The 72089-nt window shown below is 43.7% G+C and overlaps 1 protein-coding gene across 1 annotated transcript; it reads right to left on the minus strand.

Moving 5' to 3' along the window:
* Nucleotides 1-5389: 5389 nt before the first annotated feature.
* Nucleotides 5390-46588, minus strand: LOC135527980 (nerve growth factor-like). Its single transcript, XM_064956705.1, has 3 exons — nucleotides 46325-46588; nucleotides 23564-23706; nucleotides 5390-6208 (listed from the first exon to the last, which is right to left on the minus strand). The coding sequence occupies exon 3, from the start codon at nucleotides 6194-6196 to the stop codon at nucleotides 5582-5584; it is 615 nt and encodes a 204-aa protein (XP_064812777.1). The 5' UTR covers nucleotides 6197-6208; nucleotides 23564-23706; nucleotides 46325-46588; the 3' UTR covers nucleotides 5390-5581.
* Between the last annotated feature and the right edge of the window lie 25501 nt (nucleotides 46589-72089).

Below are 72089 nucleotides of genomic sequence, written 5' to 3' on the forward strand. Positions count from 1 at the left end.
TAACATTATATTGGTGGTATTGAATTTCCAGCAAATATATGTTTGTAAAATACACTATGCTAGCACATGATTCAGAGACGATAGTTGAAAAGCAAATATCATTGTTTCATTGAGCCAAATGAAAGGAATATTAGTTTGATTCATTTTTACAGTTATCTTTGGTTTTCTTTTCATTGTTAGAGTAGCAGAGCACCTTTTTTAAAACTTGTATTACTCTTGTCTATTGGCAGGGAAGGAGGTAGGGCATTAGTTGTGGCAGTGAAGGTCACAGCTGATCTCTGCTCATTTTGTTTTGACTCAATTGGCTGTTCATTGGCTGAGGAGAGAAACAGCGACCTCTGCTGGCTTTCGGTCTGAATGGCTTCTCTATCCAAATACATCCTGTGGATCAAACAACTTCAACATTTTATTTCTCTCTGGTTAAGGATATGACAATAACTGAAGCATTTATATTGGGTCATCAGCCTACATCAGGGTAAAATCACTGTTTTACTAAATGTTTTTGAATTAGTTTTTGTTTTGTTTCCCAGCTAGGAATAGTAAATCACTGGCAAGGAAATCATGGCATAGAGATTGTTGGTTTAACATTACTACTTTTAGAGGAGTTTGTCGTTGTATTTTACATGTCCTTTCTCCATGACCAGAATGGTACTGCTGTCTAAGTATAGGCACTGTACCCCAAACGGACTGTTTTCTCCTGTCCTCTACCACCCGCCCTCTTTGGCTTGTCTCACAACGCCACTGCTTTTTATCTCTTAACTAGGCACAAAGGGCTGCTGTCTGACAAAGTGACACCACTCTGGGGATGACCAACTGTCTTAGAGGGCAGAGGGAGAGTTCTAGAGTTCTACACTCGGGAACTGAGGTAAAGTACTGTAGCATCCATCACATTTATATATATTGTTATGTTTTATTGTATAATCAAGAACAATGTGTTTCAGAAATGTGACACATTTGTAAACAAATATTAGAAAACAATATGAAAACAGGTAAAAAACATATGATATGAACATTTCTTAGCAATGTGACAACAATTGTTAGTAGACTGCTGACAGCATTGTGCCCTTATTCTGTGGGTAAAAGGCCTAAATGTGTGCTGAGTCTGACAACATGTCTATAAGCAAATGTAACCTTGATATTACCGAGAATGAGCAGAGCCTATTCCCATCCATTCTAAAATAACAATAAACAGCTTTAAGATTTGGCCAAAACAGACCCCCCAAATCCCCCCCAGACAAAACTCAAGACACATTTCCAGAAATAGTTTGAGGGAGGGGGATTGGAAATGTAGTGGGACATCATAGCTGCAGTACATGACCAAAAGTATGTGGACTGCTAGTCAAACATCTCATTCCAAAATCATGGGCATTTAATATTGAGTTGGTCCCCCCCTTTATGCTATAACAGCCTCCACTCTTCTGGGAATGCTTTCCACTAGATGTTGGAACGTTGCTTGGGCACTTGCTTCCATTTAGCCACAAGCATTAGTGAGGTCGGGCACTGATGTTTGGCAATTAGGTCTGGCTTGCAGTCGACTTTTCAATTCATCCCAATAGGGGATTGATGGGGTTGAGGTCAGGGCTCTGTGCAGGCCAGTCCAAGTTCTTCCACACCAATCTTGCAAACCATTTCTGTATGGACCTGTATGCACAGGGGCATTGTCATACTGAAACAGGAAAGGGCCCTTCCCAAACTGTTGCCACAAAGTTGGAAGCACAGAATTGTCTAGAATGTCATTGTATGCTGTAGCGTTAAGATTTCCCTTCACTGAAACTAAAGGGCCTAGCTCGAACCATGAAAAACAGCCCCAGACCATTATTCCTCCTTCACCAAACTTTAGAGTTGGCACTATGCATTGGGGTAGGATAGCTTTGTCCTGGCATCCGCCAAACCCAGATTAGTCCGTAAGACTGCCAGATGGTGAAGCATGATTCATCACTCCAGAGAACGCATTTCCACTGCTCCAGAATCCAATGATGGTGAGCTTTACACCACTCCAGCTGACGCTTAGCATTGTGCATGTTGATCTTAGGCTTGTGTGCGGCTACTCGCTCATGGAATAATCTGTTTATTATGGAAATAGTCCTGTGGGATCTCTGTTATGCCCAGAACACCATCATGACCACGCTTTGTAAGTCACTCAGGAGATTCCACTATGTTGTACACAAGTTTGTTGACCAAGTTCTGATACATTGGACAGTGTTATATTGGTGGTATTGAATTTCCACTAAATATATTATTTTAAAGCACAGTAGCCTATGCTAGCACTTGATTAGAGAAAATAAGTGAAAATGACAGTTTCACTCATCCAAATGAAGGTATTACCTTATTTTATTTATTTTCTACCTCTGATTTTCGTTTCATTGTTAGAATAGCAGAGGACCTTTTTAATCTCGTATTACTCTTGTCCATTGGCAGGGAAAGAGGTAGGGCATTAGTTGTGGCAGCGACGGTCACACCGATCGACTCATTTTGTATTTTATTGGCTGAGGAAAGGTAAACAGCGACATCTGCTGGCTCTCTTTCAGAATGGCTTTTCTATCCAAATACAGCCTGGGGATCAAACAACTTCAACATTTTATTTCTCTCTGGTTAAGGACATGACCAAGAACTGAAGCATTTATATTGGGTCATCAGTCTACATCAGGGTAAAATCACTGTTTTACATATGGTTTTGTTTTCCAGCTAGGAATAGTACATGGTTATCAAGTGTAACTAGCTGGCAAATACATCATGGCATAGAGATTGTTGGTTTAACATTACTACTCTGAGAGGAGCTTGTCTTTACCTGTCCTTTCTCCATGACCAGAATGGTACCCTCTCTATGGCAGTATGAATGTGATTGGCGATGGTCAATGTTGTGATGTCTTTGAGCTGGAGAGAGATTGTTGATCATCATGAAGAACACTAGAGGGCAGTATTGATCTGTGGCTTTACGCTCCACTACTGGATGTTGGCAAACCTTTGTTTCAGGGGTTTACTCTTCTTCAGCTTTAAAACATCCCTTAAAAGATCAGCCTTCTAAATATCAGAGTAAAATGGAAATGCATTTGAGTGTGTCACTTAGGTTTGGTCAACAAAAACGCCACCTCTATTTCCTCTGGAATTAACAGAACAAGCGATCACTGAAAATGACAGAGAAACAGTTGTGTAACAGTAATGGGAGGAAAATGCTGGCCTGCTCTTACATTTCTGCCTTTAGCACTGAAAGTATTCTGTTTAATGTTACTGTGACTTCTGTAAATTCTCAGACTGTAGATCAGTGTTATTCTGTCCTGGTCCCAGAGACCCACATGGTTGCATGTGTTTGTTTCAGCCAAGAATTACACTTGATTCACCTAATCAATGGCTTCATTATAAGTTGAATACATTGAACCAGTTGTTCTAGCACATGGGCTGGAACAAAAGTGCAATTTCAAGTTGAATTTTCCAACAGAAAGATTTGAAAATACGTACAGATGTAGGATCTTAATCTATTCAGTCTTTTGTTGCTGAGAATTTTCCTGCACAGCAGGAAATGCGAACTTGTAGTTCATTTGAGGGTTAAAAAGGCTTCTAACGTTTGGAATTTCCACTTGATTTGCCCTCATAAAAAATATATCAACACCTGCAAAAATGTTCATTGTTTATAATCCACATAACAATTTACATTTATTTTCCGTGTGTAGGAAACTTGCTCAAATGAAGATCCTACATCTGTAAACACGCTGAAGTATCTTTTTTAAACTTTAATTTACAATACATACATTACAACAAGTCACACCATGTGGGTCTTTTTAGGTTTAGGGTTGAAGACAAGCGCTGTAGCTCCACAGATGTGACCTCATTACCCGACCTGCTCATCCCTTGGGTCACAGCCAGGAGGTGGATGCATTGCTGGCTGTCCAGCTCAGTGTTTGGGCTGTGGAGATGCTCCATTCAGCCAGGAGGATATTCCAATCCCTTGATTTATCCCAGATGTAGCCAGGACTGCTGGACCACGTTAAAGGTGTCTGAGGGACAGTAGAGTTGTTTGGGTTGAGTTTCCCGAACAGATCGGTCTGTTTCAGTTATGGGTGAAATAAGATAAATAGATTGTCATGGCCATGGGAGAAATAAAACGGAGCTTTCGGGAAACTTTTCAATGATCATGAACATGGCACATCTTCTAAAATAAAAATTGAAATAGACCAAAAAGTGGAAAAACAGTGTTCTGGAGTAAATTTCCCGAAAGCCTCGTAGCCAACATGGCACTTTAGGTATTCTTTTCAAGTTATTTCTCTCCATGACGCAAACGGACTGAGGCTTTCAGGAAAGTCAGCCCATGGAGAGAAATAAAGCATCACGTTAGCTACGAAGCTTTCGGGAAACCTACTATAGGACACATTTTTTCCACTGGGACTTTTTATTTTAGATATGCCTGGTTCATCCAAGTTGAAATGGAGATTCTTGGGAAAAAAATGAAATATTTTTTTTTCCTGAAATAACAAAGTGAAATCTCTGCAGGCATGAGCCAAAGGCTGACCAAAGCACATCAAAATAATGCCATATGTTTCTATTCATCCACGTTCTCATGGAGCAGGATTTTGTGTCGTTTAGAAAACCTCTAAGTATAGCGACTTGTATTGACATTACAGTACTGTCTCCTAGCCTACCTGTTATTTGTCCTTCTGTCGGTCTGACTGTTGCTCATTAGTCCCTGTGACGGACACCACACCCACCACCCAGACAATAATGCCACACAGATGCAGTGCATGTACTGAGGTGTTTAATAAATAACAGCAACAACAACAACTAATAAACAAATGGTTGGTTTATATACATGCAGTCCTCAATCAATAATTAACTGTGAGCTGAGGGCTGGGGTGGGGCAGAGAGTGTCAGAGTCCTCCAGTTGGTTGGGGGGGTTTGAACTGCAGTACTCCAGTGGGGTGGGGGGGTTGGAACTGCAGTACTCCAGTGGGGTGGGGGGTTGGAACTGCAGTACTCCAGTGGGGTGGGGGTTTGAACTGCAGTACTCCAGGGGGGTTGGAACTGCAGCAATCCAGTGGGGTGGGGGGTTTGAACTGCAGTACTCCAGTGAGGGGGGGGTTGGAACTGCAGTAATCCAGTGGGGTGGGGGGGTTGGAGCTGCAGTACTCCAGTGAGGGGGGTTGGAACTGCAGTAATCCAGTGGGGTGGGGTGGGGGGTTGGAACTGCAGTAATCCAGTGGGGTGGGGGGTTGGAGCTGCAGTACTCCAGTGAGGGGGGTTGGAACTGCAGTAATCCAGTGAGGGGGGGTTGGAACTGCAGTACTCCAGTGAGGGGGGTTGGAACTGCAGTAATCCAGTGGGGTGGGGGGTGGAACTGCTGTAATCCAGTGGGGTGGGGGGTTGGAACTGCAGTACTCCAGTGGGGTGGGGTGGGGTGGAACTGCAGTAATCCAGTGGGGTGGGGGGTTTGAACTGCAGTACTCCAGTGGGATGGGGGGGGGGTTGGAACTGCAGTACTCCAGTGGGGTGGGGGCTTGGAAATGCAGTATTGCCATGACTTCATAGCAGTAACCATATGGTCCTGTCGGTCAGTACTGCAGTGACTACAGGACCAGTGATTACAGTACGGTCACTGGCGCCAGGACTTTCGGCTGAGCACACACACACAGGCCACGTCGATGCGGATCAGTCTCCAGGCCACCAGGTCCTTAAAGGAAGTCAGCGCCCGCACGAATGTGTGCGAGTTGGTGCAGTAGGAGTTCCAGTGTCGCCCGTCGATGCCCAGGCAGCCTGAGCTGCCCGCCCGGGCGCCACGGCACGTGGTCTCAAAGAAGTACTGCTTTTTCTTGACGTTGTTAATGTTGACGTCAGGGAGCACCTCCACCTCATTGCCAGATATATCTGTGGCCTTGGTCTTGTTGCCCACCCAGTTGCTGACACTCTCACATACAGAGTACACCCCCCGGTGCTGTGGCTGACCTACCATGCGCCTTGCCCTGCTGGCCCCAGACCCCTGGCGTCCTGTGGGCTCTTTGTCGGGCGGCTGTGCACTGAAGACAACGCGGGGCGAGCGGTAGCGTCGCTTGGTGAAGAGTTTGGGGTCCACGGTGGGGGCAGAGTTAGGGGTCCTGTTAGGGGTAGGGCCCTGCTGCTGAGCGGAGGCCATGGGGCAGAAGTCCCCTCCCATGGTGCACACGGCCTGGGCACTGACCACGAGGATCAAGACCAGCATGGACGACCTCATGGACACACACACCTGGCGGGATCAAACACACACTCCAAAATTAGGGATCAAACACACAGAGACGTCAACATTAGGGATCAAACACACACAATCACCAACATTAGGGATCAAACACACACAGACGTCAACATTAGGCATCAAACACAGACGCCAACATTAGGGATCACACACACACACGTCAACGTTAAGGATCAAATACACACACAGATGTCAACATTAGGGATCAAATGCACACACACACACACACACACACACACAGATGTCAACATTAGGGATCCAATACACACACAGACACACACACAGATGTCAACATTATGGATCAAATGCACACACACACACAGATGTCTACATTAGGGATCCAATACACACACACACACACACACACACACACACGTCAGCATTAGGGATCAAACACACACACTGACACACACACACACGTCAACATTAGGGATCAAATACACACACTGACACACACACACACACACACAAACGTCAACATTAGGGATCAAATACACACACTGACACACACACACGTCAACATTAGGGATCAAATACAAAACACACACACACGTCAACATTAGAGATTAAATAAACACATAGACGTACATTTGGGATCAAATGTGAACACAGACGTCAACATACGCGATCAAATACACACACACACACACACACACGTCAACATTAGGGATCAAATACACACACTGACACACACACACGTCAACATTAGGGATCAAATACACACACTGACACACACACACACACAAACGTCAACATTAGGGATCAAATACACACACACACACACACACACGTCAAAATTAGGAATCAAAAACACACACACACACGTCAAAATTAGTGATCAAATACAAAACACACACACACATCAACATTAGAGATTAAATAAACACATAGACGTACATTTGGGATCAAATGTGAACACAGACGTCAACATACGCGATCAAATACACACACACACACACACACACACACACACACACACACACACACACCAACATTAGGGAACAAATATACACACACTCAAACACGTCAACATTGTAGATCAAAATCACACACACACACATACGTCAACATTAAATTAAACACACACACACACACGTCAACATTAGGGATCAAATGCACACACACACACAGACTTCAAGTTAGGGAACAAATACGCACACACACACACAGAGACTTCAAGTTAGGGAACAAATACGCACACACACACACCAACATTAGGGAACAAATATACACACACTCAAACACGTCAACATTGTAGATCAAAATCACACACACACATACGTCAACATTAAATAAAACACACACACACACACACAAACAGACATCAACATTAGGGATCAAATGCACACACACACAGACTTCAAGTTAGGGAACAAATCCGCACACACACTCACACACACACACACACACTTCAAGTTAGGGAACAAATACGCACACACACACACACACACACGTGAAAATTAGGGTTCAAATACACACACACGTCAACATAAGGGATCAAATACACACACACACACCCCCCCCCACACACACACACACAGAGACGTCAACATTATGGATCAAATACACACACACACACAGACGTCAACAATAATGATCAAATACACACACACACACACACACACACACACACACACACACACACACACGTAAATATCAGGGATCAAATACACACACACACACACACACACACACACACACACACACACACACACACACACACACACACACAGATGTCAACATTAGGGAACAAAGACACACGCGTGCACACACACCAACATTAGGGATCAAATGCACACACACACAGACGTCAAAATTAGGGATCAAATACACACACACACACACACACAAACAGATGTCAACATTAATGATCAAATTCACACAAACACACACACACACAGACGTCAACATTAGGAATCAAATACACACACTCACTCACACGCAGACGTCAACATTTTGGATCAAATACTAACACACACAGAAACATCAACATTATGGATCAAATATACACACACAAACAATCACAGACATCAACATTAGGGAACAAATACACACACAGGCATCAACATTAGGGAACAAATACACACACAGGCATCAACATTAGGGAACAAATACACACACAGGCATCAACATTAGGGAACAAATACACACACACACACCAACTTACGGAACAAATACACAACACACCAATGTCAACATTATGGATCAAATATGCACACACACACACACACACACACACACAGACGTCAACATTACTGATAAAATACACACATAAACATCAGGGGTCAAGTACACACAGACACGTCAACATTAATGATCATATACACACAGAAACACACACACAAACAGACATCAACATTAGATCAATCACACACACAGTTGTCAACATTAGGGATTAAATACACAAACACACACAGACGTGAAAATTAGGGTTCACGCACACACACACACACACACACCACACACACACACACACACGTCAACATTAGGGAACAATTACACACGCACACACACACACTCATGTCAACATTAGGGATCAAAAACACACACACTAACTTACTTCAACATTAGGGATCAAATACACACACACACAAATGCATACACACTCACGTCAACATTAGGGATCAAATACACACACACAAACAATCACAGACATCAACATTAGGGAACAAATACACACACACCATCTTACGGAACAAATACACAACACACACGTCAACATTAGGGATCCAACACACACTCACACACAGACATCAACATTAGGGATCAAATACACACACACACACACACACAGATGTCAACATTAATGATCAAATTCACACAAACACACTGACACAGAACCCCTCCACCGGTTTCTTGGGCTCAGTGCTAGTGAATGACACTCAACCTGTCTTCATCATAAGGGAGGTTTCTGAGTCAAAGGTGAACAAGGTGATTAGCTCACTAAAGAACTCTAAAGCCAAAGATGTGTTTGGGATGGACTCTACCTTTCTTAAAAACTACAAAGAGTCACTCATTGGCCCCATTACTAAGGTCACCAACACATCTATTGGTCTCGGTGTGTTTCCAAGGCTATGGAAGTCGGCCATAATAACGGCCATCTTTAAATCAGGCGACCCTGCTGACGTGAGTAACTACAGGCCCATTAGTATACTACCGGTGGTGTCAAAGGTTGTTGAAAAGTGTGTAGCAGAACAACTGATTGCCCACCTCAACAACAGCCCCTTCACATTACACTCCATGCAGTTTGGCTTCAGAGCGAAACACTCCACAGAAACGGCCAACTGCTTTCTTCTGGAAAATGTGAAGTCCAAGATGGACAAAAGGGGTGCTGTTGGGGCTGTGTTTCTGGACCTAAGGAAGGCTTTTGATACTGTTAACCATGAGATTCTCATCACAAAATTGTCAAAGTTCAACTTTTCCCCTGATGCCTTGAGATGGATGAAATCATACCTTGAAGGCAGAACTCAGTGTGTCAGAGTGAGCAATGAGCTGTCGCCCTATCGTAGCTATGATGTGGGCGTGCCCCAAGGGTCAATACTGGGGCCCCTCCTGTTCAGCCTGTACATTAATGATCTGCCTTCTGTCTGTACTGGGTTTGAAGTTCAAATGTATGCAGATGATACAGTGATATATGTGCATGCAAAGAGCAAACAACAAGCTGCACAAGAACTCACTACTGTAATGGTCCAGGTTACAAAGTGGCTCAGTGACTTGTGTTTGCATCTCAATGTGGAAAAAACTGTTTGCATGTTCTTTACAAAGAGGGCAACAGATGCTACTGAGCCAGATGTCTATGTGTCAGGGGAGAAGCTCCAGGTGGTATCCGATTTTAAGTACCTTGGCATCATACTTGATTCCAACCTCTCTTTTAAAAAGCATGTGAAAACGGTAATTCAAATAACTAAATTCAACCTAGCTAATTTCCGATTTATACGAAATTGTTTGACTACAGAGGTAGCAAAACTGTACTTCAACTCTATGATACTCCCCCACTTAACATACTGCTTGACTAGTTGGGCCCAAGCCTGCTGTACAACATTAAAACCTATTCAGTCTGTCTACAAACAGGCTCTCAAAGTGCTTGATAGGAAGCCCAATAGCCATCATCATTGTCACATCCTTAGAAAGCATGAGCTCTTGAGTTGGGAAAATCTTGTGCAATACACCGACGCATGTCTTGTATTCAAGATCCTTAATGGCCTGGCTCCCCCTCCACTCAATATTTTTGTTAAACAGAAAACCCAGACATATGGCAGCAGATCCACAAGGTCTGCCATGAGAGGTGACTGTATAGTTCCCCTAAGGAAAAGCACCTTTAGTAAATCTGCATTCTCTGTGAGAGCTTCCCATGTCTGGAATACACTGCCATCAGACACACATAACTGCACCACATATCACACTTTCACAAAATGCTTGAAGACATGGCTAAAGGTCAATCAGATTTGTGAACATGGTCCCTAGCTGTGTGTTGCCGCTTTTGTCTGTAGCTTGTAAGGTGTGGAAACACTTTGTTGCTTTTATGAATTTTGTCTTGCTGCTTTTTGCTCTGTCTGTATGCTACGTCTTGCTTGTCCTATGTTGCTATGTCCTGCTTGTTCTATGTTGCTATTGTCTATATTGTAATTGTTTTTAATAACCTGCCCAGGGACTGTGGTTGAAAATTAGCCGGCTGGCTAAAACCGGCACTTTTACTGAAACGTTGATTAATGTGCACTGTCCCTGTAAAAATAAAAATAAATAAAATAAACTCAAAACTCACACACAGACGTCAACATTAGGTGAACAAATACACACCCACGTCAACAATAGTGATCAAATACACACACACACACACACACACACACACACACACACACACACACACACACACACACACACACCAAAAATAGGGATCAAATACACACACACACACACACACACACACACACACACACACACACACACACACCAACAATAGGGATCAAATACACACACACATGCTGACGTCAACATTAGGGATCAAATACACGCACACGCACACAAACAGACACACTGACGAACACACAAGCACACAGACATCAACATTACGGATCAAATACACACACAGACGTCAACATCAGGGATCAAATACACACAAACACAGACATCAACATTAGGGATCAAATACACACACGCTGACGTCAACGTTAGCGATTAAACACACACACACACTCACACATGTCAACATTTTGGATCAAATACTAACACACACTCACACAGAGACATCAACATTATGGATCAAATACACACACACACACACACAGAGACATCAACATTATGGATCAAATACACACACACACACAGGTCAACATTACTGATAAAATACACACAGAAACACACGTAAACATCAGGGGTCAAATACACACACACACACACATCTAAAAACACACACAAACACACACACTCACCCCGACGTCAACATTAGGGATCACACACACACACACACACATACAGACGCCAACATTAGGGATGAAATAATTAATATCAATGATCAAATCCACACACACACACACACACACATGTAAACATTAGGGAACAAATACACACACACACACACACACACACATACACACACATACGTCAACATTTGGGCTCAAATACACACACGCACACACACAGACGTGAAAATTAGGGTTCAAATACACACACACACACGCCAACATTAGGGATCAAATACACACACACACACACACACACACACACACACACACACACACACACACACACACACAGATGTCAACATTAATGATCAAATTTAGACACACACACACACACACACATTTTTATTTTATTTTTTTATTTCACCTTTATTTAACCAGGTAGGCTAGTTGAGAACAAGTTCTCATTTGCAACTGCGACCTGGCCAAGATAAAGCATAGCAGTGTAAACAGACAACACAGTTACACATGGAGTAAACAATTAACAAGTCAATAACACAGTAGAAAAAAAGGGAGTCTATATACATTGTGTGCAAAAGGCATGAGGAGGTAGGCGAATAATTACAGTTTTGCAGATTAACACTGGAGTTATAAATGATCAGATGGTCATGTACAGGAAGAGATATTGGTGTGCAAAAGAGCAGAAAAGTAAATAATTAAAAACAGTATGGGGATGAGGTAGGTAAAAATGGGTGGGCTATTTACCGATAGACTATGTACAGCTGCAGCGATCGGTTAGCTGCTCAGATAGCAGATGTTTGAAGTTGGTGAGGGAGATAAGTCTCCAACTTCAGCGATTTTTGCAATTCGTTCCAGTCACAGGCAGCAGAGAACTGGAACGAAAGGCGGCCAAATGAGGTGTTGGCTTTAGGGATGATCAGTGAGATACACCTGCTGGAGCGCGTGCTAAGGGTGGGTGTTGCCATTGTGACCAGTGAACTGAGATTAGGCGGAGCTTTACGGAGCATGGACTTGTAGATGACTTAGAGCCAGTGGGTCTGGCGATGAATATGTAGCGAGGGCCAGCCGACTAGAGCATACAGGTCGCAGTGGTGGGTGGTATAAGGTGCTTTAGTGACAAAACGGATGGCAATGTGATAAACTGCATCCAGTTTGCTGAGTAGAGTGTTGGAAGCAATTTTGTAGATGACATTGCCGAAGTCGAGGATCAGTAGAATAGTCAGTTTTACTAGGGTAAGTTTGGCGGCGTGAGTGAAGGAGGCTTTGTTGCGGAATAGAAAGCCGACTCTAGATTTGATTTTCGATTGGAGATGCTTGATATGAGTCTGGAAGGAGAGTTTACAGTCGAGCCAGACACCTAGGTACTTATAGATGTCCACATATTCAAGGTCGGAACCATCCAGGGCAGTTGGAGGCCACGGAAGGAGTGTTGTATGGCATTGAAGCTCGTTTGGAGGTTAGATAGCACAGTGTCCAAGGACGGGCTGGAAGTATATAGAATGGTGTCGTCTGCGTAGAGGTGGATCAGGGAATCGCCCGCAGCAAGAGCAACATCATTGATATATACAGAGAAAAGAGTCGGCCCGAGAATTGAACCCTGTGGCACCCCCACAGAGACTGCCAGAGGACCGGACAGCATGCCCTCCGATTTGACACACTGAACTCTGTCTGCAAAGTAGTTGGTGAACCAGGCAAGGCAGTCATCAGAAAAACCGAGGCTACTGCCGATAAGTCTGCCGATAAGAAATCAAATCAAATTTTATTTGTCACATACACATGGTTAGCAGATGTTAATGCGAGTGTAGCGAAATGCTTGTGCTTCCAGTTCCGACAATGCAGTAATAACCAACAAGTAATCTAACTAACAATTCCAAAACTAATATCTTATACACAGTGTAAGGGGATAAAGAATATGTACATTAAGATATGAATGAGTGATGGTGCAGAGCAGCATAGGCAAGATACAGTAGATGGTATCGAGTACAGTATATACATATGAGATGAGTATGTAAACAAAGTGGCATAGTTAAAGTGGCTAGTGATACATGTATTACATAAGGATGCAGTAGATGATAGAGTACAGTATATACGTATACATATGAGATGAATAATGTAGGGTATGTAAACATTATATTAGGTAGCATTGTTTAAAGTGGCTAGTGATATATTTTACATCCTTTCCCATCAATTCCCATTATTGAAGTGGCTGGAGTTGAGTCATTGTTTTGGCAGCAGCCACTCAATGTTAGTGGTTGCTGTTTAACAGTCTAATGGCCTTGAGATAGAAGCTGTTTTTCAGTCTCTCGGTCCCAGCTTTGATGCACCTGTACTGACCTCGCCTTCTGGATGATAGCGGGGTGAACAGGCAGTGGCTCGGGTGGGTGTTGTCCTTAATGATCTTTATGGCCTTCCTGTAACATCGGGTGGTGTAGGTGTCCTGGAGGGCAGGTAGTTTGCCCCCGGTGATACGTTGTGCAGACCTCACTACCCTCTGGAGAGCCTTACGGTTGTGGGCGGAGCAGTTGCCGTACCAGGCGGTGATACAGCCCGCCAGGATGCTCTCGATTGTGCATCTGTAGAAGTTTGTGAGTGTTTTTGGTGACAAGCCGAATTTCTTCAGCCTGCTGAGGTTGAAGAGGCGCTGCTGCGCCTTCTTCACGATGCTGTCTGTGTGAGTGGACCAATTTAGTTTGTCTGTGATGTGTATGCCGAGGAACTTAAAACTTACTACCCTCTCCACTACTGTTCCATCGATGTGGATAGGGGTGTTCCCTCTGCTGTTTCCTGAAGTCCACAATCATCTCCTTAGTTTTGTTGACGTTGAGTGTGAGGTTATTGTCCTGACACCACACTCTGAGGGCCCTCACCTCCTCCCTGTAGGCCGTCTCGTCGTTGTTGGTAATCAAGCCTACCACTGTTGTGTCGTCCGCAAACTTGATGATTGAGTTGGAGGCGTGCGTTGCCGCGCAGTCGTGGGTGAACAGGGAGTACAGGAGAGGGCTCAGAACGCACCCTTGTGGGGCCCCAGTGTTGAGGATCAGCGGGGTGGAGATGTTGTTGCCTACCCTCACCACCTGGGGGAGGCCCGTCAGGAAGTCCAGTACCCAGTTGCACAGGGCGGGGTCGAGACCCAGGGTCTTGAGCTTGATGACGAGCTTGGAGGGTACTATGGTGTTAAATGCCGAGCTGTAGTCGATGAACAGCATTCTCACATAGGTATTCCTCTTGTCCAGATGGGTTAGGGCAGTGTGCAGTGTGGTTGAGATTGCGTCGTCTGTGGACCTATTTGGGCGGTAAGCAAATTGGAGTGGGTCTAGGGTGTCAGGTAGGGTGGAGGTGATATAGTCCTTGACTAGTCTCTCAAAGCACTTCATGATGACGGAAGTGAGTGCTACGGGGCGGTAGTCGTTTAGCTCAGTTACCTTAGCTTTCTTGGGAACAGGAACAATGGTGGCCCTCTTGAAGCATGTGGGAACAGCAGACTGGTATAGGGATTGATTGAATATGTCCGTAAACACACCAGCCAGCTGGTCTGCGCATGCTCTGAGGACACAGCTGGGGATGCCGTCTGGGCCTGCAGCCTTTCGAGGGTTAACACGTTTAAATGTTTTACTCACCTCGGCTGCAGTGAAGGAGAGACCGCATGTTTCCATTGCAGGCCGTGTCAGTGGCACTGTATTGTCCTCAAAGCGGGCAAAAAAGTTATTTAGTCTGCCTGGGAGCAAGACATCCTGGTCCATGACTGGGCTGGATTTCTTCTTGTAGTCCGTGATTGACTGTAGACCCTGCCACATACCTCTTGTGTCTGAGCCGTTGAATTGAGATTCTACTTTGTCTCTATACTGACGCTTAGCTTGTTTGATAGCCTTTCGAAGGGAATAGTTGCACTGTTTGTATTCGGTCATGTTACCATTCACCTTGCTCTGATTAAAAGCAGTGGTTCGCGCTTTCAGTTTCACGCGAATGCTGCCATCAATCCACGGTTTCTGGTTAGGGAATGTTTTAATCGTTGCTATGGGAACGACATCTTCAACGCACGTTCTAATGAACTCACACACCGGATCAGCGTATTCGTCAATGTTGTTGCCTGACGCAATACAAAACATGTCCCAGTCCACGTGATGGAAGCAGTCTTGGAGTGTGGAATCAGCTTGGTCGGACCAGCGTTGGACAGACCTCAGCGTGGGCGCTTCTTGTTTTAGTTTTTGTCTGTAGGCAGGGATCAGCAAAATGGAGTCGTGGTCAGCTTTTCCGAAAGGGGGGAGGGGCATGGCCTTATATGCGTCGCGGAAGTTAGAATAACAGTGATCCAAGGTTTTGCCAGCCCTGGTGGCGCAATCGATATGCTGATACATTTTAGGGAGTCTTGTTTTCAGATTAGCCTTGTTAAAATCCCCAGCAACAATGAATGCAGCTTCAGGATGTGTGGATTCGAGTTTGCAAAGAGTCAAATAAAGTTTGTTCAGAGCCATCGATGTGTCTGCTTGGGGGGAATATATACGGCTGTGATTATAATCGAAGAGAATTCTCTTGGTAGATAATGCGGTCTACATTTGGTTGTGAGGAATTCTAAATCAGGTGAACAGAAGGATTTGAGTTCCTGTATGTTTCTGTGATCACACCACGTCTCGTTAGCCATAAGGCATACGCCCCCACCACTCTTCTTACCAGAAAGGTGTTTGTTTCTGTCGGCGCGATGTGTGGAGAAACCCGCTGGCTGCACCGCATCCGAGAGCGTCTCTCCAGTGAGCCATGTTTCCGTGAAGCAAAGAACGTTACAGTCTCTGATGTCCCTCTGGAATGCTACCCTTGCTCGGATTTCATCAACCTTGTTGTCAAGAGACTGAACATTGGCGAGAAGAATGCTAGGAAGTGGGGCATGATGTGCCCGTCTCCGTAGTCTGACCAGGAGACCGCCTCGTTTCCCTCTTTTACGAAGTCGTTTTTTTGGGTCGCCGGCTGGGATCCATTCCGTTGTCCTGGTTGAAAGGCAGAACACAGGATCCGCTTCGCGAAAGTCATATTCTTGGTCGTACAAATGGTGAGTTGACGCTGATCTTATATTCAGTAGTTCTTCTCGACTGTATGTAATGAAACCTAAGATGACCTGGGGTACTAATGTAAGAAATAACACGTAAAAAAACAAAAAACTGCATAGTTTCCTAGGAACGCGAAGCGAGGCGGCCATCTCTGTCGGCGCAGGAAGTATATCAAGAATATGGTGATTGACAGAGTCGAAAGCCTTGGCAAGGTCGATGAAGACGGCTGCACAGGACTGTCTTTTATCGATGGCGGTTATGATATCGTTTAGTACCTTGAGCGTGGCTGAGGTGCACCCGTGACCGGCTCGGAAACCAGATTGCACAGCGGAGAAGGTACGGTGGGATTCGAGATGGTCAGTGAGACGTCAACATTATTGATCAAATTCAGACACACACACACACACGTCAACATTAGGTGTCAAGTGTACACACACACACACAGATGTCAACATTAGTGATCAAATACACACACAGATGTCAACATCAGGGATCAAATACACACACACACACAGACGTGAACATTTGGGATCAAATACACACACTCATACACACACAGACGTCAACATTAGGGATCAAATACACACACAGACGTCAACATTAGGGATTAAATTCACACACACACAGACGTCAACATGAGGGATCAAATTCACACACAGACACACACAGACGTCAACATTAGTGATCAAATACACACACAGACGTCAACATTAGGGATTAAATTCACACACACACAGACGTCAACATGAGGGATCAAATTCACACACAGACACACACAGACGTCAACATTAGGGATCAAATACACACACAAGCTCACACACAGACGTCAACATTAGGGATCAAATACATACACACACACACACACACACACACACACACACACACGCTGACGTCAACATTAGGGAAAAAATACACACACACAAATACAGATACATCAAAAGTAGGGATATGCGCACACACACACACACAAACACACAGACATCAACATTATTGATCAAATTCAGACACACACACACACGTCAACATTAGGTATCAAGTGTACACACACACACACACATACACACAGATGTCAACATTAGTGATCAATTACACACACACACACTCACACACACACAGACGTCAACATTAGGGATCAAATACACACACACACGCTCACACACACACAGACGTCAACATTTGGGATCAAATTCCACACACACACACACACATAGACGTCAACATGAGGGATCAAATACACACACAAGCTCACACACAGACATCAACATTTGGGATCAAATTCCACACACACACACACAGACGTCAACATTGGGGATCAAATACACACACACACACACACACACACACACACACACACACACACACACACACACACGCATCAATATTAGGTACCAAGTGTACAAACACACACGTCAACATTAGGGATCAAATACACACACACACACACACACACACACACACACACACACACACACACACACACACACACACACACACACACACACACACACACATCAATATTAGGTACCAAGTGTACAAACACACACACACACACAGATGTCAAAATTAGGGATCAAATACACACACACACACACACACACACACACACACACACACACACACACACACACACACACATATTAGGTACCAAGTGTACAAACACACACACACAGAAGTCAACATTAGTGATCACATACACACACACGCACGCACACACACGCACACACACAGACGTCAACATTAGGGATCAAATACACACACATACGGAGGTCAACATTAGGGATCAAATACACACACAAACACGCTCTCACACAGACATCAACATGAGGGATCAAATACACACACACACACACACACACACACACACACACACTGACGTCAACATTAGGGATCAAATACACACACACACACGCTCACACACACACGTCAACATTTGGGATCAAATACACACACAAGCTCACACACAGACGTCAACATTTGGGATCAAATACACACACAAGCTCACACACACACACACACACACACACACACACACACACACACACACACACACACACACACACGCACACATCAATATTAGGTACCAAGTGTACACACACACACACGCATACATCCGTCAACATTAGTGATCAAATACACACACACCACAGACGTCAACATTAGTGATCACATAACACACGCACGCACACACACAGAAGTCAACATTAGGGATGAAATACACACACATACGGAGGTCAACATTAGGAATCAAATACACACACACACACACACACACACACACACACACACACACACACACACACACACACACACACACAGACATCAACATTTGTGATCAAATACACAAACACACACGCACACAGACGTCAACATTAGTGATCAAACACACACACACACACGCACGCACACACACAGGCGTCAACATTAGGGATCAAATACACACACATACGGAGGTCAACATTAGGGATCAAATACACACACACAAACACGCTCTCACACAGACATCAACATTAGTGAGCAAATACACACACACACGAACACACACACTGACGAACACAGACGTCAACATTAGGGATCAAATACACACACACACACACATATAAGCTCACACACAGACATGAACATTAGGGATCAAATACACAAACACGTCAACATTCGTGATCGAATACAAAAACACACACGCACACAGACGTCAACATTGGGGATCAAATACACACACACACACACACACACAAGCTCACACACAGACGTCAACATTAGGGATCAAATATACAGTGGGGCAAAAAAGTATTTAGTCAGTTCTCCCACTTAAAAAGATGAGAGGCCTGTAATTTTCATCATTGGTACACTTCAACGATGACAGACAAAATGAGAAAAAAAATCCAAAAAATCACATTGTAGGATTTTTAATGATTTTATTTGCAAAATATGGTGGAAATAATTATTTGGTCAATAACAAAAGTTTATCTCAATACTTTGTTATATACCCTTTGTTTGCAATGACAGTGGTCAAAAGTCTTCACAAGGTTTTCACACACGGTTGCTGGCATTTTGGCCCATTCCTCCATGCAGATCTCCTCTAGAGCAGTGATGTTTTGGGGCTGTTGCTGGGCAACATGGACTTTCAACTCCCTCCGAAGATTTTCTATGGGGTTGGGATCTGGAGACTGGCTAGGCCACTTCAGGACCTTGAAATGCTTCTTACGAAGCCACTCCTTCGTTGCCTGGGCGGTGTATTTGGGATCATTGTCATGCTGAAAGAGCCAGCCAAGTTTCATCTTCTATGCCCTTGCTGATGGAAGGAAGTTTTCACTCAAAATCTCACAATACAGTGCCTTGCGAAAGTATTCGGCCCCCTTGAACTTTGCGAACTTTTGCCACATTTCAGGCTTCAAACATAAAGATATAAAACTGTATTTTTTGTGAAGAATCAACAACAAGTGGGACACAATCATGAAGTGGAACGACATTTATTGGATATTTCAAACTTTTTTAACAAATCAAAAACTGAAAAATTGGGCGTGCAAAATTATTCAGCCCCTTTACTTTCAGTGCAGCAAACTCTCTCCAGAAGTTCAGTGAGGATCTCTGAATGATCCAATGTTGACCTAAATGACTAATGATGATAAATACAATCCACCTGTGTGTAATCAAGTCTCCGTATAAATGCACCTGCACTGTGATAGTCTCAGAGGTCCGTTAAAAGCGCAGAGAGCATCATGAAGAACAAGGAACACAGCAGGCAGGTCCGAGATACTGTTGTGAAGAAGTTTAAAGCTGGATTTGGATACAAAAAGATTTCCCAAGCTTTAAACATCCCAAGGAGCACTGTGCAAGCGATAATATTGAAATGGAAGGAGTATCAGACCACTGCAAATCTACCAAGACCTGGCCGTCCCTCTAAACTTTCAGCTCATACAAGGAGAAGACAGATCAGAGATGCAGCCAAGAGGCCCATGATCACTCTGGATGAACTGCAGAGATCTACAGCTGAGGTGGGAGACTCTGTCCATAGGACAACAATCAGTCGTATATTGCACAAATCTGGCCTTTATGGAAGAGTGGCAAGAAGAAAGCCATTTCTTAAAGATATCCATAAAAAGTGTTGTTTAAAGTTTGCCACAAGCCACCTGGGAGACACACCAAACATGTGGAAGAAAGTGCTCTGGTCAGATGAAACCAAAATTGAACTTTTTGGCAACAATGCAAAACGTTATGTTTGGCGTAAAAGCAACACAGCTCATCACCCTGAACACATCATACCCACTGTCAAACATGGTGGTGGCAGCATCATGGTTTGGGCCTGCTTTTCTTCAGCAGGGACAGGGAAGATGGTTAAAATTGATGGGAAGATGGATGGAGCCAAATACAGGACTATTCTGGAAGAAAACCTGATGGAGTCTGCAAAAGACCTGAGACTGGGACGGAGATTTGTCTTCCAACAAGACAATGATCCAAAACATAAAGCAAAATCTACAATGGAATGGTTCAAAAATAAACATATCCAGGTGTTAGAATGGCCAAGTCAAAGTCCAGACCTGAATCCAATCGAGAATCTGTGGAAAGAACTGAAAACTGCTGTTCACAAATGCTCTCCATCCAACCTCACTGAGCTCTAGCTGTTTTGCAAGGAGGAATGGGAAAAAATTTCAGTCTCTCGATGTGCAAAACTGATAGAGACATACCCCAAGCGACTTACAGCCGTAATCGCAGCAAAAGGTGGCTCTACAAAGTATTAACTTAAGGGGGCTGAATAATTCTGCACGCCCAATTTTTCCGTTTTTGATTTGTTAAAAAAGTTTGAAATATCCTGCCTGAAATGTGGAAAAAGGTCGCAAAGTTCAAGGGGGCCGAATACTTTCGCAAGGCACTGTACATGACCCCATTCATTCTTTCCTTTACATGGATCAGTCGTCCTGGTCCCTTTTCAGAAAAACAGCCCCAAAGCATGATGTTTCCACCCCCATGCTTCACAGTAGGTATGGTGTTCTTTAGATGCAACTCAGCATTCTTTGTCCTCCAAACACGACAAGTTTTTACCAAAAAGTTATATTTTGGTTTCATCTGACCATATGACATTCTCCCAATCTTCTTCTAGATCATCCAAATGCTCTCTAGCAAACCTCAGACGGGCCTGGACATGTACTGGCTTAAGCAGGGGGACACGTCTGGCAATGCAGGATTTGAGTCCCTGGCGAGGAGGAGCCTCTTAAAGAAGTTACAGGTCTGTGAGAGCCAGAAATCTTGCTTGTTTGTAGGTGACCGAATACTTATTTTCCACCATAATTTGCAAATAAATTAATTAAAAATCCTACTATGTGATTTTCTGGGGTTTTTTTCTTCTCATTTTGTCTGTCATGGAATGTACCTATGATGAAAATTACAGGCCTCTCTCATCTTTTTAAGTGGGAGAACATGCACAATTGGTGGCTGACTAAATACTTTTTTACCCCACTCTATACACACACACACAAGCTCACACACAGACGTCAACATTAGCGATCAAATACACACACATACACACACAGAAGTCAACATTTGGGATCAAATACACACACACACACACACAGAAGTCAATATTAGTGATCAAATACACACACACACGCAGACGTCAACATTAGGTATCAAGTGTACACACACACACACACACACAGATTTCAGCATCAAATACACACACACACAGACAACATTAGTGATTAAATATACACAAACGTGTACACACAAACACACACACTGACGAACACACACGCACACAGACGTCAACATTAGAGATCAAATACACACAGACGTCAACATTAGGGATCAAACACACACACACACACACACATACACACACACACACACACACACACACACACACAGACATCAACATTAGTGATCAAATATATACACACACACACACACAGATGTCAACAATAGGGATCAAATATATACACAGACGTCAACATTAGTGATAAAATACACACACACACACACACACACACACACACACACACACACACACACACACACACACACACACAGACATCAACATTAGTGATCAAATATATACACACACACACACACACACACAGATGTCAACAATAGGGATCAAATATATACACAGACGTCAACATTAGTGATAAAATACACACACACACACACACACACACACACACTGACAAACACACACGCACACAGACGTCAACATTAGTGATCAAATACACACACACACACACACACACTGACAAACACACACACACACAGATGTCAACATTAGGGATCTAAGACACACACACGCACACACACAGACTTCAACATTTGGGATCAAATCCGGTTCAAGTCCTCTCGACACTTACTGACATCTGAGAACCTAAAGGCTGGAAACTTGGATTTTACTTCTTTGGAGCTTAGAATATAGCAGACTGGTTTCAGAATAGGAGAGAAACTCTGTCCTATTCATCCATGGAGACAGGTAGCTTGAGGAATATGATGTGGGCTCAGTGTGATGGCTCAGGCTGAGTGTGATGGCTGTATCATACATTGATTCAGAGATACAACAGCTGTGTGGTTGTCTGCTTACTGGTAATCACAGCTCACTCCCTGTGTTATCCCCGTACTGTGCAGATAGAAAACATGTTTACTCTTGCGGTGGCATTGAACGTGTCATTTGTGTGTTGTACTTTATCTCTAACTCTACACCAGGAGGTTTTATAGTGACCACCTGACCAGGGAAAATACTCTGACCAGGGAAAATATTCTGACCAGGTGAACATTTTTTGAGATTGTCACTCGCACAGAGATCTTAATTGAGTTTTTCATGTCACTTCTCTCATGAGAAGTTTTTTGAAAATAAAGTTATTCAAATTTGAATTGGTTTGAATTTATGAGAACACCCATCTTGCTTTGCTCACCTGTGCCGTGTTTCTTCCCCAGGAATTGTGGCCCCAGGCGGGGCGGGCTCCTAGAGCACGTGTTCAGAGCGGACTGCCTTCCAGGCTCCTGCCATCAGGCCTGTCTTTCTAGCTCTCTGTGGCCCCCAGCTCGGCCCTGGCCCCTGCAGAGGGAGAGAGAGATGAAGACATGCGACCAAAGCACATCATTTGACAAGCTCACTTCGATAGTCCTACCAAAACTAGGTGAATAATATTCACTGTTCATGCACCTTGGTTGGAAAGCGAGGTAGAGATTTAGTATTATTTTCCTTCTGCGCTGTAGTGTCATACACACGGTTTGTAAAGCGGTCCAGCAAGCCACTCTAAACACAGGAAAGGCCAGTGTGTTATAATGACACCGTTACATACATACGCCTAATGGCATACAGGCATATGCCTGTTGGACCTGTGGGTTTTATGGTACAGTGTCGAATCCACAGGTTTATAGAAAACAGTAAATAGGTTTCCTTGAAACCACAGTGAGACATAACAGCACATATTCCCTAAGTGCTGAGGTGGTATACTGTCTGTATTAGTGTTTCCCATCTGACAACTGGGAACTAGATTTGGGTCTTCGAGTATTAAACTCAATGACTATGCCACGGCCATTTTCTCAGATCTGTGAACATAACACTCAACCCTCTCTCGGTATTGCTCCCGTAGGAATCTCCAATACATTCCAGGGCTCATCTAAATGAGACCTTTGTCTCGGTATGACTGGTAAAATAAATGCATTGCAGTGTAATCCCTCTACCCCCCCTTTCCAAGAGGCAGTATTGTAAGGATGGTGCAGAGCCATGTGGGCAGAGAGAGAGAGAGCTAGTTACACACCACACAGCTCCTCTCCAGCAACACCTTGTTACTGTCACACAGTCTAACTGCCACTAGAAATCATCCCTATAGAACACACATACTCATCCCTATAGAACACATAACACACATACTCATCCCTATAGAACACACACTCATCCCTATAGAACACACATACTCATCCCTATAGAACACACATACTCATCCCTATAGAACACACATACTCATCCCTATAGAACACATATACTCGTCCCTATAGAACACATAACACACATACTCATCCCTATAGAACACAGAACAACATACATCCCTATAGAACACATACTCATCCCTATAGAACACACATACTCATCCCTATAGAACACACATACTCATCCCTATAGAACACACATACTCATCCCTATAGAACACATATACTCGTCCCTATAGAACACATAACACACATACTCATCCCTATAGAACACAGAACACACATACTCATCCCTATAGAACACACATACTCATCCCTATAGAACACACATACTCATCCCTATAGAACACACATACTCATCCCTATAGAACACACATACTCATCCCTATAGAACACACATACTCATCCCTATAGAACACACATACTCATCCCTATAGAACACACATACTCATCCCTATAGAACACACATACTCATCCCTATAGAACACATAACACACATACTCATCCCTATAGAACACACATACTCATCCCTATAGAACACATAACACACATACTCATCCCTATAGAACACAGAACACACATACTCATCCCTATAGAACACACATACTCATCCCTATAGAACACACATACTCATCCCTATAGAACACATAACACACATACTCATCCCTATAGAACACAGAACACACATACTCATCCCTATAGAACACACATACTCATCCCTATAGAACACGGAACACAGGCACACAACAGCTACAGTAGAGACACCACACCAGACAGTAGTTCTCCTGAGGTTAGACACATGTACGGTATGTATGGATGAAGAGGCAAAGCATTTAGCAGAGATGGTTGTAATATCTTCCCAGAGAATATCTACAGAATACAGCTTTGTGCTGCGAGTTCATCAGCATAGTCACGGTCAGAAAGGAGACACGAGTAATGCAGATTGTCAGTGCAGCATCAGCTCAATAGCCTTGAACCTTGAAAGATTTCTATCCTACTTTACTCTATACACTGAGTGGACAAAACATAAAAACAACTTCCTGATACACCCCCTTTTGCCCTCAGAACAGCCTCTGTTCGTCGGGCATGGACTCTACAAGGTGTCGGAAGCATTCCATAGGGATGCTGGCCTTTGTTGACTCCAATGCTTCCCACAGTTGTGTCAAGTTGGCTGGATGTCCTTTGGGTGGTGGACCATTCTTGATACACACGGGAAACTTTTGATCCTGAAAAACCCAGCAGCGTTGCGATTCTTGCCACTAACTGGTGTGCATGGCAGCTACTACCATACCCCGTTCAAAGGCACTTAAATATTTTGCCTTGCCCAGTTGAATGACACACAAACACAATCCATGTCTCAATTGTCTTGAGGCTTAAAAATCCTTCTTTATCCTGTGTTCTCCCCTTCATCTACATTGATTTGACGTGTATTTAACAAGTGACATCAATAAGGAATCATAGCTTTCACCTGGATTCACCTGGTCAGTCTATGCATGGAAAGAGCAGGTGTCTTAATGTTTTGTACACTCAGTGTATAATAGCCATGTTTGTCTTTCTCACAGGGGAAGACACACTTTGCCAAACTAATATGGAAATCTTAATGAAAGATTCTGCTACACCCTTCTTGTTTTCAGTTGCATAACATTCCCTGAATCTTTGAGACCATGTAGTAAATTTATACCATGACCAGAATACTGTTTAAGATTCTGTGGAAGGCACCATGGTTCTTAATGCTGAATATGCATGCATGCAACGATAAACATGCGTTTTTTGCTGTGTCACTGTAGAGGAATTACACCCAGTCATTGATGTGTTTTGTTAGTTCAGAATAGCACGGCCCACCCACAACCACTGACCTACAACTCATTAGCTCTAATGGAGTCAGTCCATTTAATGAATTCTGTCTGGCATGACTGACAACCAGACCCTGGTGACAAAGACAATCCACCATCTGCAGCTCGGGAAACAACCCCCCCCTCCCCCTTCCCCGAAAACGTTTGCTTCATTCATATGGTAAAAGTCACACAGTGCCTCTGGTAACCTGAGCCTGTCTGCCCGGCTCCCATTCAGAGCCGTCGGGAGTAGAGTGAGCTGTGGCCCTGATGTCTTTATCTGAGGGCCACCTCTGGGCTTTGAATGACGTGCTGCTCAGTGCGTTGCTGTGGGCATTCTTGCGGAACTGCTCACAGCAGAGCCTGACATACGTACACTCTTAGAAAAAAATATCATATCTAGAACCTAAAAGGGTTCTTCGGCTGTCCCCATAGGAGAATGCTTTGAAGAACCCTTTTTGGTTCCAGGTAGAACCCCTTAAAAAGGGTTTTACCTCCTATGGGGACAGCCGACTAACCCTTCTTTCTAAGATTGTAGCAGGGCTGTTTGGGGACGAGCACGAAGAATCATATGGATACTGGGAATAGTCTTTACCCTGATGACCCAGAGTAAGTTTAACGTTTTAAAGTAAGTGAGCATAATATATTGAGGGTCAGTCAGTTCTAGTACCATATTTACAATGTGCAGGGATACTGGCTCGATAGATGTAGGTACTGTATTTATAGGGGTAAGGTGACTAGTATCAGGATATATGATAAAACTAGGAGCAGCAGCATATATGATGATTGTATGTGAGTGGGTGTGTGTGTGTAGAGTCAGTATAAATGTGTGTGAGTGTCGGTGTGCGATTGTGTGTGTAGGGCCCTGTGAGTACATGTGTAGGGCCCTGTGAGTATGTGTGTAGGGCCCTGTGAGTACGTGTGTAGGGCCCTGTGAGTACGTGTGTAGGGCCCTGTGAGTACGTGTGTAGGGCCCTGTGAGTGTGCACAGAGTGTAAAAATATGTCACATATACATACACACACGCCACACACACACACGCCACACACGCCACACACACGTCACACACACACACACACACACGTCACACGTCACACAAACACACGTCACACACACAAAACACCAGGTGACACTGTAGGAGGGGAGATTATGAATTGGTGTGAGAGAATGATCGCTGTAACCTCATATTCCATTGGCCAATGCCAGTTAATGCAATAACTGTGTCAGGTGTTCTCACCACACTACCTGACCAGGAATGAAGCTGGGTCGTAGGATTCTAACAAAACTAGGCAAGTCAGTTAAGAACAAATTCTTATTTTCAATGACGGCCTAGAACAGTGGGTTAACTGCCTTGTTCAGGGGCAGAACGACAGATTTGTACCTTGTCAGCTCGGGGATTCAAACTTGCAACCTTGGACATTTGCATGTCTTTAAGGCCCAGTGCAGTCAAAAACATGAGTTTCCTGTGTTTTATATATACTATAAGTATGTGGACACCACTTCAAGTTAGTGGATTCGGCTATTTCAGTCACACCTGTTACTGACAGGTGTATACAATTCAGCATACAACCATCCAATCTAAAATAGACAAACATTGGCAGTAGAATGGCCTTACCGAAGAGCTCAGTGACATTAAACGTGGCACCGTCATAGGATGCCACCTTTCCAACAAGTTGGTCAAATATCTGCCATGCTAGAGCTGCCCAGTCAACTGTAAGTGCTGTTATTGTGAAGTGGAAACGTCAAGGAGCAACAACAGCTAGGCGCGAAGTGTTAGGCCACACAAGCTCAACGAACGGGACTGCAGAGTGCTGAAGTGCGTAAAAAACATCTGTCCTTGATTGGCTGGAGTGGTGTAAAGCTCACCGCCATTGGACTCTGGAGCAGTTGAAATGCGTTCTCTGGAGTGATGAATCATGCTTCACAATCTGGCAGTCCAAGGGACAAATACATACTTTTGGTCATGTAGTGTATATTTCCACACTGAGGTTGGAATAATACTGTGAGAATTATGACAATGCCTGTTGGAAAGAGCTGTTTGAAAAGACCACGTGAAATTTCAGCCTGTTTTGATAGGATGGAGTTTTGGCCTGCCTGGTGACCTCAAACAGGCGGTAAATTAGTTAAACCAACAAGAGAGTTCCAAACCTCTGCCAATAACAGCTATTTTTCAGTTTTTTCTTTTTGGCAATTTGAATTGTTAACCATCACAGTAAGGTATTTAATTGTTACCCAGAAATGATTTGATATTGCGAAAGAAACGGCTACATTGAACATTTTTAAGGCCTGCCAGGCTTGGCTTTAGACGCAGACAGGGACTTAGTCATCTGAGTTACTGTCATTACATCATTACAATACGTTTTGGCACATTACTTTAACTTGACCCTGATTATAAAAGGAGAAGTAAACAAATACTTTTACTGAATCGGAGAAAGGAATAATGAGGAATTACCATTGGCACAACCAAAACCCAAAACTAAAGCTGTTTTGAAATTGTAGAATGACGAATCGAGACCCCTACCTGTGTATTTCTCAATGTGTGTAAAAGTCATAATTATTTCAGCCTTACAGATTTAGGAGATTAATTGAAGACAGTTTGCTACAGCAGGAAATGTATCCTACAGCAACAGGAAATGTGAATGATTTTTTTTGTAGGGGTTGATTTTAATTTTTTATTTATTTCATCTTTATTTAACCAGGTAGGCTAGTTGAGAACAAGTTCTCATTTGCAACTGTGACCTGGCCAAGATAAAGCATAGCAATTTGACGCATACAACAACACAGAGTTAGACATGAAATAAACAAAAACATACAGTCAATAATACAGTAGAAAAAAATAAAACAAAAAGTCTATATACAGTGAGTGCAAATGAGGTAAGATAAGGGAGTTTAGGCAATAAATAGGCCATGGTGGCGAAGTAATTACAATATATCAATTAAACACCGGAATGGTAGATGTGCAGAAGATGAATGTGCAAGTAGAGATACTGGGGTGCAAAGGAGCAAGATAAATAAATAAATACAGTATGGGGATGAGGTAGATAGATGGGCTGTTTACAGGTGCGGTGATCTGTGAGCTGCTCTCACAGCTGGTGCTTAAAGCTAGTGAGGGAGATATGAGTCTCCAGCTTCAGTGATTTTTGCAGTTCTTTCCAGTCATTGGCAGCAGAGAACTGGAAGGAAAGGCGACCAAAGGAGGAATTGGCTTTGGGGGTGACCAGTGAGATATACCTGCTGGAGCGTGTATTACGAGTGGGTGCTGCTATGGTGACCAGTGAGCTGAGATAAGGCGGGGCTTTACCTAGCAGAGACAACCTGTAGCCAGTGGGTTTGGCGACAAGTATGAAGCGAGGACCAACCAACGAGAGCGTACAGGTCGCAGTGGTGGGTAGTGTATGGGGATTTGGTGACAAAATGGATGGCACTGTGATAGACTGCATCCAGTTTGTTGAGTAGAGTGTTGGAGGCTATTTTATAGATGACATCATCGAAGTCGAGGATCGGTAGGGTGGTCAGTTTTACAAGGGTATGTTTGGCAGCATGAGTGAAGGATGCTTTGTTGCGATATATTCAATTCTAGATTTCATTTTGGATTGGAGATGCTTAATGTGAATCTGGAAGGAGAGTTTACAGTCTAACCAGACACCTAGGTATTTGTGGATGTCCACGTATTCTAAGTCAGAGCCGTCCAGAGTGGTGATGCTGGACTGGCGGGCAGATGCGGGCAGTGATCGATTGAATAGCATGCATTTAGTTTTACTTGCATTTAAGAGCAGTTGGAGGCCACTGAAGGAGAGTTGTATGGCATTGAAGCTCATCTGGAGGTTAGTTAACACAGTGTCCAAAGAGGGGCCAGAAGTATACAGAATGGTGTCATCTGCGTAGTGGTGGATCAGAGAATCACCAGCAGCAAGAGCGACATCATTGATGTACACAGAGAAGAGAGTCGGCCCGAGAATTGAACCCTGTGGCACCCCCACAGAGACTGCCAGAGGTCCGGACAACAGGCCCTGATATGTTTTAAAGTGAGAATTCCAAACTTTAGAAGACTTTTTTAAACCTTGAATACATTCCAAGTCAGAATTTCTGTGCAGGAAAATTCTCAGCAAAAAAAGAGTGCTCAAATTAAGATCGTACATCTGTATGACTCAACGGGATTCTGTTTTCTCCATTGTGAAGCCAAACCCTGGACAAGAACGCAGAAGAACTGACCGCGTCAGGCAGGAGAACAAAATGAAAGTCCTGGGGAGAATCTCAATTCGATTTTCTTGATTCCTGGCGTCCTCCCCTCTGTCCTCTCCTTGCTCTTTTCGAAAAGGTCAAAGGTAATTGAGGAGAGGAAACGTGGGAACAAATGCTCTTGTATGAAATAACTCTCCTTCTCTAGTGCGTCATATGACAACCGCAAATTACGTTTACAGGAGGTGGAATCACAAAATACATGTGCTTAGTGCTAAAAAATAAATGTAGCTAGTTGTGCAAGACATTTTACAGAGAAAAGAAGTATATGGTTTTTAATAAATGTTTGCATGCTTTTCTCATCCAAGAAAGGGAGTGTGGGAGATTTTAAATCTCTTCCAAGATCGGATACACCTGAGCAATCGGGGATAGGAGCAAAATCCTCCGTTCACCTATTTAACGAATTGACACTCCAGTTGGTGACCAGTTATTGGTTTCCGAGTCATGGAGGAGAGGGGGATGGAGGAGACTAGACAGGACAGACGTTTGCCCTATTGAGAATTTACCCAGATTTCACCAACAACTAGAACATGCTCCTTGATCATTATTCTTTTGTTGTCTGTGGCTCAACAATCAATCAACCATTCAGACAATAGTTTATCATGTGACATCAACATCCTGGACTTCCTAACAGGCTGGTGGTGAGGGTAGGCAACAACACATCTGCCACATTGGGGCGGCAGGTAGCCTCGTGGTCATAGCGTGGACTAGTCACCGAAAAGGATCGAATCCCTGAGCTGACAAGGTAAAAAACATCTGTCGTTCTGCCCCTGAACAAGGCAGTTAACCCACTGTTCCTAGGACGTCATTGAAAATAAGAATTTGTTCTTAACTGACTTGCCTAGTTAAATAAAGGTATAAAATAAAATTGACCTTCAACACAAGGGCGCCTCAGGGGACCGTGCTTAGTCCCCCCTGTACTCCCTGTATACCCACAACAGTGTGGCCATGCAGGACTCCAACACCATCATTCAGTTTGCTGACGACACGACTGTAGTAGGCCTGATCACCAACTATCAGAGACCTGTCAGTGCCAGGACGACAACCTCTCCCTCAATGTCAGGCAGACAATGGAGCTGATCGTAGACTGCAGGAAACGGAGGGGCGAGCACCCTCCATTTACATTTGACAGGGCTGGGGTGGAGCAGGTTGAGAGGTTCAAGTTCCTCAGTGTCCACATCACTAAGGATCTATCATGGTCCACACACACCAACACAGTTTTGAAGAGGGCACAGCAATGCCTCTTTCTTCTGAAAAGGCTGAAAAGATTTGGCGTGGGCCCTCAGATCCTCAAAGTTCTACAGCTGCACCATTGACAGCATCTTGACTGGCTGCATCACTGCTTGGTATGGCAACTGCTTAGCATCCGGCCGCAAAGTGCTACAGATGGTAGTGCAGTACAACAGTGCAACACTGGGTCCAAGCTCCATGCTATCCAGTACCTCTATACAAGCAGATGTCAGAGGAAGGCCATAAACATTTTCAAAGACTCCAGCCACCCTAGTCACAGAATGTTCTCTCTGCTACAGCACAGCAAGCGGTACTGATGCATCAAGTCTGGAACCAACAGGACCCTGAACAGCTTCTTACCCCCCAAACCATAAGACTGCTAAATAGTTAGTACAGGTAACTATATGGTTAACTTTTTAACTATCTGCATTGACCCTTTTTGCACTCACTTTTTTGACTCACTGCTGCTACTGTTTATTACCTCATACCCCTGCACATCGACTCGGTTCTGGTACCCTGTGTATATAGCCAAGCTATCGTTACTCATTGTGTATTTATTATTACATGTTTCACTTCTCTATTTACTCTATTTTATTTCACTCTGCATTGTTGGGAAGGGCCCTTAAGTGAGCATTTCACTGTTAGTCTACACCTGTTGTTTACGAAGCATGTGACGAATACAATGATATTTTATTTGACATGTGGAAGAGAATTCTAAATTCCTATTGTTGTGGGTGTGCTGCTGCTCCTACTGTGCTGCTTTTAAAACAAGGTAATATATTTTGTTTACATTTTTATTTATCCTACCATAACTCACACAAGTAATACGACAGAAACATAAGTATGACGTACAATTTAATTACAATGATGTTTGCTTGGCGTTTATTCTAGACAAATGCATTTACACGAGCAATGATATGGATGAATTTCAACCAAGAATGGTATGTTATCATAAACGGCTTCACCTTTTAACAAGGACTGAAGCAAAACGGCTCATCTCAACTGAAGCCCTGATTTGGAAAACTGTTTTTCTACCTGCTCCAGCTTGTCCAGGAGTTGGGAAATTGAGTTGACTTTCCTTTGCCCTCTGGTGATTTATTGAGTCTGAACATTCTAAGAACGATAATAGCATGCAATTGAAGCATACCCTTCACCATTTTCTTGACAACCGTCTTGTTTTATCTAGTTAGGGCGAAAGGCACGATAACTCTGTGGGAAATCATCTTAAATATGACAATTCCAGAGAGGGAAATTGGCAGGATGTTTTGATTCAGTGCAGATGTGTGAGAGTGGAGGAAGGAGAATGGCGTCTGGGCCTGCTGCAGGCCAAAGAGAACCTGTAGTAATCAGCTGCAGGACAGCTCTGTGTTCCAGCACACTGGCTCTGGCTGTTGTCTTGTGGAAGTGGGCTGTAGTCCAATGCATCTGCTGATCTCACAGATTGAGCCATTATTTACTATTCCATTCAGAATACCAAGAAACCAAAATCAACAAATGGGACTGTGAAGACCTGAAGATCATGTGCAGAGTGTCTGTTTAGAAATGTCTCTGCAAAGAGCAAGTTTAGAACTGTCTCAGACAGTAAAACAGGCCTGCATTTTGCTGTCTACTGCAAGACAGTTGTGATGTCTGCAATAAAATAAAAGTTTGATGGAATCTATGATTTGGTAGACCTAACAAAACAGGCATCAGAATAAACACCTGTATCTTTCCTTCTACCATTTGTCCTTAGATGTTTTCGTGTTGAAAACACAATTCAGCAATAAAGAAACATGAAAGTTCAAGCAGGAGTGTACCAGAAACTTGTATGGAGCTGGTGTTTGACTAGGACAGTTTCATTAGTCACTGATGGCTGTGTTTGGTCTCTGTGCCGGGACGGAACACCGCTGACCCCTGTCTCCGTACACACTGTCACTTTATACACATTAGCCTCCCTGGAACACAGCTGACCCCTGTCTCCGTACACACTGTCACTTTATACACATTAGCCTCCCTGGAACACATCTGACCCCTGTCTCCGTACACACTGTCACTTTATACACATGAGCCTCCCTGGAACACAGCTGACCCCTGTCTCCGTACACACTGTCACTTTATACACATGAGCCTCCCTGGAACACAGCTGACCCCTGTCTCCGTACACACTGTCACTTTATACACATGAGCCTCCCTGGAACACAGCTGACCCCTGTCTCCGTACACACTGTCACTTTATACACATTAGCCTCCCTGGAACACAGCTGACCCCTGTCTCCGTACACACTGTCACTTTATACACATTAGCTTCCCTGGAACACAGCTGTCAACAAGAGGACAACCAATAACTACAACCATAATAATACTTAGCAAAGCACATGCAAGGCTTTGTTTTTCTGCTGTAAGTTATATGTTTACATCAGTAACTAGATGGTTAAGATTTAAAGATTAGTACAGATGTTTCCATCCCCCTGGCATCATCATGCCTTCCTCTTCTGTCCCTATGCTTAGGTAGGAAAGGCAACTCTCTAGCACATTGCTCTGCTCAACTAAAACAAAGAGTAACACATATTTTGTCAACATGAATTTAGTTGGTAGATGTGCTCCAGTTTAACCAAATGGAAAGAGTCTTCGCATAAATAAAATGTCTCTCATATCATTCCACTGAATGATGTCAGTTAAGTAAATAAGGCAGAGAGCATCCTGTATCTCACAGCCAATACTGTAGTGTATTTTACAGTGTATATCTTGGACCAATGTCAGCCATGAGGCCTCTTTAGGCCCATTCAAGTCCAGCTAGGTCACTATGTTTTGCTTTGAAATTATGGAGGTTCCATCTGTTTACACCTTTGTTTCCTCTGTGTGCCTCTTTGGCTTGAATTGGCAGTCAGTCGGCGGCTTCAAAGAGTCTGTCCCAGATTGCATGTTGCTTTACGACTGCGAGCCGTGTCGGGAGGAAAGCATTGTTTGTTATGGTCTCCCTCTCGCTCCCAGAGTTGCAGAATGTGTTAAAAGGTATTGCTCTAGTTTAAAGGTAAGTCATGAGTGGCTAAAAAAAAACAGTGTGACCTTCAGTACCTACACGCTGCCTCCAAGTGGTCTTCACACGTTTCCGGTTCTCGAGAAAAGATCACTTTAGTGAGCTGCAATGGACCGAGCAAACCTGGCCCTGTTGTTTCTTTCAGATCATCTGAGCAGATGTTCAGATTTACATTATGTCCCACTGTATACAAATGTCTGCGGTTCTTCTAAATATTGAAATTAGATCCAACGTTTAGATACATAAATCTAGTTGTGCGGAACATCAGAGATGATTGCCCCTCTGCAAGTAAAATAAACGTAAAGCTTGTGATGTAAAACATTTGGACTGGCGTGTGCTATTTTACATGCACTGATGCTCTTGATCTCAAGCCTGGGCTCGTGGTTCCACGTAAAGGTGTTACCCGCAGTTGCTGTTTTTACTAAAGTGTAAAGCGTATCCATGAGTCTGACTAGTTTGGGAAAAGCTGCTAACAGACTGTAAGAAACTTCTTCCCCTCCAACTGCTTATTGTATTGCACATACAATAAATCACTCTATTTTTGCATACTCAAACGTCCTACTTACTTAAGACCCACGGGTATTTGGACACGGACAATAATCTTGACATTTGCAACCAAAAATGCACAAATTTGTCATAAGAAATGTTTGCCTTGGGACAGAGCAACAAAATACTGACTACCTGAGACATTAAATATACATTTAGAGTGTAAGTAGAGAACCATGTAATTGTGGTATAATCAGCTTTGAATTCATGTGCAGCAGTGGGAGTTCAACAAATCATTGCTTTCCCATCTACCCTTTGTTGATCGTTATTAAATGAGCTATTCCATCAAGCGTGTCTTATCGCCTATAAAAACACTAGATTTTCAATTTTACAGGTCATAGCCAGTCCAGGAGAGAGTGTAGAGGTTAGGTACATAGTCTAAGCCTCAAATCACTCTGCACTACCTCAAGAGGCATAACCGTTTAGAGTGATATTATCCAATGAGTTATATCATCTGTCCACTTCCATTTGAAGTGGAAAGTTGGACTGTGTTTATCCCCTGGCTGACCTCCATTTTGCCTATTAACTTGTCCAATGTTATTGTACTGTTACAATCCAATGTTATTTCTTCCATGAGGATTTCAAAAATGTGGTCTACACAAATTGCACAGTAGACCTATTGGTAACTGCCAAAATTAAGGAAAACCCAACATAAAATGTCTTTTAATAGGGCGTTGTGCCACCACGAGTCCCCAAAACAGCTTCAATGCGCCTTGGCATAGATTCTACAATTGTCTGGAACTATATTGGATGGATGCGATAAATTCCATATTTTTGGGGTTTTGTTGACAGTGGTGGAAAACGCTGTCTCAGGCGCAGCTCCAGAATCTCCCATAAGTGTTCAATTGGATTGAGATCTGATGACTGAGGCACACATACACACACCCTTTAAACCCCTTACATGCTGACCAGACCGGACATGTCGCATGTTATTCAATTAGTGCACCCACACTGCTCGCGCGCGCGCCAACGAGCGTCTGCGACGCCAGGGGCTAAAATAGAAGTCGTTCCTATTTCTGACGCAGATCGCACTGAAAGTCATCTCCTCATTGGTTATACCCATGTGGGTGATTGAAAGACGAACTTTGTTGCCGGTTGTCGTGGTAATACAATGAAAGTTTTAGATGCGATCACCATATAAGTTCAAAAATGAAAAGGCCTGGAAGGAGGAGAGACGACTGTGTGGATTAATTGTCAGAGTAGAGGTCCTTGTGCATTTCAGGTAAAATAACAACTCAATGTTTATATCCCAGGACAAATTAGCTAGCAACAGCAAGCTAGCTAAATAGCAGCTGGTTTGGGTTCTGTGTTATGCTCATTTGAGACCCCTCTTTCAAAGTCACTGAGATCTCTACTTCTAGACAAAATAGACAAAATAACTGGCCACTGGGCATTTTTATACATGACGCTAAGTATGATGGTGTTAATTACTTAACTCGGTAACCACACCTGTGTGGAAGTACCTGCTTTCGATATACCTTGTATCGCTCATTTACTCATGTTTCCTTTATTTTGGTTGTTACCTGTATATGTATGACTATATCCATTTGTAGATCTATCTTACCTGTTCATGTGGGATTGAGGCCTATAGCAGTAAGCAGGACATGGCTTGACTTTTGAGGTATGAAAATGTCTGAAAAACATATGATTTTTTTGTGAACTAACAGGTTATTTATAGGGTATCCTGCCTTGTTTGAACTATCTGTTAAGTTGGAATGGGCTAAACTGCTCTGGCACATAATATGTGAAAGCAAACTAATACAGACAGTATGTGTTTATGGCTCTCATCAACCCAAATGCAACACATATTGGGTCCTGCTACAAACCTCTTTCCTGTCTTGTTCTTGACTTAGACTGTCTTTCTCTTTTTTATTTCCATAATTGCAAATGTTGGTGCTCCTATAACTGCACGTAGTGGCTCTATACAGGGTCATAACACAAGTTATTCCAGTGATTTACTCTGCTAGAAAATCTGTGTAAAGTAGGCTATAGTGTGGCCAGGCATTCCAGTGCTATAGATATTTTTATTTGAAGGTGGTCTTTGAGGGGTGAAATTAAATGTGTTTTTCATAATATGGTTTAATCAGTTCATTCTTGTTCGGCAGCAATAACTTTAATTCAACCTAAACTAAAGTTAAACAAATATGACATTTGCCATCTGTGAACTATTCTATGGGTGTTATTGAACATCCAATTGAATCACCTCTCCATAAGGAGTGAATTTGCTATATAAATACGATCTTATATTCACTTTTGATTGAAAATGCCTCATGTTCTGAAACATGGGAGTCCAGGCCACCAGCCACCTGTGGGACAGATTGTTTGGCAGATGAACCAGGGACGTGTGGTCAAACAGCTGGGTGTCAGAAGAACCCTCCCTGGACCATAGCTCTGTGTAGCTCTGTATAGATGTATAGATGTGTAGCTCTGTATAGATGTGTAGCTCTGTATAGATGTGTAGATGTCTAGCTCTGTATAGATGTATAGATGTGTAACTCTGTATAGATGTGTAGCTCTGCATATATGTATAGCTCTGTATAGATGTGTAGCTCTGTATAGATGTGTAGCTCTGTATAGATGTGTAGCTCTGTATAGATGTGTAGATGCGTAGCTCTGTATAGATGTGTAGATGTGTAGCTCTGTATAGATGTATAGATGTGTAGCTCTGTATAGATGTATAGCTCTGTATAGATGTGTAGCTCTGTATAGATGTGTAGTTCTGTATAGATGTGTAGTTCTGTATAGATGTGTAGCTCTGTATAGATGTGTAGATGTGTAGCTCTGTATAGATGTGTAGCTCTGTATAGATGTGTAGCTCTGTATAGATGTATAGATGTGTAGCTCTGTATAGATGTGTAGATGTGTATAGATGTGTAGCTCTGTAAAGATGTGTAACTCTGTATAGATGTATAGATGATGTATAGCTCTGTATAGATGTGTAGCTCTGTATAGATGTGTAGCTGTATAGATGTGTAGCTCTGTATAGATGTATAGATGTGTAGCTCTGTATAGATGTGTAGATGCGTAGCTCTGTATAGATGTGTAGATGTGTAGCTCTGTATAGATGTATAGATGTGTAGCTCTGTATAGATGTATAGCTCTGTATAGATGTGTAGCTCTGTATAGATGTGTAGTTCTGTATAGATGTGTAGCTCTGTATAGATGTGTAGCTCTGTATAGATGTGTAGCTCTGTATAGATGTGTAAATGTGTAGCTCTGTATAGATGTGTAGATGTGTAGCTCTGTATAGATGTATAGATGTGTAGCTCTGTATAGATGTATAGATGTGTAGCTCTGTATAGATGTGTAGATGTGTAGCTCTGTATAGATGTGTAGCTCTGTATAGATGTATAGATGTGTAGCTCTGTATAGATGTGTAGATGTGTATAGATGTGTAGCTCTGTAAAGATGTGTAGCTCTGTATAGATGTATAGATGTGTAGCTCTGTATAGATGTGTAGCTCTGTATAGATGTGTAGCTGTGTAGCTCTGTATAGATGTATAGATGTGTAGCTCTGTATAGATGTGTAGCTCTGTATAGATGTATAGATGTGTAGCTCTGTATAGATGTGTAGCTCTGTATAGATGTGTAGCTCTGTATAGATGTGTAGCTCTGTATAGATGTGTAGCTCTGTATAGATGTGTAGCTGTGTAGCTCTGTATAGATGTATAGATGTGTAGCTCTGTATAGATGTATAGCTCTGTATAGAGGTGTAGTTCTGTATAGATGTATAGCTCTGTATAGATGTATAGCTCTGTATAGATGTGTAGCTCTGTATAGATGTATAGATGTGTAGCTCTGTATAGATGTGTAGCTCTGTATAGATGTGTAGTTCTGTATAGATGTGTAGTTCTGTATAGATATGTAGCTCTATATACATATATAGCTCTGTGTAGCTCTGTGTAGCTCTGTAGCTCTGTGTATATGTGTAGCTCTGTATACATATAGCTCTGTGTAGCTCTGTATAGATGTGTAGCTCTGTATAGATGTGTAGCTCTGTATAGATGTGTAGCTCTGTATAAACATGTAGCTCTGTATAGATATGTAGCTTTGTGTAGCTCTGTATACATGTGTAGCTCTGTATAGATATGTAGCTCTGTGTAGCTCCATATAGATATGTAGCTCTGTATAGATATGTAGCTTTTTGTAGCTCTGTATAGATGTGCAGCTCTGTGTATATGTGTAGCTCTGTATACATATAGCTCTGTGTAGCTCTGTATAGGTATGTAGCTCTGTATAGATGTGTAGCTCTGTATAGATGTGTAGCTCTGTATAGATGTGTAGCTCAGTGTAGGTCTGTATAGATGTGTAGCTCAGTGTAGCTCTGTATAGATATGTAGGTCTGTGTAGCTCCATATAGATATTTAGCTCTGTATAGATATGTAGCTTTTTGTAGCTCTGTATAGATGTATAGCTCTGAATAGCTCTGAATAGATGTATAGCTCTGAATAGAAGTGTAGCTCTGTATAGATATGTAGCTTTGTGTAGCTCTGTATAGATGTGTAGCTCTGAATAGATGTGTAGCTCTGAATATATGTGTAGCTCTGAATATATGTGTAGCTCTGAATAGATAGCAAAATAAATTGCTTATGTTTCAATTTGTAGAATAACATCTCCAAATACTTCTCAGGCAAATCATAACAGCATAGACGTACAATATCACCAAACTGAAATAGAACACACGTCACCTCATCGCATATATGTATCTGGATGTAAATATTGCGAGAAGAATTTTACAGGTATAATATAACATAATACAGTTTTCTAGGATTTTCACCTCCTGGTTCCATTGTGCTTTCTAGGATTTTTACTTCCTGGTTTCATTCTGTTTTCTAGGAATAAGGATCACAGAGCATTTAGACACCACTCTACCTGTTTGTATGCATTAGGTTAAGGTTTTTCCTTTAAAAGAGTTACAACTCAAAGAAACCATTAGGATGTCATAAATCCAGTCGTTAATTTATATTTATTATTGGTTAGAAAAATCAATGCTCAGTCCCAGGAATGCAAATTTCATTTTTGTTGGGCTGCTCTAAGGCCACATACGTCTCCCCTGTGCACTCTCCTGTCTGTTCTTCTACTAGTAATCCTGGGGATCAACCAGAGAAAAGCCCGGGGGCTTTGGTCTGAACCATGAAACCCCTCCGGCAGGCAGGGAAGGATTATCTTTCCCTCGGGACCTGTCTTCATCCCTTCAAACTGCCAACTCTGAGAGACATGTCAGGTGGAGTTAAGCACTGTAAAACACCTTCTCTAAGAACAAACCACACACAATATCTCAGGATCAGAGACTCAGAAAGGAGTGGATGAATGACAGTTGGTCTGGAAAACGGTTGTGCTTAAACCACATAAGAACTTGTTTGTGCAGGTCAGATTTGTGAGTACGATTTGTGCAGACCCCAAGAGCGGAATTTTAGGGAGTATTTCTCCATTATTAGCACAAGTTCTGTGTTAGCAGAGATGATGATGAGTATTATTCGAAGTAAAGCATCTGTGGTGTGATGCACTGCACACAGTTCTTCAAGCTCTGGTAAAATGAAGTGTGTTGCCTGCTGCATAGTTGAGGCCCACCCATTACAAATATCTAGAAATGTATCTCTGTTTATTTGGAATGCAGTAAACACCAGGTGGAAAGAGGTCAAAATCATTAGCAAAACATTTATACTGCTTGGTATCCTAAAGCCATTAGCCAATGCCCCAAGTGTTTCTCAGGAAGTTTGAGTACTGTGGAGATGAACATTTTAGTGCAGCTGCTCTCTTGCTTCCTGCAGCCTCACAGTCTTCACCAATAAGGAAGCACAATTCCCCTTTCAAAAGGAGAGAACAGGAGAAAGCCCCTCACATTTATCTCAAACTGTTCACAATGAAATTAAACACAGGCTGCACTGTCATGCAGTCAAAGCTAATAACCACTTTTGGATCTTTTTATTTTTATCTAACCTTTATTTTATCAGGCAGTCATAAGTGTATATTTTATCAGGCAGTCATAAGTGTATATTTTATCAGGCAGTCATAAGTGTATATTTTATCAGGCAGTCATAAGTGTATATTTTATCAGGCAGTCATAAGTGTATATTTTATCAGGCAGTCATAAGTGTATATTTTATCAGGCAGTCATAAGTGTATATTTTATCAGGCAGTCATAAGTGTATATTTTATCAGGCAGTCATAAGTGTATATTTTATCAGGCAGTCATAAGTGTATATTTTATCAGGCAGTCATAAGTGTATATTTTATCAGGCAGTCATAAGTGTATATTTTTCAGGCAGTCAGGCAGTCAGTATATTTTATCAGGCAGTCATAAGTGTATATTTTATCAGGCAGTCATAAGTGTATATTTTATCAGGCAGTCATAAGTGTATATTTTATCAGGCAGTCATAAGTGTATATTTTATCAGGCAGTCATAAGTGTATATTTTATCAGGCAGTCATAAGTGTATATTTTATCAGGCAGTCATAAGTGTATATTTTATCAGGCAGTCATAAGTGTATATTTTATCAGGCAGTCATAAGTGTATATTTTACCAGGCAGTCATAAGTGTATATTTTATCAGGCAGTCATAAGTGTCTATTTTATCAGGCAGTCATAAGTGTATATTTTATCAGGCAGTCATAAGTGTCTATTTTATCAGGCAGTCATAAGTGTATATTTTATCAGGCAGTCATAAGTGTATATTTTATCAGGCAGTCATAAGTGTATATCTTATCAGGCAGTCATAAGTGTATATTTTATCAGGCAGTCATAAGTGTCTATTTTATCAGGCAGTCATAAGTGTATATTTTATCAGGCAGTCATAAGTGTATATTTTATCAGGCAGTCATAAGTGTATATTTTATCAGGCAGTCATAAGTGTATATTTTATCAGGCAGTCATAAGTGTATATTTTATCAGGCAGTCATAAGTGTCTATCTTATCAGGAAACTAACAGGTTGTTGGCTGTTCAGTATTTCATGTTTCACCCCTGGTGTTATGTTATTGCTATTTGAACAATTTATTTTTGGATAGAAACTCTGAAACATGACCTTGTCTGAGGTCTCAGACTCGACAATAGTTGCTATCCATTGGAGTGCTGCGATTGGTTGGCCAAAATTCTGGGGTGGGGCTTAGCGAAGGGTAAATTCCATTTGTAGTTTGGCTCTCACTCATAGATGACTAACTTGACAGCTCTTTGAAAGGGAGCGAACATGGGCCTTGGGAACATACCTCAGTGTATCCGGAGAGGAAGAGGCAAAGCAAGAGTGCTTACTCCGCCCAAAATCTGTCCACCAAAATAAGACCATGGAGGTCAATGAGAGTCAAAAAATTGAATTTCTAATTTGCTACGTGAGGCTTATTTGATCAAATACAAGTTTCATAATGGTTAGGTTGTTATGAATGCGATTGTATGTGGATGCACGTGGCATTCCGGCAATTTTTTATTTATTTTTTAACCTTAATATCGGAGTTGTGACTGTTGTTCAAGCAGGTTGATGTTTATTGTCATGGAGGCAGAACTGAGCGGTTTCTGCTAGATGGGCCAGCTGCAAAGTAAAAAAATTGGCTATATCGTAAAAATTATGGAAATTAAGGTTAAGGCATTAGGGTTAGCAGTGGCGTGTCTTTACTATCATTAACTGAAGACTTTTTATCAAAGATTCTCTGTAATTAGTATTACGTGATTAGATTGATTAATCATGTAACCATAATTACTAGGAAGTCGGGGCACCAAGGAAAAATATTCAGATTACAAAGTTATAATTTCCTAAAAATAACTTTTCAGATATTTTATCTGATCAATTAGTCTTCGAATTAATTTATTATTTACTTTACCTCACGTTAGTCTCATTCCAAACTGCACAAACCCAGTCTTCACTATGAGTCATCCATACATCAATTGTCTTAAATAATTTATTTATTAATAACTAAGTAATTCACAGAAATGCATAAACAAACAAGGTAAATGTGGTTACATGAAATGATAGGAGAATGTGCCCTAGTGGGCTAAACTGGCATGGCGGCTTGTTTGACAAAAGGGGAAGTGAGGGTCTATTAAGAAGTCACTACAGAGTGATAATGATAACAATTGAAATGCTAATGAATGAACGCTCACTCATTCGGGAACAATTGCAATCATTATATATATATATTTACGCTCAGTGTGCCTTCTTAATCGCTGGTGAAAAGTTCATTTCTTTTGTAGAATTGTCTGTCTCTCCTCTCTCTCTCTCTCTCTCTCGGTTGTGGTTAGAGGGGATTGTTCAGTGACATTCGTTATAGTATGGATGTTTCGGTGGTTGTCGTTCTTCGCGTTCAATGATACCGAATTCCTAGCCGCAGACTATTAATTCATATCAAAGACTTGTTCTTATCCTGTCGGTATCGATAGTCTAAGAGTTTAACCACTTGGTATGGTTAAAAGATTCAGCAATGGTCTACAACCTTTGTCCTCTTAATGGAGAAAAACATGGTCTGCAACCTTTAGCCATCTCGTAATTGAGGTATCCTCGGTCTGCTGATAATTTCTCAAAGTTGGGTTTTATTCGGAATGGCAGAAAAGGAGCTGTCCCAGGTGGCCTGACCCTAACTGGGCTCAGGGGCGGTCCTCTGATTTAGTTCAAATTTTCTTCATTAAACAGTTCAAAGTCATATTACACAATTATACAAACAGTATCATACTCACTCATTCATCTTATACAACAATTAGATGTAAATCTCATATCTGAGGCTATTATATAAACAATGTTATGGTAATGTGGCCACACCGTTTCCCATGAACTTCCTCAAGTTGTGACAAACGGACCAGTTCGTAGCTGGATTCTTCATCGATCTTTTATACTTTCTCCGGAACATGAAATTTGTTCGTACCTCAAGTTCTGTGAGGTGGAAGGAATTCCTTTGTTCTCCATGAAAAACTACTCTCTCTATACTGTGTGTCCATGAGGAGATTCTCAGGAATTTACGACATCTCTCTGACCACAGCAACCTAGTTGACGGAGGAAAGGGGGAGGCAGGGAGAGGGGGATGGGCTTGCTATACCCAAAGAGGCCAACGTCATGACAGCAGCGTGGTTAGGGTTAGGCATGATGGTTAGCAGCATGCTTAAGGTTAGGTTTAAATCAGATTTTATGACTTTGCGGCTGTGCCAGCTAGTGACCATTCTGCAGAGCTGTCTCCAGGGCAATATATGCCAACTTAGATTGTTCACTTAACTGCCCTCTCATTAAATGGTCACACCTGATTTCTCCTCCCGCTTGCCTTCCATCTTTGAGGACATGTATTTGCATTGTTACAGCGGTTACTCGACTATTGTGTGTGTGTGTATATACAGTGCATTCGGAAAGTATTCAGACCCTTTGACTTTTTCCACATTTTGTTATGTTACAGCCTTGGATTACATTTTTCCCCTCATCAATCAACACACAATACCCCATAATGACAAAGCATTTTTGCAAAAAAAAATTGGGGAATTATCACATTTACATAAGTACTCTTTACTCTGTACTTTGTTGAAGCACCTTTGTCAGCGATTACTGCCTTGAGTCTTCTTGGGTATGATGCTACAAGCTTGGCACATCTGTATTTGGGGAGTTTCTCCCATTCTTCTCTGCAGATCCTGAGCACTATGGAGCAGGTTTCGACAATGATCTCTCTGTACTTTGCTCCGTTAATCTTTCCCTCGATCCTGACTAGCCTCCCAGTCCCTGCCGCTGAAAAACATCCCCACAGCATGATGCTGCCACCACCATGCTTCACCATAAGGATGGTGCCAGGTTTCCTCCAGACGTGAAGCTTGGCATTCAGGCCAAAGAGTTCAATCTTGGTTTCATCAGACCAGATCAGATCTTGTTTCTCATGGTCAAAGTCCTTTAGGTGCCTTTTGACAAACTCCAAGTGGGCTGTCATGTGCCTTTTACTGAGGAGTGGCATCCGTCTGGCCACTCTACCATAAAGACTTGATTTGTGGAGCGCTGCAGAGATGGTTGTCTTTCTGGAATGTTCTCCCAAATTACGGACAATTCCTTCAACCTCATGGCTTGTTTTTTTGCTCTGACATTTACTGTCAACTGTGGGACCTTAGAGGCAGATGTGTGCCTTTCCAAATCATGTCCAATCAATTGAATTTATAACAGGTGGACTCCAAGTTGTAGAAACATCTCAAGGATGATCAATGGAAACAGGATGCACCTGAGCTCTATTTCGTGTCTCATAGTAAAGGGTCTGTATACTTACATAAAGAAGATGTTTTTTTTTTTTAAATTTGTTGTATGTAAATGTGAAAAAATTGATATTATGGAATTTTGTAGAGAGAGAGAGAGAGAGAGAGAGAGAGAGAGAGAGAGAGAGGTAACCTGAGGCTAGGCTATGAGCTAATACTCTCCCTGAGGAAACAGATCAGATGGAAGCTGCCCATTCAACAATGGGCTTCCATCTCTACCTCCTGTCTTCTGAGCCCTCAACCAGGCACCCTGGTCAAAGCCAGTTTGGGATTGAAATGCCGAAGTGGCTAGGTGGAAAACATGTATTTAAACAAAACATTTTTTAATGGTATCCTCAACCAGTCACTTCAGAGAGACCAGACCACTGAGATGGAATGTTAAAGCTTGCAAGCAAGTACCATAATAAATGTCATAAATTGATATGGAATGAATTTAGAGCCTTTAGTACACAGTTGGCGAAGAAGGTATTTGACTAATTACAAGAACTATATCAATATTTTAAAGAGTTCAACAGTATACTCTTCTGTTCAGCAATGTTGTTTTTCTATACAGTATATAAAGCTTAGTCATATAATTTCCTACCCTTTCTTTTGACACAAGGGATGAGTAAGTATGTTTCCCAATGTGGCTTCACAAAACAACAGCAGAGTGGGTGAACTTAAGAGTGTAAAGTCTCCTACCTCTGCAACGGCTCCTCTCCCCTCTTCACAAATGGATGTCGCAACCAATACTAGGCTATATTCCAGTGTGTGAGTTATTCCACAGGTTTATCTTCATAAGTCAGGTCTCCTTCTCATTGAGGGAAGACAATCCACTCAGGCTCTTGCACTTGTTTGAAAATCGATTGTTCTGAAAAGTCAGTGGAGTCCTAGAGCTCCTTTCATCTGGGCAAAATGCTACAGGTCCTAGTGCCTGGAGCTCCTTTCAGCTGGGGAGAATTTTACAGGTCCTAGTGCCTGGAGCTCCTTTCAGCTGGGGAGAATGCTGCAGGTCCTAGTGCCTGGAGCTCCTTTCAGCTGGGGAGAATGCTGCAGGTCCTTGTGCCTGGAGCTCCTTTCATCTGGGCAGAATGCTACAGGTCCTAGTGCCTGGAGCTCCTTTCAGCTGGGGAGAATGCTGCATGTCCTTGTGCCTGGAGCTCCTTTCATCTGGGCAGAATGCTACAGGTCCTAGTGCCTGGAGCTCCTTTCAGCTGGGGAGAATGCTACAGGTCCTAGTGCCTGGAGCGCCTTTCAGCTGGGCAGAATGCTACAGGTCCTAGGGCCTGGAGCGCCTTTCAGCTGGGGAGAATGCTACAGGTCCTAGTGCCTGGAGCTTCTTTCAGCTGGGGAGAATGCTACAGGTCCTAGTGCCTGGAGCTCCTTACAGCTGGGGAGAATGCTACAGGTCCTAGTGCTTGGAGCTCCTTTCAGCTGGGGAGAATGCTACAGGTCCTAGTGCCTGGAGCTCCTTACAACTGGGGAGAATGCTACAGGTCCTAGTGCCTGGAGCTCCTTACAGCTGGGGAGAATGCTACAGGTCTTAGTGCCTGGAGCTCCTTTCAGCTGGGGAGAATGCTACAGGTCCTAGTGCCTGGAGCTCCTTTCAGCTGGGGAGAATGCTACAGGTCCTAGTGCCTGGAGCTCCTTTCAGCTGGGGAGAATGCTACAGGTCCTAGTGCCTGGAGCTCCTTTCAGCTGGGGAGAATGCTGGGGAGAATGCTACAGGTCCTAGTGCCTGGAGCTCCTTTCAGCTGGGGAGAATGCTACAGGTCCTAGTGCCTGGAGCTCCTTTCAGCTGGGGAGAATGCTACAGGTCCTAGTGCCTGGAGCTCCTTTCAGCTGGGGAGAATGCTACAGGTCCTAGTGCCTGGAGCTCCTTTCAGCTGGGGAGAATGCTACAGGTCCTAGTGCCTGGAGCTCATTTCAGCTGGGGAGAATGCTACAGGTCCTAGTGCTGGAGCTCCTTTCAGCTGGGGAGAATGTCAGGTCTTAGTGCCTGGAGCTCCTTTCAGCTGGGGAGAATGCTACAGGTCCTAGTGCCTGGAGCTCCTTTCAGCTGGGGAGAATGCTACAGGTCCTAGTGCCTGGAGCAGGTCCTAGTCAGCTGGGGAGAATGCTACAGGTCCTAGTGCCTGGAGCTCCTTTCAGCTGGGGAGAATGCTACAGGTCTTAGTGCCTGGAGCTCATTTCAGCTGGGGAGAATGCTGCAGGTCTTAGTGCCTGGAGCTCCTTTCAGCTGGGGAGAATGCTGCAGGTCTTAGTGCCTGCTCTTGTCCCGTCACTGTATCTCTTTTATGATCAATGCTGTATAGGCAATCACCTGTAAACCTTCTTACAACACAGCATTCACTGAACAGAACAATCCAATGTTTTGCAAGGAATAGTAATATTAGTGTGTACATGCTAATCTACAGTACCTTGCTTAGCTCCCTGTACCTTCCTAGAGGTTAAAGAGACTGGAATTGAAAGGGGACCGTTTGACAAGTCAAGTAATTGGGTTAAGATTTGATGAATTGCTATCACGCCCGGTCACCTTAAGCAACCAGAAGCCTCTCTGGCTCTTTGTCTGTTTTTATTTTCATCCAATGGGTTTTGAGAAAGCGGTGAGGACGCGAAGATTCCAAGGAATTGATTGCATTTGAGATTCTTCCATTTTGAAAGGTTTAGAAATAACCATGGAAGTTAATTTAGCAAAGACGGGGACAACAGCAATTACTGGCATTCCACACGTGCCTCCACTAGCCAGCCACAAAGCCCATGCAGCAGAAGGCTCATCACTCTGTCCCATTCCAGTATGGTAGTCATATTAATAATGAATATCATGGGTTGGCAAGACAATCACCTGTAAACCTTCTTACAACACAGCATTCACTGAACAGAACTATCCAATGTTTTGCAAGGAATAGTAATATTAGTGTGTACATGCTAATTAGGTATTTTCTTCCTAATTGTGTAATTTGGTTTAGGAATGTTTCCTTTTTTCGTGGTTGTCAGTGGCAAGCAATTAGCAGCAAGCCAGAAAATGTGTCAAACTATTTACATTGGATGGTCTCTAGATGTAACTGTAATTCAGTGGAGGCTGCGGAGGGGAGGACGGCTCATAATAATGTCTGGAACGGAGCGAATGGAATGGCATCAAACCCATGGAAATCATGTGTTTGATGTATTTGATACCATTCCACTTATTCTGCTCCAGCCGTTACCATGAGCCTGTCCTCCCCATTGAAGTTGCCACCAACCTCCTGGAAAAGGTATACATATGATTGTTTTCAGTCAATGTTGAAGAAAGCATCAAAGATCATGTTTTGACCTGCACTCACGCACAATAACCAGCCAAGTTCAGACTTTGTACATTTCTATGTCAAACTTCATAAACTGTTATTTGGGTTTCTGTGCCATTTCATGGTCATCATACATCACAGCATTCTATTTCCACAGCAGATTATTAATTAGATCATCTTTACAGAGTTCTTTGTATAATCCAGCTTGTTTCCAAGGGTTTATGGGTAACTTGAACACTTTCCTGTAGAACAACTAATACCTACAGGGCAAACGGAATGCTGTAACTGTCAGACATTCAGTGTATCTGCCTTATCCAGTTACCACAATACTTTCTATCGTTCCATGGCTTTGGATTGGTGGTCGAGGAGGAGCAACCTGTTTTTAATCACTGTCAAACAACCTGTAGAGAATGTATTATATACATTTGCAACAGGTTTCCTCAAAATTCTGCAGGTGTTTGTATTTTCACCCTAAAGTAGTAACTAGTTCCCAAGGCCTGAAATTGCTTTGCGGTGACATAGTTGTCAGCAGTCCTACTTATCGAGGGATATTGTTACCGTGGTGAAGTAGTTGGCTAAGCACTTCAATATGAGGTGGGCAAGTCAACGTGGTGTTAATGGCAATTTAATAGATTACAAATGTAGTTTGGAGGAGAAGAGTGAATACTTAAAACAATCCAGGTGGTAGAAAAATATTTCTCTCTCTCTCTGTCTCTCTCTCTCTGTCTCTCTCTCTCTCTCTCGCTCTGTGTCTCTCTCTGTCTCTGTCTCTCTCTCTGTGTCTCTCTCTGTCTCTGTGTCTCTCTCTGTGTCTCTCTCTGTCTCTGTCTCTCTCTCTGTCTCTCTCTCTCTCAATTCAATGTACGTTGTACATGGAGGATATTTTTGCAGAATTCTGTATGCAGAGTCTCAATTTGGTGTTTGTCCCATTTTGTGAAGTCTTGGTTTGTGAGCGGACCCCAACCTCATAACCGTAAAGGGCAATGGGCTTTATGACTGATTCAAGTATTTTTAGTCAGATTCTAATTGGTATGTTGAAATGTATGTTCCTTTTGATGGCATAGAATGCCATTCTTGCCGTGTCTCTCAGATCGTTCACAGCTTTGTGGAAGTTACCTGTGGCGCTGATGTTTAGGCCAAGGTATGTATAGTTTTTTTTTGTGTGCTCTAGGGCAACAGTGTCTAGATGGAATTTGTATTTGTGGTCCTGGCGACTGGACCTTTTTTGGAACATCATTATTTTGGTCTTACTGAGATTTACTGTCAGGGCCCAGGTCTGACAGAATCTGTGCAGAAGATCTAGGTGCTGCTGTAGGCCCTCCTTGGTTGGTGACAGAAGCACCAGATCATCAGTAGACATTTGACTTCGGATTCTAGTAGGGTGAGGCCGGGTGCTGCAGACTTTTCTAGTGCCCGCGCCAATTTGTTGATATATATATGTTGAAGAGGGTGGGGCTTAAGCTACATCCCTGTCTCACCCCACGACCCTGTGTGAAGAAATGTGTGTGTTTTTTGCCAATTTTAACCACACACTTGTTGTTTGTGTACATGGATTTTATAATGTCGTATGTTTTACCCCCAACACCACTTTCCATCAATTTGTGTAGCAGACCCTTAGCAGATGCCAAATTGAGTCGAAGGCTTTTTTGAAATAAACAAAGCATGAGAAGACTTTGCCTTTGTTTTGGTTCGTTTGGTTGTCAATTAGGGTGGGCAGGGTGAATACATGGTCTATTGTACGGTAATTTGTTAAAAAGCCAATTTGACATTTGCTCAGTACATTGTTTTCATTGAGGAAATGTATGAGTCTGCTGTTTATGATAATGCAGAGGATTTTCCCAAGGTTACTGTTGACGCATATTCCACGGTGGTTATTGGGGTCAAATTTGTCTCCACTTTTGTGGATTGGGGTGATCAGTCCTTGGTTCCAAATATTGGGGAAGATGCCAGAGCTAAGGATGATGTTAAAGATTTTTAGGATAGCCAATTGGAATTTGTTGTCTGTATATTTGATAATTTCAGGCCTTTTTGGGTTGGAGGGTTTTAATTTTGTCCTGTAACTCATTCAAGGTAATTGGAGAATCCAGTGGTTTCTGGTTGTCTTTAATAGTTGATTCTAAGATTTGTATTTGATCATGTATATGTTTTTGCTCTTTATTCTTTATATAGAGCCAAAAAGATTGGAGAACTGGTTTACCCATACATCTCCATTTTTGGATAGATAATTCTTTGTGTTGTTGTTTGTTTAGTGTTTTCCAATTTTCCCAGAAGTGGTTAGAGTCTATGGATTCTTCAATTTCATTGAGCTGATTTCTGATGTGCTGTTCCTTCTTTTTCCGTAGTGTATTTCTGTATTGTTTTAGTGATTCACCATAGTGAAGGTGTCGACTCAGATTTTCCGGGTCTCTATGTTTTTGGTTGGACAGGTTTCTCAATTTCTTTCTTAGATTTTTGTATTCTTCATCAAACCATTTGTCAGTGTTGTTCTTTTTTTCAGTTTTCTATTTGAGATTTTTAGATTTAATAGGGAAGCTGAGAGGTCAAATATACTGTTAAGATTTTCTACTGCCACGTTTACACCTTCACTATTACAGTGGAACGTTTTACCCAGGAAATTGTCTAAAAGGGATTGAGTTTGTTGTTGCCTTATTGTTTTTTGGTAGGTTTCCAAACTGCATTCCTTCCATCTATAGCATTTCTTAATGTTGCTCAGTTCCTTTAGCTTTGATGCCTCATGATTGAGTATTGCTTTGTTCAAGTAGACTGTGATTTTGCTGTGGTCTGATAGGGGTGCCAATGGGCTGAGTGTGAATGCTCTGAGAGACTCTGGTTTGAGGTCAGTGCTAAAGTAGTCTACAGTACTACTGCCAAGAGATGAGCTATAGGTGTACCTATACCTATTCCCCTTGAAGCCTACCATTGACTATGTACATACCCAGCGTGCGACAGAGCTGCAGGAGTTGTGACCCGTTTTTGTTGGTTATGTTGTCATAGTTGTTCCTAGGGGGGCATGTGGGATGGAATGCTGTCACCTGCAGGCAGGTGTTTGTCCCCCCTGTGTGCTGAGGGTGTCAGGTTCTTGTCCGGTTCTGGCATTTAGGTCGCCACAGACTAGTGCATGTCCCTGGGCCTGGAAATTATTGATTTCCCCCTCCAGGATGGAGAAGCTGTCTTCATTAAAGTATAGGGATTCTATTGGGGGGATATAAGTAGCACACAGGAGGACATTTTTCTCTGTTAAGATAATTCCCTTTTGAATTTCTAGCCAAATGTAAAATGTTCCTGTTTTGATTCATTTAATGGAGTGTGGCAAAGAAGGGGGTCGAGTGGTAAATGGCAGATATGTGAGAGCAGAACTAATAAACGGGCTCTGCCCGATCACTAAAATGGCCACCCCTGTCAGAACTACAGAACACAAAATGGCCGACCACCAAAACTACAAGTCCCAGAAGCAAGGGGAACCCTCAGAAGGTGGAGCCAACCCACAGATAAAGGGTCAAGAAAAACCAGGAAGAGGAGAAGAGAGTGCTGGAAGGATCTATGAACAATAGAGAAAGAGACAATAGAGATTGGCTGGATTTACCGTGTATGAGTTGGACTGTTTTGGACTTACCTGTTGGCGTTTGGTCCTGGACCTACCGAGAACCCGATTCGTGTACCGAACCCTGCTATCCTTGACCTCGCCTACGGCCTGGGTGGACCAGGACGGAGAAACAAACACACAGGTACTGTCCTGTTCGAAAGAACTCTCATTCTTGGGTGATTTGGTGACAGTTTACCACTTAGTTTGTGACAAACGCTCCTAACCTTGAAGAGGTTTGCCACACGTGGTGGAGGATGTGGGCATGGACTAACCATACCACTGGTTAGGTAGGAGAAAAATAAAAAAATGTTCAGTTAGCACTCCAAAGGGGAGTCAGGTTTTTTTTGTGGCTTTGTTTGGTTAGGACAGTTTCTCAGGAAAACGAGTATGGAGGGAGCCATACAGGCCCTGTTACAAGCGGCGGCCGCCCAACAAGAGGCAACTGGAGCTCAACAAATAGCTCATCAGGATGCAATGCAAATGTATCAGGACACGTTACAGGTCCAGCACCGCACCAACCAGCTGCTCAGAGAAGAGCAAGAGAGAAACACCCGGGAGTTAAGAGAAGGCCTAAAGGTTCTAGCGGACCAAATTGGGGCTCAATTACCAGCTGCAAATACCCAGAGGAGGGCCAATCATTTTCTTCAAAAAATGACAGCGCAGGATGATGTGGAAGCATATCTTACCACCTTCGAAAGGACGGCAGAGAGGGAGAAGTGGCCAAAAGAAGAATGGGCAGGGCTTCTGGCACCATACCTGGCAGGGGACGCTCAAAAAGCGTATTTCGACCTGGAGTTGAAAGATGCACAGGATTACGATAAACTAAAGGGAGAGATCCTGACTAGACTGGGAGTGACCAATACCGTGAGGGCACACCGCTTCCACCAGTGGTCCTACCGACCGGGACAACCCCCACGAACACAGATGTTCGACTTGATTCACCTGGCACGGAAATGGTTGCGACCAGAGACCCGGTCATCCGCCGAGATCGTCGAGACCATCGTACTCAACCAGTTTCAGCGAGGTCTACCCCAAGAAGTGAGACGATGGGTTGGCCAGAACGAGGTACTTTCCGCCGACCATCTCGTGGGCCTGGTTGAACGGTATTGTATGGCAGGAACAGCTGAGCAGGCACAGGAGGAAAGATTCCCGTTCCCCAGGCATGGGCAAACCAGCGGACAGGGTAAGGCTGTCCCAGCATATAGAGGGGGAAGAGAGCAGCGTGGGGCCATGAGGAAAGAATCAGAATCAGGCCGAGACACTAAGGGGAAAAACGGAAACCGGGACTGGGTGTCGAGGGCTCTCCCCCCCGAACCCCTATTATCTGTTACAATTGTAATCAACCAGGACATATTGCCCTATTAAAGAAGAGCCAATGCAATGTAACCTCGGTGAAAATGAAGATGATATACGGTATGCATGTCCTGTTGTAACCACTGTACTTGAAAGATCAAGAAACAAACATATGTGCAGGGTGAAGGTTGAAGGGAAAGAGGTTGAAGCACTGCTGGATTCCGGCAGTATGCTAACCCTGGTCGTTGCAAGCCTAGTGCCGAATCATAAACTGGATACAAGACAGGATATCAGTGTTACATGCATTCATGGGGATACCCGTCTGTACCCCACGGCCTTAGTGAGTATACAAACAGAGGACGGTCTGCTGGATTATGAGGTCGGTGTGGTCCTAAAGATGCCATATGATGTAATATTGGGTAGAGACTTTCCTAACTTTGCGAAGTTAGGCCACAAGAATGGCATATTTGAGAAGCCAACAACCCTGACCAAGCAGGAAGAAGCATGGGGCCTTCAACCAAAGCCAGGAAAAGAGGTCTCCCAGGTGACAACATCACAAGTGCTAGTAGGGGAGGAGGAGGATGAAGTGGCAAACCTCGCTGATAACAACAGCCCGGTATTAGTGGGGCTGGGGTCGGTCTGAATCCAGAGGACGACGATCTAGAACCCGCAGACCTGGCAGGTTCCTTGACTAATTTTGGGACGGCCCAAAACCAGGATCCAACCCTGCAGCAAGCCAGAGCAGATGTGCAGGTCGTAGATGTTACTCCCATAAATGTTGGTATGATGCCTAATAGTTTTCCCCACTTCATCATGAAAAAGGGTTTGGTGTACAGAGTCTCGAAAATAGGGGTTGATGAGGTGGAACAGTTGTTGGTTCCCACTCGGTACCGGAGGACAGTACTGGATCTAGCTCATGGGCACATTCTGGGTGGACACCTTGGTATCGATAAAACCCAAGACCAGATTGTAAGGAGGTTTTACTGGCCAGGAATTCAAGCTGAAGTGGCTCGGCATTGTGGAGAGTGCCCGGAGTGCCAGTTAACAGCTCCCCGACCAGCTGTTAGAAGCCCGTTAGTGCCACTCCCCATAATCGAAACACCATTTGAGAGGATAGCGATGGATTTAGTGGGCCCACTACCCAAATCCGCCAGAGGGCACCAGTACATTCTGGTCATTCTAGATTATGCCACTCACTACCCAGAAGCCATTCCCCTTCGGACGATGGCTTCCAAGAATATTGCAAAGGAATTAGTGCTCTTGTTCACCAGGGTAGGGGTTCCAAAGGAGATCCTTACCGACCAGGGGACCCCCTTTATGTCCCAAATTATGGCGGACCTTTGTAAACTGTGGCAGGTGAAACAGTTGAGGACATCGGTTTACCATCCTCAGACGGACGGGCTGGTCGAGAGATTCAACCGGACCCTGAAGTCAATGCTCAGGAATGTAATCGATAAGGATGGGAAGAACTGGGATTGCATGTTGCCGTATCTGATGTTTGCCATTAGAGAGGTTCCTCAAGCCTCGCTGGGGTTTTCTCCCTTTGAGCTGGTATATGGGAGGCATCCCCGGGGAATCTTAGACATCGCCCGGGAAACCTGGGAGCACCAATCCACCCCGTATATTAGTGTCATAGAGCACGTCACGGCAATGCAAGACAGGATAGCCACAGTCATGCCCATCGTCAGAGAGCACATGAGACAAGCACAGAAGCACCAGCGGCACACTTATAACCGGCAGGCTACCCTGAGGAAATTTCAACCGGGAGATAAGGTGTTAGTGCTGATCCCCACGGTAGAGTGTAAACTACTGGCCACATGGAAAGGACCATATGAAGTACTGGAGAGAATAGGAGAAGTCAATTATCGGATCCGACAGCCAGGTCGACGGCCCCAGGAACAGATTTATCACATAAATCTGTTAAAATCATGGAGAGAGAGAGAAACACTAATGGTCACATACACCACACACACTCAGGAGACAGCCGAAGTAAATATCTCACCCACTCTGTCCCCAGCACAAGTACAGGAAGTAAAGACCCTGATCCAGAAGAACAGAGATGTGTTTTCAGAGGTACCTGGCCGAACTGAGGTTACGGCTCATGATATCGTTTCCCTACCAGGGAGAAAAGTGAGTATGAGGCCATATCGGGTACCCGAGGCTCGGCGGGCCTGACGGTTTGTTTCAATACACCGTCATGCCATTCGGCTTACACGGGGCCCCAGCCACCTTTCAACGGCTCATGGACAAAGTCCTAAAACCGCACAAAGCATATGCCGCAGCTTATTTAGATGACGTGGGGATCTACAGCCCAGATTGGGAATCCCACTTACCCCGGTACAGGCAGTGTTAGACGCCCTTAGAAAGGCAGGGCTCACGGCAAACCCTGCCAAGTGTTATGTGGGGTTAGAGGAAACAGAGTATCTGGGATACACTGTGGGAAGAGGGTTAATCAAACCCCAACATAAGAAGGTGAAGGCAATTAGAGAATGGCTGAAACCAGTAAATAAGAAGCAGGTTCGAGCCTTCCTAGGGCTGACGGGTTACTACCGGAAGTTCATCCCAAGTTATGCCACAGTGGCCGCCCCACTTACCGACATGACTAGAGCCAGAGGGCCAAACATGGTCAAATGGGATGAAAGGGCCACCAAAGCATTTAGGACATTACAGGAGGCTCTCTGCTGTAATCCAGTGCTGGTGGTACCAGACTTTGAGAGAGAGTTTATGGTTCAGACGGATGCCTCAGAGGTCGGCTTGGGAGCAGTGCTATCCCAAGAGGTAGAAGGGGTGGAACACCCCATCCTGTTTTTAAGCAGGAAGCTGGAACCACGGGAAACCAACTACTCAGTCGTTGAGAAAGAGGCGCTGGCAGTAAAGTGGGCTCTAGAAAGCCTGAAATACTACCTGCTGGGGCGCCACTTCACCCACATCAGTGACCATGCTATCATTGACCTCGCCTACGGCCTGGGTGGACCAGGACGGAGAAACAAACACACAGGTACTGTCCTGTTCGAAAGAACTCTCATTACCACTTAGTTTGTGACAAACGCTCCTAACCTTGAAGAGGTTTGCCACAGGAGTTAGTTAGGTCTGTTCTATGCCATATTAGCATACCCCCTGAGTCCCTTCCCTGTTTCACACCTGGTAGTTTGGTGGATGGGACTACCAGCTCTCTGTAACCTAGAGGGCAACCATTGGGTCCTTCTCCTCTAAACCAGGTTTCTTGCAGGATGACAATGTCTGCATTACCGATTTCTTTGGTGATGTCCGGAATCCTGCTATTTAGGCCAAAGGCAGATGACCTCAGGCCTTGGATATTCCAGGATGATATAGTGAAGGATTTTTGTTCCATAAAGTACCCAATGTTGTTGGTCGTGGTTTGGCCTCAGGCCAGTAAGTGTGAGCAGAGCCTGCTGAGCATCTGGTACATGCCATTGGCTTGGGCGTGTGTAAGAGTGGGGGTTGGGCCTGTTTGCCCGCTCACTACCTGGACGTATGTGTGACTTCCATGTTGAGGCCCTCTTTGTGGGGGTGGGGTGCATGGGGTGGGCAGGAGTGGCATAGGTCTGATCTGAGGGGGCCTAAATGGGGTGTGGGCATGGTTGATGTGGGTGGGCGTTGATTGGTTGGGGTGGGGGTGTGGATGTAAGTCCTCTTGGCGTGGGTCCTCTATGTGTAGGTCCAGGGGGGGAGGGGGTCCTGCAGGTCTGGGTGGGGTGTTTTGATTCATCTGTTGCTCCTGTGTTTAAGTGTTGGGGATACGTTTGAGAGCGATGTCCTTTAGAGACCGGGCAAAGGTGGGAGCCGACAGAGATGGCCGCCTCGCTTCGCGTTCCTAGGACACTATGCAGTTTTTTTTTTACCTGTTATTTCTCACATTGGTACCCCAGGTCATCTTAGGTTTCATTACATACAGTCGAGAAGAACTACTGAATATAAGAGCAGCGTCAACTCACCATCAGTACGACCAAGAATATGACTTTCCCAGAGCAGATCCTGTGTTCTGCCTTCCACCCAGGACAACGGAATGGATCCCAGCCTGCGACCCAAAACAACGACGTCGTAAAAAGGGCAAACGAAGCGGTCTTCTGGTCAGGGTCCTGGAGACGGGAACATCGCGTGCCACTCCCTAGAATACGACTCGCCAATGTCCAGTCTCTTGACAATAAGGTTGATGAAATCCGAGCAAAGGTAGCATTCCAAAGGAACATCAGGGACTGTAACGTTCTTTGCTTCACGGAAACATGGCTCACTTGAGAGACGCTATCGGAGTCAGTGCAGCCAGCTGGTTTCTCCACGCATTGCGCCGACAGAAACAAACATCTTTCTGGTAAGAAGAGGGGCGGGGGCGTATGCTTTATGGTTAACGAGACGTGGTGTGGTCACGACAACATACAGGAACTCAAATCCTTCTGTTCACCTGATTTAGAATTCCTCACAATAAATGTCGACCGCATTATCTACCAAGGGAATTCTCTTCGATTATAATCACAGCCGTATATATTCCCCCCCAAGCAGACACATCTATGGCTCTGAACGAACTTTGACTCTTTGCAAACTGGAATCCACACATCCTGAGGCTGCATTCATTGTAGCTGGGGATTTTAACAAGGCTAATCTGAAAACAAGACTCCCTAAATTGTATCAGCATATCGATTGCGCAACCAGGGCTGGTAAAACCTTGGATCATTGCTATTCTAACTTCCGCGATGCATATAAGGCCCTGCCCCCGCCTTCCTTTCGGAAAAGCTGACCACGACTCCATTTTGTTGCTCCCTGCCTACAGACAGAAGCTAAAACAAGAAGCTCCCACGCTGAGGTCTGTTCAATGCTGGTCCGACCAATCTGATTCCACGCTCCAAAACTGCTTCCATCACGTGGACTGGGATATGTTTCGTATTGCGTCAAACAACAACATTGACGAATACGCTGATTCGGTGAGCGAGTTCATTAGAACGTGCGTTGAAGATGTTGTTCCCATAGTAACGATTAAAACATTCCCAAACCAGAAACCGTGGATTGATGGCAGCATTCGCATGAAACTGAAAGCGCGAACCACTGCTTTTAATCAGGGCAAGGTGACCGGAAACATGACCGAATACAAACAGTGTAACTATGCCCTCCGAAAAGCAATCAACCAAGCTAAGCGTCAGTATAGAGACAAAGTAGAATTGCAATTCAACGGCTCAGACACGAGGTATGTGGCAGGGTCTACAGTCAATCACGGATTACAAAAAGAAAACCAGCCCAGTCACGGACCACGATGCCTTGCTCCCAGGTAGACTAAATAACTTTTTTGCCCGCTTTGAGGACAATACAGTGCCACTGACACGGCCGCAACCAAATCATGCAGACTCTCCTTCACTGCAGCCGAGGTGAGTAAACATTTAAACGTGTTAACCCTCGCAAGGCTGCAGGCCCAGACGGCATCCCCAGCCGCGCCCTCAGAGCATGCGCAGACCAGCTGGCTGGTGTATTTACGGACATATTCAATCAATACCTATCCCAGTCTGCTGTTCCCACATGCTTCAAGAGGGCCACCATTGTTCCTGTTCCCGAGAAAGCTAAGGTAACTGAGCTAAACGACTACCACCCCGTAGCACTCACTTCCGTCATCATGAAGTGCTTTGAGAGACTAGTCAAGGACCATATCACCTCCACCCTACCTGACACCCTAGACCCACTCCAATTTGCTTACCACCCAAATAGGTCCACAGACGATGCAATCTCAACCACACTGCACACTGCCGTAACCCATCTGGACAAGAGGAATGCCTATGTGAGAATGCTGTTCATTGACTACAGCTCAGCATTTAACACCATAGTACCCTCCAAACTCGTCATCAAGCTCGAGACCCTGGGTCTCGACCCCGCCCTGTGCAACTGGTTACTGGACATCCTGACGGGCCGCCCCCAGGTGGTGAGGGTAGGTAACAACATCTCCACCCCGCTGATCCTCAACACTGGGGCCCCACAAGGGTGCGTTCTGAGCCCTCTCCTGTACTCCCACTCAAGGCCATCAGACTGTTAAACAGCCACCACTAACATTGAGTGGCTGCTGCCAACACACTGACTCAACTCCAGCCACTTTAATAATGGGAATTGATGTAAAATATATCACTAGCCACTTTAAACAATGCTACTTAATATAATGTTTACATACCCTACATTATATTTATCATATGTATACATATATACTGTACTCTATATCATCTACTGCATCTTTATGTAATACATGTATCACTAGCCACTTTAAACTATGCCACTTTGTTTACATACTCATCTCATATGTATATACTGTACTCGATACCATCTACTGCATCTGGCCTATGCCGCTATGTACCATCACTCATTCATATATCTTTATGTGCATATTCTTTATCCCTTTACACTTGTGTGTATAAGTTAGTAGTTTTGGAATTGTTAGCGAGATTACTCGTTGGTTATTACTGCATCGTCGGAACTAGAAGCACAAGCATTTCGCTACACTCGCATTTACATCTGCTTACCACGTGTATGTGACAAATAAAATTTGATTTGACTGCTGCCTTGTAGAGGTGGACCTGGTCATAGAGGCTGTTCAAGTCCAGGGTGGAGTGGTGGGCCAGGAAAACATTTGGTTTTGAGGCACAGTCACGGGAAGGTCTAGGGCGCGCTGGGTGTTTGGACACCAGAGTTTAGATACTGTGTTTGGGAAAAATATTTTTTTCTTCTATATATTTCCCATTTGAGTCCATAAGGAGTACAATCTGTGTCTTGTGCTTATCCTCAATGGGTGTGTGTGTGTGTGTGTGTGTGTGGGGGGGTTGTCAGAAGGGCTATCAGGGTGGCTGACGGGAGGGCGCTCAGAGGGGGTGAGAGCCGCTGGCCTTGGGGTTCTTCATTTGTCTGTTCTGCTGTGATGTCGACTCTATGGTCAGGGTCTGGTGTGGACTGTTCTGCTGTGGTGTCGAGACTTTTCTCGGGTGCTGGCTTCTCTGTGGGGGTGGCCACCTCTCTAGTGGGTTGTTCTCTGTCACACGCCATCCCCCTCAACCTCTCCTCCAGCAGTCTGATCCTCTCCGTTCTGCTCCTGCTCTTTCTCCTGTTGAAGTTGTCTCACCACTCTCCAGAGTGCAGATATGTCTCTCTCCACCTCCAGCACTCCGTGTCTGGTTAAGGGGGTGTTGTTGTGCTGGACTGTTGTCTGGGTCTGTGCTGACTGGAGTGTAATCACCTGCTGTTCCAGCTCCACCTGCCTTACCTCCAGCTGGGTGAATTTATCCTACATTTCAATGAGGGAGTAGTAATCTGTGCTGGGAGGTTGACTGTGCGCTGGGGGTTGCTCGTCTGTGGGGTTATATAGTGAAGAGGTCTGGTCTGACCCACTTGGGGTGGGGGTATCTTTATCAAGGGAGAGCTTCTCCTGCTGGGCTAATTCTTTAATTTGGTGAAAGTCCAGCTGAAACTGTTTGGGGTTACCCTGTATCATTACTGTTCCGGACTTATAGAGGTTAATATTAGCTGACTCAGAGTCCTCGTTGTCAATTATCCCGAGTTTCCACCCCTCGTTAACCCCCCCTCTCTTAACAAAGGGGTAGTGTGCTAATATAGCTCTGTGCCATGCCAGCTGATGGTTTGTGTGGAAGATAAGGTTGCTGATGTTTCCATTTTTGTAATAGTCAGCAAAAAGTGTCTCTTGATTTTCCATAAGGAGCTTAAGTTTGTAATCTTTTCTTGCCTTATCATTCTTTACATACACAGGGTACTGTATTTTAATTACCTCTGAACAGCGGGAGGGATCTTCTAAGGCCTCTCCATTTGGTTGGATTGGACTGTTTGACTCTCCTGCCATTGTTGGGCTTTGACACCTCTCACTTGACACGTCAGTGCTAGTTGAAGCTATATCAAGCTTGGCAGAATTATGTTAGCATTCAGTCCTTATAAAGTAATGTCGTGTATTTTTCTTCTTGGCTTTTGGAAATAGTTTCAGACTAAACATTACTCCCTCAGTTCCAAGTTGGGTGGTGTTTTCAGGTTTCTGTTGTTTTCCAGATAATTTGCTGTATAGAATAATAATACTTGGTGGTTGTGAACCTTCCAGGTGATTCCAACATTCCGTCCAAAATCAGGTTGTAGGTTTTGAGTTTTGATTTGAAGTGAGGGTTATGTTGTAGAGGGTAACATCCTGTATGTGTTCCTGACAAAAAAATCAAAGTTTATCTAACTCTAAATCTAAATCTATCTTCTTTTTTTTAAATGCTGAAAAATGCAGGAGCTCATCTGATCGTGACCTCTGCTCTGCTCTCTCTGTCTCTCTCTGTCTCTCCGTCCCTCTGTCTCTCTGTCTCTCCATGTCTCTCTGTCTCTCTCTATGTCCCTCTCTGTGTCTATCTCTCTCTCACTCTCTCTGTCTCTCTCTCTCTCTCTCTCTCTCTCTCTCTCTCTCTCTCTGTATGTCTCTCTCTCTCTCTCTCTCTGTCTGTCTCGCTCACTCTATCTCTCTGTCTCTCTCTCTCTCTCTCTATCTCTCTCTGTCTCTCTCTCTCTCTCTCTCTCTCTCTCTCTCTCTCTCTGTCTCTCTCTCTCTCTCTCTCTCTCTCTCTCTCTCTCTGTCTATCTCTCTCTATCTCTCTCTCTCTGTCTCTCTCTCTCTCTCTCTGTCTCTCTCTCTCTCTGTCTCTCTCTGTATGTCTCTCTCTCTGTATGTCTCTCTCTCTGTCTGTCTCTGTCTCTCTCTGTCTCTCCGTCCCTCTGTCTCTCTGTCTCTCTATGTCTCTCTGTCTCTCTATGTCCCTCTCTGTGTGTCTCTCTGTCTCTGTCTCTCTCTATGTCTCTCTCTCTCTCTCTCTCTCTCTCTCTCTCTCTCTCTCTCTCTCTCTCACCTCTCTCTCTCTCTCACCTCTCTCTCTGTCTCTCCCTCTCTCTGTCTCTCTCTCTCTCTCTGTCTCTCTCTCTCTCTCTGTATGTCTCTCTCTCTCTCTGTCTCTCTCTCTCTCTATCTCCCTGTCTCTCTCTCTCTCTGTCTCTCTCTCTCTCTCTCTCTGTCTCTCTCTCTCTCTCTCTCTCTGTCTCTCTGTCCCTCTGTCTCTCTCTCTATGTCTCTCTGTCTCTCTCTATGTCTCTGTCTCTCTCTCTATCTGTCACTCTCTCTGTCTCTCTCTGTCTCTCTCTCTCTGTCTGGCTCTGTCTCTCTCTGTCCGTCTCTCTCTCTTTCACTCTCTCTGTCTCTGTTTCTCTCTCTCTCTCTCTGTCTCTCTCTCTCTCTCTGTATGTCTCTCTCTCTCTCTGTATGTCTCTCTCTCTGTTTCTCTCTCTCTGTCTGTCTCTCTCTCTGTCTCTCTCTTTCTCTCTATGTCTCTCTGTCGCTCTCTGTCTCTCTGTCTCTGTCTCTCTATCTCTCTATCTGTCACTCTCTCTGTCTCTCTCTCTCTCTATCTCCCTGTCTCCCTGTCTCTCTCTCTCTCTCTCTCTCTCTCTCTCTCTCTCTCTCTCTGTCTCTCTGTCCCTCTGTCTCTCTCTCTCTATGTCTCTCTGGCTCTCTCTATGTCTCTCTGTCTCTCTCTCTCTCTATCTTTCACTCTCTCTGTCTTTCTCTGTCTCTCTCTGTCTCTCTCTCTCTGTCTGGCTCTGTCTCTCTCTGTCTGTCTCTGTCTCTCTCTCTTTCACTCTCTCTGTCTCTGTTTCTCTCTCTCTCTCTCTGTCTCTCTCTCTCTCTCTGTATGTCTCTCTCTCTCTGTTTCTCTCTCTCTCTGTTTCTCTCTCTCTGTCTGTCTCTCTCTCTGTCTCTCTTTCTCTCTATGTCTCTCTGTCGCTCTCTATGTCTCTCTGTCTCTGTCTCTCTATCTCTCTCTATCTGTCACTCTCTCTGTCTCTCTCTCTCTCTCTCTCTCTCTCTGTGTCTCTCTGTCTGGCTCTGTCTCTCTCTGTCTCTCTCTGTCTCTCTCTCTCTTTCACTCTCTCTGTCTCTCTCTTTCTCTCTCTGTCTCTCTCTTTCTCTCTCTTTCTCTCCGTGTGTTTCTACATGTTTTGGACATTGTCTTTCTCCTGACCCTTGATAATGTAATAATCACAGAGGGTTCTCCCATAACTCTAACTTTTGCAATTGAATTAGCTCAAAAATGTCCGGAATCAAACGATGCGGTTACTGGAGTCTCTAAAAACCCTTTCATCCTTTTGTGGTTACCATTCTGAACTTTTCCTTCTGACATTGCCAGCTGTTTCTTCTCTTGCCATCTCTGCCCAGCTTAAAAGAGCTTAATCTACATCAACTACAGTAGTAATAATCAGAATCACATGACAGGAAGAAAAGTTACAGCATGTTTAGATGTTACCATCCAAATACTGCATTGTGGCTTGGATTGAACGGAGCCCCTGTAAGCCAGTGTAAACTGCAGTCCTGAGGCTGAGGCCAGTCTCCATGGCACCAGTGGTGTCTGCCACTCCAGATCTCTATGTGAGGGATCTGACCCCCCTTTCTCTACAGACAGCAGACACTACTTCCTGCTTTAACAATGGGGGGCTTTGGACCTCCTGCTGTTCTCCTGTAAAACACATTTAGAGGAACTCAGCCATGCAGCTTACATTCTCATGCTGTTCATCACATGGCCCTTGAACATCTTTAGACACGGTAAGGGAATGACAGTAACCGGAAAGGAAACATAACTCACACTACAGCGGATTCTGAGGACAGCCTGGTTTTCATCAATGTCAGATCAGTCCAAGTGGGACCAATGTATCCTGCCTACTACAGTACAGCTAATGGTACTTTCCAGACTGTTGTCATGTATTATGTAAAGTTATACTAGACGCAATAAGTTTGAAGTTACTATTGGAGTTGGCATTAATTAAGAGTCACTGTTTGCCATGTGGGGTGTCTCTCTGTTTACTACTGTACATGTAATAAGATACCACTCCGCTTACACCGTGGTGACTGCCTTGATTTGCTTGTCTGGCAAGAATAAGTACAACCAGGCCAAGGATACGATGGAAAAGATCTGTTTACATTCTATTAAGGAGTCTAACGGACTATCATACCTAACAAAATGATATGCTCATTTCAGGGACTAGAGGATAACAACATATTTATATATATGTTTATTATATGACATAACATATTATTTATATAATGTGAGAGTTGGATGATCTGCTCTTGGAAGAAAATGTGTCACATCAGTTTAATTACTTCTATACTTTTTTTTTTCCACCATAATTTGCAAATAAATGAATTAAAAAATCCTACAATGTGATTTTCTGGATATTTTTTTTCTAATTTTGTCTGTCATAGTTGAAGTGTACCTATGATGAAAATTACAGGCCTCTCTCATCTTTTTAAGTGGGAGAACTTGCACAATTGGTGGCTGACTAAATACTTGTTTTCCCCACTGTATACACATATATACATACACATACCTATATAGAGATACATACTTTTTTTAAAGAATATACCTTTATTATTATTCCCCCCAAACCCTACCACCGATCCCCCAATTGGAGTAAACTAATAAACACGTCTGCTTTTACCTTCAATTTATACATCTTATACACATTTTACAGACACAGTCTACTTTACAATAGTTCTTTTTTGTTTGTTCTTCGTCCTTCCTCAATTTCTGATGTCCATCCAGTTTGATTTCTATTTGTAACTGTGCTATTTCACAAAAGTTCTGAACCTGTATACATTTTACAGACCCCGTATGTTTTACATTGTTTATCTTGTTATTAGTCCCACCCTTCAGCTCCATTCAACCTCTGCCATCTATCTCTCAACATCATCCATTTTGGATTTCTATTTGCCATATATTTTTCAACTGTGCTGTGATGCTTCACAAACAAATTGAACCTTACTATTCTCATAGCTTCTACAGATTGTAAATTAAAAATAAACATTTTTGCTCAAATAATTATTATATTATTGATTTATTGACTATGGCGTTTCAAATCACCCAGTATTGCTATCTGTAACGTTAGTTCTATGCAAATGTTGCAATTCTTCAGCCAACTACTTATATACTTGATATACAGTAAGTTGTAAAACCATAACCCAAGTGTAATAGTGAAATGTGAACTAAAGGAAGAGAAATATATCACAGCCTCTGTGGTATTTATTATACAGTAGCTTCCAGTGGGAATGTGTGTGGGGGAGTTAGGGAAGGCTGTGTAGGGGAGTTAGGGAAGGCTGTGTGGGGTAGTTAGGGAAGGCTGTGTGGGGTAGTTAGGGAAGGCTGTGTGGGGTAGTTAGGGAAGGCTGTGTAGGGGAGTTAGGGGAGGCTGTGTAGGGGAGTTAGGGAAGGCTGTGTGGGGTAGTTAGGGAAGGCTGTGTGGGGTAGTTAGGGAAGGCTGTGTGGGGTAGTTAGGGAAGGCTGTGTAGGGGAGTTAGGGGAGGCTGTGTAGGGGAGTTGGGGGAGGTAGGGGAGGCTGTGGGGGGGGGTAGGTAAGGCTGTGTGGTGGAGTTAGGTGTCCTCTCCTCTGGTTTTGGGGAGTTAGGCCTATACCCTCCAGGCGTCTTCTCTGACTGTGGGGAGTCAGGCATGGACCTTCCAGTCCTCCTCTCCTCTGGCTGTAGGGAGTCAGGCTTGAACCCTCCAGGCGTCTTCTCTGACTGTGGTGAGTCAGGCATGGACCCTCCAGTCCTCCTCTCATCTGCCTGTAGGGAGTCAGGCTTGAACCCTCCAGGCGTCTTCTCTGACTGTGGTGAGTCAGGCATGGACCCTCCAGTCCTCCTCTCATCTGCCTGTAGGGAGTCAGGCTTGAACCCTCCAGGCGTCTTCTCTGACTGTGGTGAGTCAGGCATGGACCCTCCAGTCCTCCTCTCCTCTGGCTGTAGGGAGTCAGGCTTGAACCCTCCAGGTGTCTTCTCTGACTTTGGGGAGTTAGGCTGTGGTGAGTCAGGCTTGGACCCTCTAGGCATCTTCTCTGACTGTGGGGAGTTAGGCTGTGGTGAGTCAGAACTTTAGACCCTCCAGGCCTCCTCTCCTTTAGCTGTGGGGAGTTTGGCCAGGCATGCCCACATCTGGGCCCCATTAGCCACATCAGATCAGAACTGGTGCTGGAAAAGACACCTGACTGGACCTGAACAGGACATTTGAGTTTACATTAATTCTATAAAACATTACACTTTAATTACCCGAGAAATAAAGAAGAAAAATAAATGAATGCAGTGAGATGAAGACTCCCCACAGCCAGAGGAGAGGAGGCCTGGAGGTTCTTGATTTTCCTGATCAACAACCGGCACCATGACAACCCTTCCTTGGTGTTGGATATGGGGGTTCTGGAATTGATCCCCTAAAAGTTGAACCCTGACCCCACACTTACGTCAACTCACTCAGCAGCCAGTCATATAAAACCAGGGATGGAGATGAAGGCAATGGTGGATGCTGATTGGAACACGTTCAGGCCTAGTCTATAGAGCATTGCACAGACGCAAGCACCCCCCCCTACACACACACACACACACACACACACACACACACACACATTAATACACACCACCTATACCCAGGGATGAGCCTTGGGTTTTGTTGGATAGATAGCCTTTCAGTGTGGATGCTGGGGCCCAGAGTACAATGCTGGTATTGTCTGACAAAAGGAATGAACAATGGGTTAACTACCTTGTTCAGGGGCAGAATGACAGACTTTTACCTCAGCTTGGTGACTCAATCTTGTAACCATTCGGTTACTAGTCCGACGCTCTAACCTCCTGCCGCCCCTTTAAAGAGTTGAATTTCCAAAATCTCACCACTCTTCGCAAATTTTTATTACACAACCGCCTGGTTTAAATTTTGGACTTCAAGCAAGGTTTCACAGATCCCGATGAGCTTCAATTCAATTAGTCTCAGCACCAGATAAATGGCCAAAGATTCTGGTCTATTGACCCCACTGGTCGTCATCCAGAGATTGCTTCAACTGATTATTACCGCTCACTAGTAAGTATTTTGTCCAACCTATTATGTTTTGATGGTATTCAGTGCAGTGTGGTGAAAGAGTAATGTATGTTCAGTCAACATCATTCAAAACAGCATCCTGTTCAACGTCCAGCTTCACTGTACATCGAATATATCTAAGTACATACTGCAGCTAAGTGTATCTGACGATTGAAAGATCCATTGTGTCTTCTTCTAGAGGGTTGTTTGTAGAAGATCTTGTTCCTGTTTGGTCTATGGAAGGTTATGCTCCGTTCTCTTTGGAGCCTGCAGTGTGTTGACAGATGAGGTCACATGAGGCACGGTTGTCAAAAGACTAGACTGTGCTAATTATGATGACAACTGTTATCCAGACAAATGTATCCGCTTTGTAAATATTTATCATCATTTTTTCCTTTATGTAAGCAGTGGTTTAAAACATAGGATCTTATCTTGTTGGAAACCGTATTCCTTATATTGATATCACAATATATAATGTTGATGGAATTTATTTACAGTAATAAAAGCCAATGGGGCAGCAGGGTAGCCTAGTGGTTAGAGCATTGGATTAGTAACCGGAAGGTTGCAAGTTCAAATCCCAGAGCTGACAAGGTACAAATCTGTCGTTCTGCCCCTGAACAGGCAGTTAACCCACTGTTCCTAGGCCGTCATTGAAAATAAGAATTTGTTCTTAACTGACTTGCCTGGTTAAATAAAGGTTAAAAAAAATAACAAAAATGCATTAAGTATGATCCCATAGTCAAATGACGTGACATTTTCAACCATTCTTCAAAATGTGGCTGGGGGGAGTCTCTAGTTAAATAAAGGTTAAAAAAATAACTCATTAAGTATGATTGAAATGACACTTAGTGATATGCCAAGGATTCTCTGCTACAATACGGCATTGTAAGACGGAGTGACACACACTATGTCACTGGGGGTTTGGCTGGACTCCCACTACCTCTTCCCCGAGTGGCTTAGTCTTCGCCAGGGTACTTCTCCAAGTGCTCGTGTATATTAATACATCCACTGTTCTATACTACTGAAATACCACACAGTATAGGCTTGATACATTAATTACTGTATACAACTTAAAATACCATTACATTATACTAATACATGCATTACTGTATACTACTGAAATACTACACAGTATACTATTACATTCACTACTGTATATAGCTGAAATACCATACATTAAATGAATACATTAATTTACATTTGAGTCATTTTTTAGCAGACACCCTTATCAATTAGTGCATTCATCTTAATATAACTTGGTGGGACAACCACACATCACAGTCATAGGAAGTACATTGGGCTAATTAAGAACTGTCCTCCCGAAGGAGTGGGAAGGCCAAATGACCAGAGGTGGCAGAACGGTGTGTTTGGGGTTAGGGTGTAGGGTTTGAGCATAGTCTGAAGGTAGGGAGGGGCAGTTCCTCTTGCTGCTCCGTAAGCAAGCACCATGGTGTTATAGTGGAAGTGAGCTTCAACTGGAAGCCAGTGGAGTGTGCAGAGGAGCGGGGATGTTTGAAGAGCAGGTGGCCTGCAAAAATCTGGATGAATTGCATAAATTATTCTGGATACGGCTTTACTGTATACTACTGACGTACCATACATTCTACTAATACATTCATTACTGTATACTACTGAAATACTATACATTATACTAATACATTCATTATTTTATACTACTGAAGTACTATACATTATACTAATATATTCATTATTTTATACTACTCAAGTACCATACATTATACTAATACATTCATTAATGTATACTACTGAAATACTATACATTATACTAATACATTCATTACTGTATACTTCTGAAATACTATACATTATACTACTGGATGCATTACTGTATACTACTGAAATACTACATATTATAGCAATACATGCATTACTGTATACTACTGAAATACCATAAAGTATTCTAATAAATTCACTACTTTATATTACTGAAATGCACACCCATCAAAGCTCACTTATGCCTAAAGTAGCTTACCTCAGTTGTCTTGTCTAATCACAACCAAGCTGTAAACCATTCTAAAATAGCTTACCTCAGTTGTCTTATCTAATCACAACCAAGCTGGAAACCATTTGTAAATTAGCTTACCTCAGTTGTCTTATCTAATCACAACCAAGCTGGAAACCATTCTAAAATAGCTTACCTCAGTTGTCTTATCTAATCACAACCAAGCTGGAAACCATTTGTAAATTAGCTTACCTCAGTTGTCTTATCTAATCACAACCAAGCTGGAAACCATTCTAAAATAGCTTACCTCAGTTGTCTTATCTAATCACAACCAAGCTGGAAACCATTCTTTACATGGAGGAGAAAGTTTGGGCGTAAGAGAAAGGAAAAGAGGCAGTCTAAAGAACAAAGCCCAAAGTCTTCTCTTTTCAAAGGACTAAACTCCCTATCCTGCACCCATCAATCGATAAATTGGGCCTTGAAATGAGATCTGTGTGAAAGGCGAGACGGGCCACCCTGTCTAGGGGCCTGAGAGGGCTGGCCCCTGGGGTGGGTACCTATTGTACCCCCGGCATGGTGCATTGAGGCTCACGCAGCCCCCCCATCCTCCCCTACCAAGAGGATCAGGTGACCCTCCAGCACCTTTGAAATCGGGTACGTGATCAAACACCCCGCCATCACAAACTCCACCACAGCCCCCTCCAGTGAAATCCAGGCCAGTTTACTGACATTGATGATTTGGTTGCTTGAATCATTGGAGGGAATTTCCGTTCTTATCCAAAATTACTGGCTTTAGGAAAAGCATACTAAGTCTGAGTCCATTTGAAAAATGTAAAAAGGTTTTACTTGTAAATGAATGAAAGTATTCAGGTAACTGTGTTTTCCTGAAGTGGTTAAACTCCCATTACATAAAGAACAAAGTGTCATGGGGCGGTGGGAAGGAGATGAGTGTTTTCTCCTAACCATATGGATGGTATAGGTTCCTGATGTTATCTCTAGAGTACCGTCCTTTCTCTCTTTCTATCTGTCTTCTTACACCCCCACTAGTTTTCCGCTCCTCTTCTTGTTCATTGTTCTGTCGTGCCTGTTGGGAGATTGGAAGGGAAAATTCTTCATTCCTCTGTAATTAGTCCTTTTCTTCCAACACTGCCAGGGGTCAGCAAGCTCCAAGCACAGGGACATAACGTTGTTTAGATATCTGAGCCAAAATATGGTCTCTCTCTCTCTCTCTCTCTCTCTCTCTCTCTCTCTCTCTCTCTCTCTCTTTCTCTCTCGCTGTCTCTCGCTGTCTCTTGCTCTCTCTCTCTCTCGCTGTCTCTCTCTCTCTCTCGCTGTCTCTTGCTCTCTCTCTCTCTCTCACTGTCTCTCGATGTCTCTCGCTGTCTGTTGCTCTCTCTCTCTCTCTCTCTCGCTGTCTCTCGCTGTCTCTCGCTGTCTCTTGCTCTCTCTCTCCCACTATCTCTTGCTCTCTCTCTCGCTGTCTCTCGCTGTCTCTCTCTCTCTCTCTCTCTCACTCACTCACTGTCTCTCGATGTCTCTCGCTGTCTGTTGCTCTCTCTCTCTCTCTCACTCGCTGTCTCTTCTCGCTCTCTCTCTCCCACTATCTCTTGCTCTCTCTCTCGCTGTCTCTCGCTGTCTCTCTCTCTCTCTCTCGCTGTCTCTTGCTCGCTCTCTCTCTCTCTCTCTCTCGCTGTCTCTCGCTGTCTCTTGCTCTCTCTCTCTCTCGCTGTCTCTTGCTCTCTCTCTCTCTCTCTCTCTTCTGTCTCTCGCTGCTCTCTCTCTCTCTCGCTGTCTCTCTCTCTCTCTCTCTCGCTGTCTCTCGCTGTCTCTCGCTGTCTCTTGCTCTCTCTCTCTCTCACTCGCTGTCTCTCGCTGTCTCTCGCTGTCTCTTGCTCTCTCTCTCTCTCTCTCACTCGCTGTCTCTCGCTGTCTCTCGCTGTCTCTTGCTCTCTCTCTCTCGCTATCTCTTGCTCTCTCTCTCGCTGTCTCTCGCTGTCTCTTGCTGTCTCTCGCTGTCTCTCTCTCTCTCTCTCGCTGTCTCTTGCTCTCTATCTCTCTCTGTCTCTCTCAATGTCTCTTGCTCTCTCACTCTGTCTCTCTCGCTGTCTCTCGCTGTCTCTCGCTGTCTCTTGCTTGCTCTCTCTCTCTCTCTCTCTCTCTCGCTGTCTCTTGCTCTCGCTGTCTCTCTCGCTGTCTCTCTCGCTGTCTCTCTCGCTGTCTCTCTCGCTGTCTCTCTCTCTCTCTCTCTCTCTCTCTCTCTCTCTCTCTCGCTCTCTCATCCAATCAGCCAGTGGGTGCTAAGAAGACATTCTTGTAACATGCTTCATTGAGCACTTCAGATTCACAGACAAGCCATTACTTTTCCATTACCTGTTTACATTCCAACACTGTTTTCATCTTTATGCTCTGAGTGACAAATTGCACAATTTATAAATCCAACAGT

This window comes from Oncorhynchus masou, chromosome 5 (assembly GCF_036934945.1).
Source record: "Oncorhynchus masou masou isolate Uvic2021 chromosome 5, UVic_Omas_1.1, whole genome shotgun sequence".
In the NCBI taxonomy this organism is placed as follows: domain Eukaryota; kingdom Metazoa; phylum Chordata; class Actinopteri; order Salmoniformes; family Salmonidae; genus Oncorhynchus; species Oncorhynchus masou.

Coding starts and splice junctions, on each gene's coding strand:
- LOC135527980 (XM_064956705.1), bottom strand. CDS start 6,196: ATGAGGTCGTCCATGCTGGTCTTGATCCTCGTGGTCAGTGCCCAGGCC.